Raw genomic sequence first — 72,089 nt, forward strand, 5'->3', positions numbered from 1 at the left:
AGTTATTTGAGGAGGGGAAACCCTAATTGGAGGCCTCACAGCCTCAACCATGTAGTGGAAGCAGCACGGGACTGCACTAGCACCCTGTAGAGGAATGGTTGTATCTCCTTGCTCATGTGCCCAAATGAGCTCATTCTTGGCTCTAAAAATTCCCACACAACTTGAGCAGCAACACCAGCATCGTTGATGTCGAATTTTGAGCATTTTTAAGGCTATTTTTGACCATTTTTAGCCCAAAAATGTCACTTTTTGTCCGTAAAAAGCCCAAACGAGTTGGGAAAAATCCCTTAAATTGTGGAAAAATCCCATTGAGCTCAAATTTCATGTTGAACCCCATTTTCCCACTTGGTAAGCACTTTGGACACGTCTTTTACACGAACGCACGAAACCTGCTATTTTTGGTCGAGATTGCCCGCATTGAACTTTCTAGGCAAAACGAGCGTGCCACTTCGAAACACTTCACATTTGTACATTCCCAAAGCAAATTAGGCATATATTTATGTGAAAAAATCATGTTGTAGTGCCACCTCGAGGGCCTCGCTGTCCCCACAAGGTATATACACAGCTGCAACCGTGGCATCTATTTTCGCATATATCACACTATGTACATAATAGCATTTGGTCCCACACATCATAAACATTAAGAGTGAGGTAGATAATTTACTTTCACATTATGAATGTTCCATGGCACGACAACGAGTGTTGAAAGCTGTTTTGGAGATATCAGCATCTTGGATTCGAATTTGATGATAGCCAGATCGAAGATTGATCTGTGTGAATATTTTGGATCCATGTAATCTGTCCAGCATCTCATCAATACGAGGAATTGGATATTTATTCTTGATGGTAACCTGATTTAAGCCCCTATAATCTATGCAAAGTCGAAGAGAGCCATCCTTTTTCTTTTGGAAGAGAACAGGTGCACCCCATGGAGATGTACTAGGTCGGATAAACCCTTGCTCAATCAACTATTTGAGCTGCTCCTTGAGTTCTATAGCCACTGGAAGTGACATCTTGTACGGCGCTCTTGAGACTGGTTCACTACCTGGAAAAATTTTGATTTCATGGTCTACCTCCCTAGGTGGTGGTCGTTCAGAAAGTTCAGCGGAGAAAACATCCAAAAATTCTTCTAGCCACATTGGTTCAGGGTTGGAAGAATATTTTTCTACTTTGTTTAGCTTGACTATAAAAATTTGTTGACCCTTGCGTAACCCTTTCAAAAGACGATTAGCTTTGACCAAGTAAGCTTTTGGTCGTCCATTCTGGCCTTGAATAGTGACTTCTTGACCTTGGTTGTCCACAAAAGTAACACTTCCTTGGGCACAATGGATATTGGCATTATGACTGGCTAACCAATCCATTCCAAGAATTCCATCATAGATTCCTATGGGTAAGGTTCGAAAAGTAGCAGAAGCAGAGTATTCTCCCAACTTGAAATCTATTTTTCCCACAATGTACTGAGATAACACCTCCTTTCCATTGGCTAATTCAACTCTCATCTTTCTTCCAGGATGTTGACTAAGTCCTAACCTCCTTAAACATTTAGGTGACAACAAAGAGTGAGTACTACCACAATCAATAAGAAGCTCAAATTTTTCACCTTGGTGATTTGTAGGTGTTTGAATGACAGCATATTGTTGTCTTGCTCTTGGGTTATCAATTGCATCATGTAGAGTTTCTCTTTCCTCTTGTTCTTCTCCCAATGTTGGTTCTCCTATGATAGCATTGACTCTGGTAGGCATTCCACGCCCTCGACCTCGTCCTCCATTTCTTCCTCCACGATTTATTATTTGTCCTCGTCCTCTAGCTCGAGTAGGTGTATTTGTTGCGGAGACTCGCCTAGGACATACATTCCTGAAATGTCCTAGCTCGTTGCATTCATAGCATCTAAGATCTGCATTTTGAGCTCCATTTGTTGAAGCTACAACTACTGGATGAGTTTGGTGAACTGGGTAAACTTGCCTTTGGTTCCACATCATAGGCCGTCCTCTCCTTCCAGCATTCCTTAAATTTCCTTTTTGTACCCTATGAGAGTTTGACATCTCTTTAGCTAAGGGTTTAGCTCTTAAAAGAGCATCTTGCAAATTTACAAGCCTCATGGCTTCTTGACGAGTATTTAAAGGAGCATTTAGCACTTGGTAGAAATGGGCTACTTATTGATCTGCGGTCATTGGCCGAGCATAGCACCTAAGAGTTACAAATTTGGAGTAGTATTCTTACACTGTAAGATGAAACTGACGCAAGTTGAAGAATTCATTCATCTTAAGGGATTCATGTGCAGGTGGAAGATAACTTCCTTTGACAGCATACTTAATGTTTTCCCAAGTTTGAGTGTTTTGAGCTACTTTATAATCTTTGCAGTGTTGTTTCCACCAAAGCTTGGCATCCCCCGTGAGACGAAACATAGCCAACATTGTTTGGTTATCGGGAGTAGTACCAGCAGCAGCAAAATAATCCTCCATCTCTTCGAGCCACACTTCTGCATCGCGCTCAACTAGGGCTCCTTCCCCTTTGAAAGACGGAAGTTTAGCTTGCTTGAGAAGTAGCTTTTTCTCTTGAACAGATGTGTACACCGCACTCTGTGCCATATAGATTAAGTGAAACTTTATTGGATACTCTAACTTTAATCCACTTTAAGGCAAGACTTGATCAGTCAATAATACAAACAAAAGATAATATTATCCAAACTTTATTTATATACACATTATTTGCTACCAAGGTTGGTAGTCTTTAGGTACAAGGATTGTAATGTCTCTATATTTTGAGTTTAGTGACTACAAAAGGATAGGCTAAAGGATCAAAATAATAAGTTTCTTTTGACCCTTGAAAGCTACGAGATACACATATGGGTCGAATCCTATCACCATGGATAACTTTTGTAACTTGGCTATAGACCCATTGAGTCTGAGATATCTTTTCTTCTCCCAAGGTAATGGTAGCATCCGGATTCTTAGTACCAATGAAAAGATACACTTCGATGACTTTTAACTCCTCTTCACATCGAAGTTTCTTAAGGTTGGTATCCATGCACCATATCTTGTCAGCATCGATGGTATAGATTCCTCCAGATGGACTCCAGTTGATGCCCCATCCTCTATGCACCCTTGGAATAGGTGGTGCAAACACCCTATCCAAAATCATCATCACCCTTTTTCGAAACTGATAATTTGGTGATTGGCATGCATTTTCAAACATGATGGTGAACACCTAGAATTTCTGGTAGGCTGAATGAACATTTTCCTGTACCAGGAAAGTTCAGTCTTCAATACCATATAAAAATTCAAATCAATTTTTCTAGGTTCTTCTATTATTTCAAACATTCGCATCCTTCAATATCCAAACATCAATCTAAAAATCTCCCCAAGCTTTAACCTAGGCTCTGATACCAGTGTGAGGTCTCTGCCCCTTTTTGAGAGGAGCGGAGTACCTTTGATAGGTCTCCAATCCTGAGAAGAAAAACCAACGGACATTGCCTTAGCTACTATGTAGCTACAAGCATGAACCGTTAGTGAAGGATTGGTCCTATCTCGCTATGGCGGAGTGTGACCACCATAACCCTATCTATAAACTATCTATAATCAACTATACCTAAAGGTGTAAATCTTAGAGTGACCAACCTATGCGCTTTTCTTCCCATGTTTCAGAAGCATAGCCGCCAAAGTTTGTCTCTTTTAAGATTTATGACTAATAAAAAAAAAAATCTAGCGTTGGAAAGTTACCCGACTCATCGGGTCCACCCGTCCATAGAATGATAGCGTCGGGGTATCATTCTCCCACTTTCCACACCACACTCACCCTTCTTTTGTTATCTAATTACTACCACACTGTTTAAACATACATGTTCCTTTACTTTATTTATGATATTGGTTCGTTAAAACAGCCCTTCAAACAGTATTACAAACAATAGTCAAACAAGAAGTCGTCCAATTTTAAACCAACAACCCTTGGATTAGGTTCACTCAAGAATCTCTACTGGCGCTATTATGTCCGATCGGTATATACATTATTTATAAAAACCCTTGTCCTCATGAGCGTCCCATACCGCTCGACAAGTACTCGTTGTGCTAATCTTGATGTACTCCCGCCACAGCAACAACGGTGCCAATCTGGGCGTCATCCTTACGCCACGGCAAAACAAAACTGCAGTATCCAGCTGGGCTAATCTCAGCGTACTTCCACCACAGCATCAGCGGTGCCATCCTGGGCATCATCTCACACCTCGACAACTGCCACATAATACCAGCGCTAGTAAGTAGAGAGACTTGAGAGAAACCATACCGAAGGTTTTGGACAAACATTCTTTCCTATAGCAACCAGTTTAACCAGACAATCTTTCCTACTTGTCAAACATATGACGAGTTTCTTGGGGTTAAGCCCCGTGGTTTCGGTCCGTGTTTTCTTTTCATAAGGTAAATAATATAGTCCTATGGTCTCGCATATACAATGATGCATAACTTGAAACTGCAATACTAACCTTTACCATAGCTCCGATTGGTCCGATTGGTGGAGACATAGCATGTTCCGCAGGGGTTCCACCGTTACTTGTACCAGCTTCATGATCATTAGCGCCTTGCGTTCGAGCACGCTTTGGAGCCATTTTTTTGTACTACACTTATGTTATGCACTCTTTGGAGCACGCTTTGGAGCCATTTTTTTGTACTACACTTAGAACTTTAAATTGGTCAATTTCCCTAGTAATCTCTTGTTTCCAAAGAGAGTCTGTAATTTGAACCCTCGCCAACTCGGATTCACACTTATTGTTGTTGTTCTACATCTAATTTCTATACATCAAATAATTGCTAATTGTAATTAATCAAAAATTAAGTGTGTAAACTTATGAGTGAAACTTTAGGAATGCATTACTTTTATGCTTCACATTTCTAATCCAATTCTAACATCAATTTCTATACTTCAACTAAATCAATTTTTAGTATTATTCAAAATTCTACTTAATCTAATTGACAATAAAATTGGTGAATGAGAATTTTATCATGTATAATAAGAATATGATGAGTCCTCTTATGTATTAACTTTCAATTAACTATGCATAAGTTAATAGTGAAGATGTACTAACTAGAGAGAGTAGGTATACTTAGAGAGATTAGAGTAAGAGAAAACATATACACACATCTTTTCTAAAGTTAATTGAATCTTACTAATCCATTAGAAAGATTAGAGTAAAAGAGAACACACACACATCCTTTTCTAAAGCTAATTGAATCTTACTAATCTATTAGAGAGATTAGAGTAAGAGATAGCACACATACATCATTCTTAAAGTTAATTGAATGCTTAATTAATACGCACCTTATTAGTCCACCAGAGTTTTTGCTCTCTTAGTGGTTTGTGGACGTCTTCTCTCTAAGAGAAGTGGCAGCACTTCATGAGCGCTATAGAGGCAATCTCTATGTCTAAAGTGTGAGCATGGATGCTCTATTTATAGCAGAAAAGAAAACGTCCAACTTTTTTTTCTCCAAAAAAAATTAAAAAAAATTAAAAAATTAATATATATATATATATATATTTTTTTTTTTCCAAAAATCATACCCATGTTTTTGGTACCCTTGTGGTACCCATCATTTTGACCACTTTGTCATTATCATCAAAAGATAAGGCCACACAGCCCCCCCTCATTATGATTAGTCAAGACTAGCCTCTCCTTTTCATGTGACAGTGTGTCCCACTTTGTCCCCTCCTATGTGAGTCCAGGTGAGTCCATGTGCCTTCATTTGTCATCCCTGTGTATTCTTTTGTCTTTATAATTATTTTATTTATTTCCTTAATGATAATTTACTTTAGATTTTTTTGCCTTAATGATAATTTACTTTACATTTTTAAGTTAAACTTTACAGTCTTATGTTAACTTTACAGTAGTAAAAGAAAATTCTACAATCAGTAACTAAGTCTTACAATAAGTTAATCAGTGATTCATATAGCTAAACATGTCAGAATTTTGTAGCGTAAATTTTAAATTCTAGGTTTTCTCAACCTACGATTCATAATTTGAACTTGAATATCTTAAATAATGAGTGATGGTTAAAAAAAATTCAAATGCGTAATAGAACTTGTGTGAAATTTGAAAGTAGAGACCTTACAATCTCCCCAACTTAGAATTTGAGATGCCCTCATCTCAAGAACAGTGAAGGGTAATCCTTAAGAAGGGATGTCTCATCTTCCCAAGTAGCATCTTCTATAGGGAAATCCTTCCATAAGATAAGATGTTCTTTTATGGATCTATTCCTAAGCTTTCTCTCCCGAGTTTCTAGGATAGTATCAGGTTGGAGTTGTAGAACATCTTGAGCAGGTAAAATGATTTGCTCATCATCAAAGACATGGTCAGGGTTATATACATAAGGTTTTAACATACTTACAAGAAATACATCATGCACTTTGAGATGAGAAGGGAGTTTTAGTCTATAAGCTTGATCACTTACAACCTTGATTATTTTGTAAGGTCCACAATATCGGTAGCTAAGCTTCTTATACCTTTCGAGAGACAGATTGCTCTTTTTGGGCTTTACTCGTAAGAAAACTTTGTCACCTTCTTTGAAAATCCGATCAGATCTTTTTAAGTCGGCGTACTTCTTTTGTCAATCTTGAGCCGCTTGAATATCCCTTCGAATAGCTTTGGTTTGAGCTTCCATTTCTTCAAGCATTTTCTTTGAGGCTTCTACCCTTATAGTGGGGTCAAAAAAGTTAAGAGGTGATAAACATTCTTGACCATAAAGAGCATTAAAAGGTGTCATTCCAATACTTCTATGAGTAGAGGAATTGTATGCATACTCTACCAAGGGTAGGTATTGAATCCACTTGCGAGGTTCTCTATTGCAGTAGGCTCTGAGGATGTCTTCAATTACTTGATTAACTCTTTCAGTTTGGACATCAGTTTGAGGATGATAAGCAGTACTAAAACATAAATGGGTTCCAATAGCTTGAAACAATGATACCCAAAACTTTGAAGTAAACTTGGCATCACGATCGCTGACAATCCTCTTGGGTAAACCATGAATTCTAAAAACATCCTTCACAAACAGACGAGCAATATCTGAAGCTGTAAAGGTTGTCTTGACTGGGATTAAGTGAGCCACTTTAGTAAGCAAGTCGACTATGACCATGATTAAATCATAGACAGCTTGGACAGAAGGAAACCCAGTGATAAAGTCCATGCTAATACATTCCCATTTCATTTGGGGAATATCTAAAGGATGTAATTTACTTGGTATCTTTAGTCTCTCTGCCTTAATCCTTTGACAGACAAACACTACTTGACATAGCGAAGGACATCACCCTTCATACCTTGCCAATAGTAACTTCTGCGAATTGCATTGATGGTTTTGGCATAACCTGGATGTCCTGAAGTTGGGCCATCATGTGCTTCATATAGGATAGCATTCCTTAGGGTAATATCCTTAGGTATGCATAGTCAATTCCTATAGTAAATTTTCCCATCTTCTAAGGAGTAATGTAGAGGTTTAGGCTGATTTGATGATTCCCTCTCTTCACGTAGGATACTAGCAAGCATCTGGTAATCTGCATCTCTGACAGCAGCATCCGAGACCTTGTCTAAAATAGGGTTGTTAGCCATGGAAATTGCGCCCAGAAAAGCTTTACCGCTTAGGGCATCTGCCACAACATTATCCTTACCTGGTCTAAATTTAATATCAAAATCATATTTGTCCATGAGCTCTATCCATCTCCTCTGTCTCATGTTAAGGTTAGGTTGGGTAAAAATCCACTTAAGGCTCTTGTGATCTGTTACCAACTGGAATTTGCATCCCAATAGATAATGTCTCCATAGCTTGAGAGCGTGACTAACTTCTAGCAATTCTAAATCATGTGTAGAATAATTCACTTCATGAATCCTAAGCTTCCGAGAAGTAAAAGCTACAGGCCTTCCTTCTTGAGTAAGGACTCCTCCTAATGCAAGGTTACTAGCATCTGTGATCACCTCGAATTCTTGGGTGAAATCTGGAAGTTTTAAGAGAGGTTCTGAATCAAGATACTCCTTAAGCTGTTTGAAGCAAGATTCATGTTTTTCTTCCCAAAGTATCGTAGCTCCTTTATTTAGCAAGTTGGTTAGTGGTGCAGCTTTAAGAGCATAGTCCTTTACAAAGATCCTGTACCTCCCTGTGATACCTAAGAACCCTCTAACTTCGGTTTGTGAAGTGGGTTGAGGCCATTCCACAATATCTTTGACTTTGTCTGACTTTGTCAGGGTCAACAGAGACTCCTTCAAGTGAAATGATAAACCCTAAGTAACAGACCTTAGGGGTAAAGAAGGTACATTTGCTTTTCTTTGCATACAGCTTATTTCAGCGTAAAAGCTCTAATACTTTCCTAACATGTCCTTCATGCTCTTCCTCTGATTTCGAATAAATTAAGATATCGTCAAAGAATACTAGGACAAAATCGTCCAAGAATTCTCTAAAGATATCGTGCATCAGACGATTGAAAGTTGTAGGAGCATTCGTAAGTCCGAAAGCCATCACTGTAAATTCGTAATGACCATAACGAGTGTTGAAAGATGTTTTGGAGATATCAGCATCTTGGATTCGAATTTGATGATAGCCAGATCGAAGATCGATCTTTGTGAATATTTTGGCTCCATGTAATCTGTCCAGCATCTCATCAATACGAGGAATTGGATATTTATTCTTGATGGTAACCTGATTTAAGCCCCTATAATCTATGCAAAGTCAAAGAGAGCCATCCTTTTTCTTTTGGAAGAGAACAGGTGCACCCCATGGAGATGTACTAGGTCGGATAAACCCTTGCTCAATCAACTGTTTGAGCTGCTCCTTGAGTTCTATAGCCTATGGAAGTGACATCTTGTACAGTGCTCTTGAGACTGGTTCACTACCTAGAAAAATTTTCATTTCATGGTCTACCTCCCTAGGTGGTGGTAGTTCAGAAAGTTCAGCGGGGAAAACATCCAAAAATTCTTCTAGCCACATTGGTTCAGGGTTGGAAGAATATTTTTCTACTTTGTTTAGCTTGACTACAAAAACTTGTTGACCCTTGCGTAACCCTTTCAAAAGACGATTAGCTTTGACCAAGTAAGCTTTTGGTAGTCCACTCTGGCCTTGAATAGTGACTTCTTGACCTTGGTTGTCCACAAAAGTAACACTTCCTTGGGCACAATGGATATTGGCATTATGACTGGCTAACCAATCCATTCCAAGAATTCCGTCATAGATTCCTATGGGTAAGGTTCCAAAAGTAGCAGAAGTAGAGTATTCTCCCAACTTGAAATCTATTTTTCTCACAGTGTACTGAGATAACACCTCCTTTCCATTGGCTAATTCAACTCTCATCTTTCTTGCAGGGTGTTGATTAAGTCCTAACCTCCTTAAACATTTAGGTGACAAGAAAGAGTGAGTACTACCACAATCAATAAGAAGCTCAAATTTTTCACCTTAGTGATTTGCAAGTGTTTGAATGACAACATATTGTTGTCTTGCTCTTGGGTTATCAATTGCAGCATGTAGAGTTGCTCTTTCCTTTTGTTCTTCTCCCAATGTTGGTTCTCTTATGAAAGCATTGACTCTGGCAGCCATTCCACGCCCTCGACCTCATCCTCCATTTCTTCCTCCACGATTTATTATTTGTCCTCGTCCTCTAGCTCGAGTAGGTGTATTTGTTGCGGAGACTCGCCTAGGACAAACATTCCTGAAATGTCCTAGCTCGTTGCTCAACTCGCGCTCAATTAGGGCTCCTTCCCCTTTGAAAGAGGGAAGTTTAGCTTGCTTGAGAAGTAGCTTTTTCTCTTGAAGAGATGTGTACACCGCACTCTGTGCCATATAGATTAAGTGAAACTTTATTGGATACTCTAACTTTAATCCACTTTAAGGCAAGACTTGATCAGTCAATAATACAAACAAAAGATAATATTATCCAAACTTTATTTATATACACATTATTTGCTACCAAGGTTGGTAGTCTTTAGGTACAAGGATTGTAATGTCTCTATATTTTGAGTTTAGTGACTACAAAAGGATAGGCTAAAGGATCAAAATAATAAGTTTCTTTTGACCCTTGAAAGCTACGAGATACACATATGGGTCGAATCCTACCACCATGGATAACTTTTGTAACTTGGTTATAGACCCATTGAGTCTGAGATATCTTTTCTCCTCTCAAGGTAATGGTAGCATCCGGATTCTTAGTACCAATGAAAAGATACACTTCGATGACTTTTAACTCCTCTTCCCATCGAAGTTTCTTAAGGTTGGTATCCATGCACCATATCTTGTCAGCATCGATGGTATAGATTCCTCCAGATGGACTCCAGTTGATGCCCCATCCTCTATGCACCCTTGGAATAGATGGTGCAAACACCCTATCCAAAATCATCATCACCCTTTTACGAAACTGATAATTTGGTGATTGGCATGCATTTTCAAACATGATGGTGAATATCTGGAATTTCTGGTAGGCTGAATGAACATTTTCCTGTACCAGGAAAGTTCAGTCTTCAATACCATATAAAAATTCAAATCAATTTTTCTAGGTTCTTCTATTATTTCAAACATTCGCATCCTTCAATATCCAAACATCAATCTAAAAATCTCCCCAAGCTTTAACCTAGGCTCTGATACCAGTGTGAGGTCCCTGCCCCTTTTTGAGAGGAGCGGAGTACCTTTGATAGGTATATATCCAATGATTTAAACGACTATTACTTACTCTGTTGGGCTAATGCGTGCGCGCGCTACCTCTGCCACTCTCGAGGGTGTCATTTTCGTGGTCTTCTCGCCCCAACCAGTAAATGAAATACATTTTTGGAAGAAATCGCTGCCATTTTCTGGATTTGCAATGGTGGCTATCTCTAGCCCTTTGCGCGTAAAGTATTGCTCCGTTTGAGAAAGCGCTAGATTGATGCTTTCCTCGTTAGCGTCAGGTGCCAACTCGTAGTCAAAACTCCCTTTTGATGGAAGCCCTTCCGTTTTACTACTAAACATATGATCGAACTCTTCCTATTATTTTCAAAAGACTCAATCAAAATACAATTAATAAAAGTTCGTAATCAAAACATATTCTCATATACAATTGGTTTGAAGTATACCTTCCAAAGTAGTTGCGCAAGGACAGCCATTGGCAATTTTAGCCACTTAGATTTATTTGGACCTCTAAAATTCAAAGCCCTTTCAGTTGCCAAACGCGCTCTTTCGGGGAATTTTTGCAGAAGTGATGTAGGGTCCGTCAACCCTAGCTTTCTCATCATGAAAATATCATGAGCAGTCGTATGAGGCACTGAAACGCTCGTGGCCCTGTTTAACAATAGATTGTAATTTATATAGTTTACAAGTAAGATGCATTTAAATTAGCAAAAAAACAAAGGGCTCATCTATTGATCATACCCAAAACCAATAGAAACTCCGCTGCCTCATGTGGCTGAAAGTCAACTAGAACGCACTCCACCTTTGGCGCTTTTTCAATTGGAATGTCATTCTTGTTCATCCACCGCATCCATGCCTCCAATCGGTGATTACCATCCCAAACCACAAAGTACCTCTCGACCATGTGACTAAGCTCCGGGATTTGGCGAAGCTCTTCATCCAAATCATATGACATTACAAGATCCCTCGCAGCGTGATCACGGCGAGTAAATTGTTTGTGATCCTCCCCAGGAATTCGTTCACTAACAATAAATCTTGCCATCGTTGGTTGGTAGCTTTTGTTTGCAATAGACATTTGCAAATCGGTCACATGGTCATCATGCGTGCGGATGGCGGGGTTTGAGAGAAGTCGACAAAGAGGCAATCATGGAAGTTTCCCATCGTATGGTACTCTGTGAGAATCCACCCAACCCAAAGAAATGTGTTTGTCGACAACATTTCCAAACACTTCATCTTTGACATTCTCAATAGCGGTACCTGTTTCCACAAGATGACTGGGTCCAGCGCTTGATTGTGATGTCCCAGCCTCCAGTTACAATGGATACAATACGATCCAAAGAACTGAATGCCTAAGATTGTTGGGTATCCTGTGTGCCTAACGGAGGTACTTCTTGTGAGGTAGTAACATCCACCTCATCAATTGCACCAGTATTTTTTGTTTGGTTTCTTGTTCTCATGGTTGCAAGAAAGAAGAATAATGTATAAGAAATAGATATAGGATGATTTATGAGAATTTGTAGGTTGGAAGTTTGAGATGTGAACTTGAGAGAGAGAGAGAGAGAGAGAGAGAGAGAGAGAGAGAGACAGAGAGATCTGTGTAGCACAAGAGAATAGAGAAGAAGAAAAATGAAGAAGAGAAGTTCACTTTATAAAGCTTTTAATTTTTTATTAATTTTAATTTTAATTAAATTTTTTTTATGACTGTGTGTGTGAGAGAAAGGAATGTGTCTGTGTGTGTGTGTTTTGCCATGTCCGCGCGTGTGTGCGTGTGCTTTTGTGTGTACGTGCAGCGTGTGTGTGTATGTGTATGTGCAGCGTGTGTGCAGCGTGTGCGCATGCGCGTGCGCGTGCACGTGTGTGTGTGCGTGCGTGTGTGTGTGCAGCGTGTGTGTGTGCGTGTGTGTGTGCGTGCAGCGTGTGTATGTGCGCATGCACATGCGTGTGTATGTGTGTGTCTGCGCGCACACACACGCTGCACGCAGGCGCATGTGTGTGTGTGCCACACACACACACGCTGCACTGAGGTATGTGTGTGTGGTGCACACACGCACGCCAGCATGTGTGTGTGTACACACACACGCGCTCGTGTGTGTGTGTGCGCGTTTAAGTTGGTGTGTGTGTTCACACACACACACGCTTTTTGTGTGTGTGTGTGTGTGTGGACACACAGACGTGGCTAGCCACGTGGACACGCAACGCAGGTGGCCGTTGCGTGTCCACGTGGTCTGGCCACGTGTACCATCGCCAACCGACGGTACACGTGGCTCGCCACGTGGTCACCCGCACTGCCACGGAGGCAGTAACGTGGCCACGGTTTGGGGGGTGGCCATGGGCGAGTCCGCTCCTCCCCCTCCCCCCCTCATCCCGCCCCCGCCACCGCTCCTGCGCCCACGGGCCCCCCCCCAACCCAACCTACGGCCCCCCCCCGCCCCCGCCCCGCCCTCCTGCCCCCCCCCCCCCCCCCCCCCCCCAAACCCAACCTACGGCCTCTGTTCACCCCCGTCTCATCCCGCCCCCTCAAGTTTTCCAACCAGTAGATGGATTTCATAGATAAAGCTGCCTAACCTTGTCTGGCATACCTAATTAAAATTGGGCTCAAAATTGGGGACGCCTACTACAGAGAATCATTTTCTCAAATTTCGTAGAGATAAAACAAAGCTTACACTGCATACTCAATCAAGAGGACATTCACATTGGCAACGGTTAACATGACTTCAACAAACTTTTTTGGGTGGGTTGTAACTCTACTGATTTTGGTGAAATTACGAACCCTTCTCTTCTACGCCTACCTCTTTCTAGGCAAATGCAACAACAACAGGACCATCTTGCGTTAGTGCCTTGCTTTCGTCCACGCAAAACGCTCCAGCCCGTGATCACACACATAGTCACAAACAAATATTTTGTAATTTTTTTTAAAAAAATTCATTTTTTTAATATTAATATTTTAATTTAATAAAATAATATTAATTTTAAATTTATAATGGCTACTTATTAGACGTGAGTATATAATCAATTTGTTTTAGCTTATACAATGTGATCTTGTGCTTAATTATTTTCTTAGCATATTATTATGGCTTGCTCTTTATATTTCTTGGGTAAAGAGTTTTCTTATCCTTTTTACAATGGTAAATTCATAATATCTGAATCATTTCTTTTAGAATTAATTTCTCCAATGCAATTTACAACTTTCGATACTGTTATCGAAGTAGGTGATATTGAAATGAATTTGCCTCTTGAGAGGACTCTCAACAATTTGGGTGAATTCATCTATGTATTGGATAAGCAGCTTTCACGTAAATACAAAGTCAACGTATCTCATCAAACACAGTATACCGGCTCACCTAGCATGATTCCTATTTCCATTGTGGATAGTCCGTCAAAGATGCAATTCGGTCCGAAGGAGTTAATAGATCTATGTACCCCCCCTCGAGTTTTGCCCTTAAACAGCTTCAAAAGGAGTACAAGACAAAAGCTCTTACAGGCCGAGAAGAAGGGCACATTGACAAAGTTGTTAATGCAAATCAAAGTAGTGGAACAAGTTACAGAGATTCCAAGGTCTTACAATGGCGATCTCGTTCTAGAATTTCCACCTACCATGGGAAAGTTGCACCATATGGATGCGATGGAGCATAAGTACGATTCTCATTTGTGGTCGAAGCCTACTACATCCAATATTGTATTTGCAGGTGTAGTGCGTCTTAGTCATTGCATAGGATCTCTCAAGTGCATGAATGAGCAATGTGTCCGCTTGGTTAATTACCATATTCCCAATACAAGTCATTTCAACGGGTACATACAAAAAGCAACTAGACCTGGGGAATATTGTAAGATTGGAGATAAGAGCCTTACATGCCATTTTTGTAAGGCAATTGCTTTTTGTATTGCAACATGTGATTGTGTAGTATACTATGTCATGCCATCCGATGAGACTGCCACTAGAGTCATGATTCATCGTGGCACACATCGACACGATGTGCGCAGCGGCACATCCAAAACACTAACGGACAACACCAAGCTGATGGTGCAAAGGATTTTGACTGTTGACTCACATGCAGGAGCCAGGAAGGTTCAAATGTGTGTGGCAAAAGAAATTATAAGTACACCACTTCTTCGCAACAACACCAACGAAGGTATTTTAGGCGAGCAACAGCAATTTGCAATCGCTGAGGAGTTGGGCCCGTTGGTGCAAGATAACTGGTATGAGCATTTCGTAGATTCTTATTTCGATGCAAAACTCTATGCTAAATTATTTTTTAATCTAAACACTTTCAACATTGGCAGGTTTCGGAGGTCAGTATCTATTTTACGTAGAGGGGTTGATAAAGAATCTTTTAGCATTGATGCACTCCTAAAACTGAAGCGAGAGTGCACATATGAGTTTTTCCATGGAAGCCGGTTTCCTGGTCAAGGTATGGAGGGGGAGAATGTTATGTCTTCAAAATGTCCACAATTGGTCTGGCATCCGGTGTGGACCTAGTCAACCGAATGAGACAAGACCGGGATGGTGATCTTCGACGTGTGTGGATCCAATTTGATCACACCAGACGTGTTAACGATTGGGTGACTATGGCCTGTCATGTCTATGATCCAAGGTACATGGCCTATCTTAAGAGCTTTGTGGCTTTCCATTTACTCTCTCTAAAACAATTTGTTTGCAGCATGCAGGACCTTTTGACTATTGCAACTTGTGAAATGAAACAGGAAGACATGGAAACGCAATGTTTGTTTTGGGAGTGCCTTAATGATGTAATGATATCATGTGGGTGTGACAAAGCAAATTTATTTGGCTACATAGCTGATGAAGCTCAAGCAAATTGGAATGCAGTTCGAATTGTTTTCAATGGTGGTGACAAGACCAATACAATGAGGGGCCGAGAGCGTTCTTGTCTTTTCCATTGGAAGCAAAGCTTGAATCAACACACAATGAAGTATGTGGTGCAAGCTTCTCAACACACACACAAAGAAATGTGTGAGAAGTGGAGGCAAGCACCAACAAAAGAGGCTGCAGCAGCAGAGCAGAGGCTCGTCTGATACGCCAATGGTGGCGTAACGGTCATTGCATAGACCGTAACATTCCATCAATGAGGCAATGTGGTCCATACGTCGAACTCCACAAGGTAGTAGGGTCACATGTAGCGGCACACCAAGAGGCGGACGCAGGTGTGGATGCAATATAGCAGGTTCTAGCCTTGGTATACCAGCCCCATCGTTTGCCCATCGTTTGAAGGATATCGAAAACATCCAAATGGTGTAGTGCGTCAATGGTTTTGGTTTTGTCCGGATCATGTCTTGCATTGTCATATAGTAGACCAGAACATTGAGCCGCAGCCTCTTCATCCACCACACACTTGGCCCGTGCATGTGGGCACCAACCTATCGGAGGATGAGGTGCAAATATTGCATGAAGGGGGGTATCAAGTGGAGCTAAGCAAAGAAGGAGTATGTAATGTAACGCCAGCTGCTCAAGATCAAAATATGACAAACTCTCCTTTCAAGTCAAAAGATGCATCCACTCCTGAAGGCAGTGCAAGAGCCACAGTGCGAGATGGTCTACGTGTACGGTATCGGACTTCCATTTCCGAGGATGCTGCTCGCAAGATCAGTCTAGCACTAGCCCTAAGAGCGAAAGTCGTAGAAGAGATATGTGCAGCAGATGGTGTTAGTGAGGTCTTCAAACTAGAGACGAACAGTGAAGATGGTCATGTCAGGATGTACAAAGTTTGTATTAGCAACCAGCCATCGTGCACATGCCCAGACTTCATGGAACGGGTGTCAAAGCAAAAACCATATCTTTCATGTAAACATTTGTATTTTATTTATCTGCGTGTGCTAGGGCTAAGCCAAAATGAGAACATGTTTATCCATCAACCAATCCTGGAAGATGTTGATATCTTCAGGGCACTAAGTCGAAGCCGGACTTATCCAGGCATGGATGCATAGCATTTGACAATGCTCACTTCTTCTTAGTATGCTTTATCTGTACTACTTTCTAATTTTATCTCAGGATGGTCACATTGGGATACATTCATCTGCAACTTTTTTTCATGTTTAAGTACTGGTTGTTTATGTGTCAAATCGTGTATAAAATAATATAATTTTACCACAGTGGCTATAAATTGCCTTAACTTGAGTTATTTTTTGTAAAAGCGTCCACTAGCTTCCTAGCACACCTCTCCTTCTTTCACTATGTCCGACGATCTTGCGAGTAAAATAAAGTCTGCCTAGGATGCCATTCCAAATGGAGAGGCATTGTATGGAGCCGACTGGTTTCGTCAGGCTCTCAAGGCAACCATCAACATGTATCGCCTCTATCAATGCTGCAAGAAACTCAATATGCGGAGCTTAATCAATTTGAACGAGACGGGACAACTAGCTATCTCTTGCTGGAAGAAAATTGGGCTCATCACAGAGGAGGATGAGGAGGAAATGAGGCAGCAGCTAAGCAACGTGGTGAATCTAAATATGCCAATCGAAGGTAGCACATCAACTACTAAAACCGGGCCTTCCAACAGATGAACACTTCTTGTTTATGTAATGCAAGTTTAATAAAATGTAACCTTTTTTATTTTTAATGGGATTTCTTGTTTTAAGTACCCCTGTCTATATTGTTTTTGAAACAATTTGTCTAGCTTACATAAATATAGTTCTCTCTCTCTCTCTCTCTCTCTCTCTCTCTCTCTCTCTCTCTCTCTCTCTCTCTCTTTTTGAGAGAGAGAGAGAGAGAGTCCACAAAGAGGAAGGGAGAATCTTTTTAGGAATCTGCTCACTTGATTCCTAAAACGCGCTCGCCGAAAACTGCTCGCCCAGAAATATCCCCCGCCGCCAAGGTTTGTCTCTTTTAAGATTTATGACTAATAAAAAAAAAATTCTAGTGTTGAAAAGTTACCCGACTCATCGGGTCCACCCGTCCATAGAATGATACCGTCGGGGTATCATTCTCCCACTTTCCACACCACACTCACCCTTCTTTTGTTATCTAATTACTACCACACTGTTTAAACATACATGTTCCTTTAATTAATTTATGATACTAGTTCGTTAAAACAGCCTTTCAAACAGTATTACAAACAATAGTCAAACAAAAAGTCGTCTAATTTTAAACCAACAACCTTTGGATTAGATTCACTCAAGAATCTCTACTGACGCTATTATGTCCGATCGATATATACATTATTTATAAAAATCCTTGTTCTCATGAGCATCCAATACAGCTCGACAAGTACTCGTTGTGCTAATCTGGACGTACTCCCACCATACCAACAACGGTGTCAATTTGAGCGTCATCCTCACACCACGGCAAAACAAAACTGCAGTATCCAGCTGGGCTAATCTGAGTGTACTCCCACCACAACATCAGCGGTGTCATCCTGGGCATCATCTCACGCATCGGCAACTGTCACATAATACCAGCGCTAATAAGTAGAGAGACTTGAGATAAACCATACCGAAGGTTTTGAACAAACATTCTTTCCTATAGCAACGAGTTTAACCAGACAATCTTTCCTACTTGTCAAACATATGAAGAGTTTCTTGGGGTTAAGCCCCATAGTTTCGGTCTGTGTTTTCTTTTCATAAGGTAAATAATATATTCCTATGGTTTCGCATATGCAATGATGCATAACTTGAAACTACAATACTAACCTATACCATAGCTCCGATTGGTCCGATTGGTGGAGACATAGCATGTTCCGCAGGGGTTCCACCGTTACTTGTATCAGCTTCATGATCATTAGCGCCTTGGGTTCGAGCACGCTTTGAAGCCATTTTTTTGTACTACACTTATGTTATACACTTAGAACTTTAAATTGGTCAATTTCCCTAGTAATCTCTTATTTCCAAAGAGAGTCTGTAATTTGAATCCTCGCCAACTCGGATTCACACTTATTGTTGTTTTTCTACATCTAATTTCTATACATCAAATATTTGCTAATTGTAATTAATCAAAAATTAAGTGTGTAAACTAATTTAATTGTTTTTCTACATCTAATTTTTATACATCAAATATTTGCTAATTGTAATTAATCAAAAATTAAGTGTGTAAACTATGAGTGAAAGTTTAAGAATGCATTACTTTTATGCTTCACATTTCTAATCCAATTCTAACTTCAATTTCTATACTTCAACTAAATCAATTTTTAGTATTATTCAAAATTCTACTTAATCTAATTGACAATAAAATTGGTAAATGAGAATTTCATCATATATAATAAGAATATGATGAGTTCTCTTATGTATTAACTTTTAATTAACTATGCATTAGTTAATAGTGAAGATGTACTAACTAGAGAGAGTAGGTATACTTAGAGAGATTAGAGTAAGAGAAAACATATACACACATCTTTTCTAAAGTTAATTGAATCTTACTAATCCATTAGAAAGATTAGAGTAAAAGAGAACACACACACATCCTTTTCTAAAGCTAATTGAATCTTACTAATCTATTAGAGAGATTAGAGAAAGAGATAGCACACATTATCATTTCTAAAGTTAATTGAATGTTTAATTAATACGCACCTTATTAGTCCACTAGAGTTTTTGCTCTCTTAGTGGTTTGTGAACGTCTTCTCTCTAAAAGAAGTGTCAGCACTTCGTGAGCGCTATAGAGGCAATCTCTATGTTTAAAGTGTGAACATGGATGCTCTATTTATAGCAGAAAAGAAAACGTTCAACTTTTTTTTTTCAAAAAAAATAAAAAAATTTCTTTTTTTTTCTCAAAAATCATACCCGCGTTTTTGGTACCCTTGTGGTACCCATCAGTTTTACCACTTTGTCATTATCATCAAAAGATAAAGCCACACAACCCCCCCTCATTATGATTAGTCAAGACTAGCCTCTCCTTTTCATGTGACAGTGTGTCTCACTTTGTCCCCTCCTATGTGAGTTCAGGTGAGTCCATGTGTCTTCATTTGTCATCCCTGTGTATTGTTTTATTTTTATAATTATTTTATTTATTTTTTTAATGATAATTTACTTTATTTTTTTTTTTAATGATAATTTATTTTACATTTTTAAGTTAAACTTTACAGTTTTATATTAACTTTACAGTAGTAAAAAAAAATTCTGCAATCAGTAACTAAGTTTTACAATAAGTTAATTAGAGATTCATATAGCTAAACATGTTAGAATTTTGTAGCGTAAATTTTAAATTCTAGGTTTTTTCAGCCTACGATTCATAATTTGAACTTGAATATCTTAAATAATGAGTGATGGTTAAAAAAAATTCAAATGCATAATAGAACTTTTGTGAAATTTGAAAGTAGAGACCTTACAGATGTCTCTCTTCTTACAATTGAAGAAGGTATTTTTGAGGTGAAGGCCACCATGGGAGACACTCATCTGGGAGGCGAGGACTTTGACATCGCATAGTCAACCACTTTGTGCAGGACTTTAAGAGGAAGTACAAGAAGGATATAACAGGCAATGCCAGGCCCTGCGTAGGCTGAGGACAGCGTGTGAGAGGGCAAAGAGGGCATTGTCATCCGCCACTCACACAACTATTGAAATCGACTCCCTCTATGAAGGTATAGACTTCTACTCCACCATCAGACTTCTACTCCACCATCACAAGAGCCAAATTTGAGGAGCTGAATATGGATCTGTTCAGAAAGTGCATGGAGCTTGTGGAGAAGTGTTTGAGAGATGCAAAAATGGATAAGAGCGCAGTTCATGACGTTGTTTTGGTGGGCGGCTCTACAAGGATTCCAAAAGTGCAACAGCTTTTGCAAGATTTCTTCAATGGCAAGGAGCTATGCCAGAGCATCAATCCTGATGAAGCTGTTGCATATGGTGCGGCAGTACAGGCTGCAATTCTGAGCGGAGAAGGTGCAAGATTTGCTCCTTGTTGATAAACGCCGTTGTCCCTTGGCTTGGAAACAGCTGGAGGGGTAATGACCGTGTTGATTCCTCGCAACACTACCAAACCTACCAAAAAGGAGCAGGTGTTCTCAACGTACATAGATAACCAGCCAGGCGTGCTTATACAAGTGTATGAGGGCGAGCGAACCAGACGGGACAACAATCTATTGGGGACTTTTGAGCTCTCTGGAATTCCTCCAGCACCTACGGGTGTGCCTCAAATAACTGTGTGCTTCGACATCGATGCGAATGGCATCTTGAACGTGTCAGCTGAAGACAAGACGACTGGTCGCAAGAACAAGATCACCATCACCAACGACAAGGGCAGGTTAAGCAAAGAGGACATCGAGAAGATGTTGCAAGATGCAGAGAAATATAGAGCTGAAGATGAGGAGGTGAAGAAGAGGGCCGAAGCGAAGAATGCATTGGAGAATTATGCCTATAACATGAGGAACACCATCCGGGACGAGAAGACAGCTGGCAAGTTGGATGCCGCAGATAAGAAGAAGATTGAGGATGCTGTGGATGCGGCTATACAGTGGCTGGATCATAACCAACTTGCCGAAGCTGAGGAGTTTGACGATAGGATGAAGGACTTGGAAAATGTGTGCAATCCAATTGTTGCTCGCATGTATCAGGGTGGTGTAGGTGGTGGTGCTCCTCCTCCTCCTGGTGCCTATGGTGCAGCAAGTGAAGGTGCAGCTTCAGGGGCTGGTGCTGGGCCGAAGATTGAGGAAGTGGATTAAGTATCTCCCTCCATTCTTGCTCGTGTAAATTTGCACATTTGACTTCGTGTTTTCACTCCATGCCATAGCTTAAGGTTTACACCGTTGTATATGTGTCATTTTGGTCTTGAACCTTACGAGTAAAAACGCAATTGCTAGCTTCAAACCTTTTGCAAACTTTCTCCATGTCATGCCACAGATCATTGTGGTATTGAGCCCTTCACAAATGAGAAGTAAGCGTTGCTAACTTCAAACTTTTCGCAAACTTCATGATATTGTTCCAACATAAATCTTAGAACATAGCTTCGACTGATTAGAATTTGCAGGCTCATTGAGCTGTAAGCTGCAGCATGTCGAGCTATCCGATGCAATTGACCTTTAATTGCTAATGATGTATTCTTTGCTCGTGCTCCGAAGGGTGCCGCATGATTGCACCAGCAAATTATATTTCAAGAGAGTCCTTGTGCTCACAATAAACCAACCTTGACTGTAGTTTTCACCAGCTTATATAACCTGGCTAGATAGCAAGAACACTAAATATCCTTCAAATATCTTGACACAAAAGATTGGAACCCCTTTATTGTGTCCATTTTGGACGGGGGTTCCTGTGCGAACTGGAGAGCTCTGGCTAAATTAGCAAGCCTTTCAAAGAATTGAATTATGGATGGAGATGCAATGGAGTAGAGCTTGAGTAACTTCTCACAGGGGACTTATATCTGCCGTGTCAAGCGCCTCAACTGAGGCTCAGCCCCCTTTGCCTCGTCGAAGGATGAAGCTGGTGCACTGCTCTAAGGAAAACAAATTCATGAAGAGATCATTGTATTGTACATTTTACATTTGAACATGATGATTTCAAAGTAATACAGCAAAGTCTCCGTTCTGGGACCTATCGGATTGAAACTCCCTTTTCAAAGTCCCGCAGTTCTCATTTTCTTCGTGCCGTTCCTTCGTGAAGTTTCGAGTGTTGCATACAAAATATAACAATAAAGAAGGCATTTCTAATCTATGCCACTGAAAAGAGCGAGCTGTTTCCATCTTAGATGGCTTTGCCGGTATTGTTCCATCTCCATGTGACTATATGACTACAGAGTATGTTCTAGGGTTATGACTTTGCTTTATCTTGAGGACCCTTCCCCTGTAGCCTACAGCCACCTATTTACAAAGTTCACATCCCTGCAAGAGATGTCATATGCACAGTTGGAGAGGAAGAAAAACAGATCCAATGCAAAGAAGGGCCTCCACATGACAAAGCAGAGGGCAGAAAGGCAACTCTATTTCTATACAGGTTGCCACAGGCATAACCTCTGAGTATGCAAGGGAAGACTCTTTAGATGCTGCTTTTAGGCCAACGCCAAAATATATACTACTCTGATCATGCTCTGATGATAATAAACCAATGTGTATACACTTGAATCTCAATGTAAAAGTATTCAGTACCCAAGCAGGGCTGTTATGTAATCCTCCGCAATAAAATCTGCAGTGATGTCAACTAACCTGGCTCACCTTTGTATAACCTATATTTGACTCAGCAACAAAATAATACAACAAAAATTTCATCCTAACCCCTTCGGAAATGTCTTGAATCTCACTCTGCAGAAACAAAAAATTGAGCTGTCAGAGGATACCACTCTTGCCACCTCCAATGCTTCTGCAAGTAGCAGGCCTGCCCCCTCAGATAGCTGCTTCTTCAAACAGCAATAGTTCTGAGAAGTTTGGCGATAAAGGGAAAGAATGACGACCAGTTTCAATCTATAATCCTCTATGAGCATCTCCATATGTGCAAGACCTCAGATAGCGTTCAACGTAAGAAAAGGCTTCAGCATGACAATATCCGCATTTGAGCTGCTCACTGGTGATCAACCATGCTATGACCAGCTCACCTCGATCTGTTTCACCTCAATTTTGAAGCCCCCCCTCTTCACCTTGGTTCCACAACCCCATCCAAGTTTGGCATGTATCCAACACTCTCAATCAACCTTGTCAACCTCTCAATCTTAATTGCGACATCACTTTCCGGCATGCAAGTTTCATCTCCCACAACTAACTCATGCACTTCATCCCCTATCTCAATACAAGCCTTCCCAGGTGTCTTCCAAGCATTTGCGAATTTCTTTAAGGACTGCATTTTGGACACGTTCTTCGACAAATTTGCATCAGAATAGATGTTTGACATAAACATGAATGCAGAGGGCAGATCATAGTCAAAGTTGGCAATTTGATCCAAGCAATGACTCCCAACCTCCGCATTATTAAATGTCTTACATGCCGTAAGCACAGACATCCAACCTGCAAGATCGGGTGAGCTTGGCATGGCCTTCAAAAGCTCTGTTGCTTCCTGCAATTGTCCATGCCTACCAAAAAGATCGATCATACAGTTGATGTTTTGCATGCTCAATACTGAACAATCTTCCTCCACTAAAGACTGAAAATACCGATGGCCTTCTTCGAGTTCGCCTAAATGGCTGCAGGCCGTGAGCATCATAGTGTGAATCCGCTCATCTGGTTTAAGCCCTTGGGATTGCATTTCATGAATGCAATCAAGTGCATCCTGCCATTTTTCATGCTGGGAATAACCAGCAATCAAGGCACACCACGTAAAAGAGTTTTTATCTAACAGAGAATCAAAAACTCGTCGAGCCTCGCCTAGCTTCCCACATGTGCCATACATGTCAAGAAGAGTGGTCCCAACAACCACATGACCTTCTATTCCCACTCTGAGGATCAAGTTATGTATAAGCTTGCCAGTTGTTATAGCGCCCATGCTGCCACATGCTTTCAAGACGCTTGAAAATGTTGACTCATCCGGATTTATTCCATTCTGCTTCATTTTTCCAAATAACTGCAGTGCAGAGGCACCCTGCCTATGCTGAGTATATCCTGCTATGAGTGCATTCCATGAAATTCTATCCAAGCAAACAACATCATCAAAAACCTTCTGTGCCTCCTCTAGGTTCTCACATGTTGAATACATGTCAACAAGGGCATTGCCGATGACAACGTCAGACTCTAACTTGTTCTTCACAATTTGTTCATGTATTGATCTTCCTTCTTCTAGTGCTTTAATGCTTGTACATGCCTTTAGAACCGACGAAAAAATGAAACTGCTTGGTTTAATCCCTTTCTTTTGCATTTTCTCGAACAACAGCAAGGCTGGACGTCCAAATCCGTTTTGTGAGTATCCTGAAATAATAGAACCCCACAGCACGACATCTTGATTCTTTAAAGTATCAAACACTCTAGAAGCTTCTTGAAGACTCCCACATTTGCAATACATATCAACAACAGCACTACTTACAACCATATCCAGATTTGCTGAGCTTCGGATGACCTGATCATACACCAGCTGACCTTGTGTTATACATTGCACGATACCACAGGCTTTTAAAACAACTGCATATGTTGCATTGTTGGGCCGTATGGTGCTCTTTTGCATCTTTTGGAAAACCTCAAGAGCAACATCTCCATGGCCATGCTGGGTGTAAGCTGCAATCAACGCACTCCACATCACTTCATCTTTCACAAATGCATAGGCAAACACATTGTGAGCCTCATTTAAATTCCCACAATTTGCATACATATCGATGAGAGTGCTCCCAATGGCTGCATCCTTAAGGTAACCATTCCTGATAACTTGGTCATGAAGAAATCTGCCTTGTTCTATGGCTGTAGAGCTTCCACATGCTTTCAAAGTGCACATAAACGTGACCTTATCTGGCTTGATGCCACTTCCAAGCATGTGTTCGTAGAGCTTCAGAGCAGCCTCTCCACGCCCGTGTTGTGCATATCCAGCAATCAATGCCCCCCAAGACACAATCGTTGGGTTTGAGATTGCATCAAACACGTTCTGAGCCTCTTCCAGACTCCCACTTCTCGCGTACATGTCCATAAGTGTACTTCCAACATGTATGTCAGAATGAAATCCCCTTCGAATGACTTCATCATGCATAAACCTGCCCTCTACAATAGCTGCTTCACTGCCACAAGCTTTCAAAATCGCCAAATATGTTACTTTATCTGGACTTTGACTCTCTTGATGCAGATTTTCAAAAAGTTTTAGAGCCAAAGAGCCATGCCCATAGAGTGTGTAACCAGTGATCAATGCCCCAAACGAGACTACATCACGTGTGCAAAGCATGTCAAACACTTTCTGAGCTTCATCTAAAGAACCCAACTTTGCATACACGTCAATTAAGGTGTTACACACATTTTTATCTGAATCATAACCAGTTCGAATAGTCTCTTCATGAAGGATCCTACCTAGCACCACACCTTTGCCATTAACAACACAACCTTTCAAAATCGTGAGAAAAACACACCGATTTGGTTCAGTGCCCTCCTGGCGCATGCAATGATACAATTTGACTGCTATTTCTTGCTGCTTCAAAGCAACATGGGCAGAAATGATAGCTTCCCATGAGAAAACACTAGGATCACTAATGTTGCAGAAGACTAAATTTGCCTCAAACAAGTTTTCGGTGGCTGCAAACAGTCTGACAAGGTGATCATTTACAATGTTAATCTCGTTAAACTTGTCATTGATGATGAGTGAGTGTAAGGGCCTGCCAGCTACAAGATCTTTTTTTTTAATGCACTCTTGCAGAAGGGAGCAAATGCTGTCTTTTGAAGAGGGCATCAAGAGTTATGGGCACGTCCCGGTATACCGCGTGTGCTTCTTCTTCTTCTTCTTCTTCTTCTTCATGCGGGTCAAAGTTCGTAAGAGCAACACCTCGTCGGGAAAGGAAACACGGAAGCTCCATAAAGGCATGCGCATGGCTCCTGTGCGCAGGAGTGCTGTATACTTCCCGACGGACGCATGTCTCGGCAATGGGTGCCAAGCTCTCACACAAATTTACAGGCCAAATGTAGTGACCCCCAGGACCTACGAAAAGGCCAAGTAAATTATGGGGTAGGGACTGGTCGTGAGCTGATCATCTATATGTATTCTATAAGAGCAGAACGAGTGCTCTTTACATGTGTCAAAAACTACGAGATGAAGGCTAAAGTCCAAAACGAGAGAATCTTGATAGAGAGAGAGAGAGAGAGGCCTTTGAAGGCAACCGGCCGTACTAGTTCCCAATAATGTGTGCGATCCATGGCAACCGGCGAGAGCCGGGAGCCATGTTGGCAGCACATATTATGGGAATGGTCACCTCAGAACCATTCCCTCCCATTATAGTCGGGAGGAGGAGGGCCAAGGAAGGTGACAGTCTGTGCAGTCTGCAATTTTTCTGCTAGCTGATGTGACACTCTCTGGCGTGTTGCAGTTTGTATTTGACAGTCGGAGCAGCCAGGAAATTATAGCCTCAGAAATTACAGCCGCTAATGTGGCAGACAAGGAGCGCACGAACCTCTAGGAGATTCCGACAACTGATGTGTCAAGCGCTAGCAGCATTCGGATTGCTGATGTGTCGCCATTTGTGTTCGGTCTGTTTTATTCCTTGGCGTTAGCTGAGTTGGCAACCATCTGGCGGCTGCAGTGCCTCATTCCGCATAGGAAGGGCCAAGGGATGAAGGGATGAGATCCACTGCCCCCCCCCCCCCCCGCCCCCCCGCCCTGACTGTGATGGGTTGGTTAGCTTAATGGCATTAATTAGTTCCTAATGTGAATGGCTTAATTGTTAATGGAGCCCATATGCACTCTAGTGTAGAGCTCTAGAGATAGTATCAGCAATTCATGGAATGGTCAGACCAATAGTGTTAATTAATTGCTAATGGAGCCCATATGTAGACTAGTGTAGAACTTTGGACATACTATCTACTATTTTCAATTGTTCAAAACCATGCGAGTTGAGTTCAACTTTTAAGTCAATGTACTTTAAGTCATGCATGAGGTCGTCATGACTTCTAGAGGCATATAAACTAGATCAATGATTGAGGTTATGGAAGTACTTGTAGTACTTGCAACTATACAAGTACTACAACCACAAATCGTGAGGAGATGACATGTTATGGTTTTTCCCAGCAGATCGTAGGGACTTCATGGAACCCATCTATGATGTTGATGCAGACTTGCTGGTATTTAAGTAAGATGATAGGGGAGGTGTTGTGCTACCGTTGTAACGAGTTCGAGTAGTTTCTTGTCAAGGTTTGTATGCATATCGACCAAAGAGTGACTATCTAAGTTTTGTGATAATTACTATTATGTAGATATATTTAACTAAACCAAAAAGATTGTATCCTTCTCTTCTTAATAAGACGGGAAGAAATTGATATGGCAAACCAGCTCGTGCATGAGAGAATGAAGGGGTTGGGCTCCCACAAAGTTGAAACTTCTCTTCTTTTCATCTTCTCCAAAAGTCCTCTTGGTATTGCTTCCTACGTTCTTATGGGCGCTAATACCTTAGGCTTGCTTCCAATGCTCTGGCAGTTGTTTCCTTGAGTTCAAGACTCGTATGATAGATCTTTGAGTTCTATTGGGATTGTTGTACAATGCTTTTCTTCTTTTGAACAAGCTACATAGTCTCTATGTAACATTTAATGGTCTAGTAACTTGTGTGTAGCGGAAAATAGCATAGACACAGTGAGCATTTCATTAGAATAGATTCCTAATGAGCATAGCAAGAGTGCTTGGATGGAGAGAGAAACAAAAACATTACACCTAGTTAGATAGGCATGAACAATACTTCAAAAAAAGAGAGAAATTAAGCTATTAACAACAATTGAGGACCTTACATGGAGCCGATCCCCCCTCCAGAAGGCTTTGTATTATTGGTTTCCCCCATCAAGGGAGACATTTTACAATACAATACTTTGTGTTCCTTCAATAACTTGTTGGTGCAATGAAGATGGAAGCTTCGAGCACCAAGCTCACACTTATAAAACACAACATCTATTCCCTCACGGTCTCAGACCCAAGACCTCACACACCTTCGAAGATGGTGAGAGCTAGCGGGGTATGAGAGTAGATCGAGAGGAAGGAAGAGTATTCTTATGAGAAAGAAGTATGTCTCTTCACATAATCATTCATAATAGTTTAGCATAGCTTAGTAATTAGCATAGTAGAGGAGATGAGCATGCATCGGAGCTTGGCTCTTGGTTGGATTTGCATCACAAAGCCAAGAGTTGTTGGTGTAGGCCTCCCTTCTCACAAACTTGTAGTAGATGATGAGCTTTCCATTAAATCTTGAGAAGGAGAGAGAGTCTTCTTTTCTTCACACATGAGCTTGTGTGAGTGTGTAAGTGATAATGCCTTGCAAAAATCAGCCCCCTCTCTCTCTTGGTCGACCCCTCTTGCTAATTGCACTTGTTGGCATCTCATTGGCCCCTGTAAATCTTAGCCAATGACAATTAAAAAGCATAAGTGATAGCCTTGTGACATGTGTCTCCCTTTCCCCTTTTGTGAGAGCTTTAGGTATTTAATTAATGCAATTAAACTCTCATTGGACCCTTAGTCTTCTGGCCAATAGGAATCAGGCAAGCCATTGGGCTGTTGAATGCTCATTGGACCCCTTGGGAGACTGTCCAATAGTCCTCTAGGGAGCTTAATTTCTATTGGTTCTTTTATCAAGTGTTTTTAAATGAATTAAACTAAATGTCCTCTAGCCTAATTGTCATTGGTCCACCTCTATGGCCATCTAATAGGATTTGAATGCACCTTGGGGGCAACTGGGCTAGGGAGCTGATATGTGTCCCCTATTCCCTTTGTGTAAAGGGAGCTTTCTAGAGTGTGTGTTTGTGTGTGTGTGTGTGTCTCTCTCATCCCCTACTAAAAGGGGTCGCCCCCTCCAAGATAGGGATGTGGGAAGACTTTTGAGTCTTCCCACAAGCATCCAATTTACTGTTGGGGTGGTAAAGCCCAATGTGCTGCACCTAAGTGTTGGGCGGTCGGAGATTAACCGGGAACTAACACTGACCATTCATTCTACATAAAAGAATAAGGACTCATAACCCTAACACTATTGTATTTGGAGTACACCCAAACCTGTGTCTCATGTCTTCTTCTCTCTTCTCTATTGCTACACACAGACACACGCTCTCGCACGTGCACTTTAACTGGTATCAGAGCTCAGGGATTGGGAGCACCATTGGAGCTCAGCGGGGAAGCAGGTGGAGAAGCAGCAAAAATTGTAACACGTTTTTGCAGATTTGTTTTGGCCTACCAAAACGTATTCATTCAAGCCGATTCCCCAAAACTTCTTCATTTAAGCCGATTCCCGCATTGTCTGACCGGTTTTTGTCCTCTTTCAGCTTTGCAGAAGAAAGTTTTTTCAAGATCTTCACCAATTTTAAGATATGTCTCTCAGACTGCCTGTAGGTCGTGAAGTAGAAGATGCAAATTTTTACAGATCTATTTTGACCTGTAAAAACAGCTTATTTTATGTCCATTCCCGTTGACCCCAATTGTTTTCGCGTGGTCTACAACTTTGCAGAAGGAAGTTTCTGCAAATTTTGCACAGTTGGAGAGATATTCAGTTCAGACAGCAAGGTGGTCTACCTTCGTCGGTTCTTCTGCGCACAGGTTTTCGTTGCATACTCTTTCTGCAATCTCTGTCACATGCATATTTGATGTAAGGTCTTGAGGTTCTATTAAATCAGACAAACCGCCACAGCGGTTATAGAAAACGGTTTCTGTGGTTGATGTAAGATCTTATGTGGTTTATGTATTGTGATGGAAATATGCAAAGCCTATTGTTGAGGCTCGTGGTAAGGTTTTATTGAGCTGGGGGATTCTCAAATGTGTAGATCCTTTCGATGATACTAGTTTTGGAGTGAGCCCCCTACATCCCCATAGTTTTGGCACTGACATAGAATGTATGTTTATGTGGTTAGTGCAGTATTGGTGTACATCTGCTGACCTGCCATTGTTGGCATTGTTGTCATCTTTATGCATATGCGTTTGATAGTGTTCAGTTGGTCAGAGACACTCTTCTAGAGTTGGAGACACTAACAGTGACAATTCTTTGAGATTCTATCTTGCCATTTTAGCCACTTTGATCAGCATTTCAGTCATTGTACACATTTGTTTTGGGTTCAGAAGCCAGTTTTGTAGGGGAAAGTCTGCCGAAATTTTTCAAGTTTTCTATCATCTTCTTTAGTGCAGCGGATCCATCACTTTTGTTCCTTGTTGAGTGATGGATTCATCATCGGAGAACTCTTTGTTCAACATTGAGATGTTAGATGGCACTAACTTCCCATTTTGGAAGGAACAAATTTACAATGTCTTAGTACAGAAGAAGCAGATCCGGCCGATAAACATGAAGGGGATAAAGCCTAAGGATATGGATGAGTGTGATTGGCAGGAGTTGGATGAGCTTGCCAGGTCCACCATCATGCTAACTTTGTCAAAGAATGTGTACTTCAATGTGAACATGGAAAAGACTAGCTATGAACTGTGGAAGAAGTCATGTGACATGTATGAGAAGCAAAGTGCAGCATCATAGGTTTATTGGCTGAAAAAGTTAGTTGATTTGAAGATGGATGAGGTCTCACCCATGTGCAACCATCGCAATGAGTCCAACACAATTTTCAGTCAGCTTTCTGCGCAAAGAGTCAATTTTGACAATTCAGTCAAAGCAATGTTCTTCCTAGTTACGTTGCCAGAAAGTTGGGATACTTTTCGCACAGCCATAAGTAACTCAGCACCTCCTGATGGTTTAACATGTGTTGATGTTGAGGGCAGTTTGCTTACTGAAGAGGTTAGCAGGAAGAATCTTGATACTCCTCGTGGTGCTAGCAATGCTCTCATTGTTCGTGGTCGATCATAAGAAAAGGGCAAGCAGAATCAGAGAGGAAAATCTCGTAGCAAATCACGTGGCCGAAAAGACATTGAGTGCTATCATTGTCACAAAAAGGGTCATATGGTGAAAGACTGTCAAAAGTGGAAAAAAGAGAAAGGTAAAGACAAGAAGCCGGAAGAAGGCAGGACTAAGGAAAGCAGTATAAAGATTGAAGAGATCAATGATGTTTTTGTTGAAGATTTATATGGAGACATTTATCTCACATCTGCCATGGATTCAGCATTTCTGATTGCCACTCATGACTATGATTTACAAGATTGGGTTATTGATGCAGGTCCATCGTTTCATGTGACTCCTCACAGAGAGTGGTTCAGTACATATGATGCAACTCGTAAAATTCATGTTCGTCTTGGCAATGATATTGCTTGCGACATAGTTGGTATCGGCGATGTGCAGTTGAAATTTCACAATGGTTCTTCATTCATGCTCAAGAATGTGAGACATGTGCCGAAGCTTATCAAAAGCTTGATTAGTACAGGACAATTGGATGGCGTAGGATATTATTGCACATTTGGTAATAGTTCGTGGAAGACCAAAGGTTCTTTAGTGGTAGCACATGGTTCAAAGTCTAGGCCTTTGTACATTTTACATGTATCCAATGTTAAAAACCATGTAATTTGTGTAACCGAGCAGCCAAGTGTTTCTTTGTGGCATCGCCGGTTAGGACATAAGTCTCAAAAGGGAATGAAAATATTGTCTCCTTTTGGTTATGTGTCTGGCTCCAATTTCTCAGACTTTTCAGTTTGTGAGCATTGTCTTTATGGTAAACAAACACAATCACCACACAAAAGGGGAAGCACTCGAAAAAGTGAGCCATTAGAGTTAGTGCATATTGATGTGTGTGGACCTATGCCTAACGTATCCATGGGAGGTTCATTGTACTTTGCTCCATTCATTGATGACTTCTCAAGGAAAGTGTGGGTATACCCTCCCAGGAAGAAGGATGAAGTTCTTTCAAAATTTCAGAATTTTGTGGTATTAGTGGAGAATCAGTCTGGTAAGAAATTCAAGTGCTTAAGATCAGACAATGGTGGTAAGTATGCCACTAAAGCCTTTCAAAATTTTTGTGATTCCAAAGGCATCAAAAGAGAGTTGACTGCTCCATATAACCCTCCACAAAATGGTGTTGCTGAGAGGATGAACCGTACCATACAAGAGAAGTTACGTAGCATGTTGTCTAATGCAAATTTGCCTAATGGATTTTGGGCGGAAGCGTTAGCAACTGATGTCCATCTTATTAATAGATCTCCTAACAAAGCTTTAGATGAGAAGGTATCTGAAGATCTTTGGTCTGGGAAGCCACCTTCTTACAAGCATCTTAGAGTCTTTGGCTGTGAAGCATATTGCCATGTTCCAAAGGAGTTTCGAAGCAAGTTGGCTCCTAAGTCAAAGAAATGCATATTTCTCGGCTATAGCAATCCTGGCGAGATGGGATTTCGGTTATGGGATCCTGAAGCTAAAAAGATAGTTCGTAGCAATGACATATATTTCAATGAAGAAAATATGCATAAGAAGTCTGTGCATACAGTGGAGGTCAGGAGAGTTATCTTCCAAGAAGATGGAATTGTCCACAATAGGGCTGAAGTGCCTAATGCCAGACAGCAAGTACAGAATCCTCCTGCAATACAAGATGTTGCTGAGGGACAATCGGCTCAAGCAGTTATTAGAAGGTCTACAAGAGTTTCAAGGCCTCCTGATAGATTTACTCCCTCATTGGACTACATTATGTTGACAGATTGTGGAGAGCCTCTTGCTATAAGGAAGCCATGTCAATGGATGACAAGGCGAAGTGGGAGAAACCTATGCAATCAGAAATGGACTGGTTGCATAAGAATCAAACTTGGAAGTTGGTTCGGTTGCCTAAAGGTAAAAATGCATTACCATGCAAATGGGTGTACAAGCAAAAAATTATACCTCATGATAATAAACCCAAGTACAAGGCACGACTTGTTGCTAAAGGATTTAAGCAGCAGCAGGGTATTGACTTTGATGAGATCTTTTCTCCGGTTGTCAAGATGACTACTCTGTGGTGTGTACTTGTATTGGATGCTAAAGATGACATGGAACTTGACCAGATGGATGTCAAGACGGCGTTTTTGCATGGTGATCTTCAAGAAGAAGTTTATATGCAATAGCCAAAAGATTTTGTTGAGAAAGGCAATGAAGACTTGGTGTGTCAGTTAGAAAAGACTCTTTATGGTCTAAAACAGTCATCAAGGGAGTGGTATCGTAAATTCTACTCGTTCATGCTCCCTCAAGGCTACCAACGTAGCGCGGACCATTGCCTCTACACTAAGCGAGCTAAAGATGGTAGTTTGCTGATTTTGGTCCTTTGTGTTGATGATATGTTAATTTCCGGGAAATGTAGAGATGAGATTTCAGCCTTGAAGTCAAAGTTACATGCAAACTTTGAAATGAAAGACATGGGTGAAGCAAGCCATATCCTTGGCATGCACATTAAGCGAGACAGATGCAAGAAATTTTTCTATTTGTCTCAATCTGAGTACATTGCTGCTCAAGCGTTTCAATATGGAGAAGGGGAAGGCTTTGAGTACTCCATTGCCTCCATATGTGAAACTTTCTAAAAATGATTGCCCTAAGTCTGAAGAGGAAAAGGCTGAAGTGGCACAAGTCCCTTATTCATCTGCAGTTGGGAGTTTGATGTATGTTATGATTGCTACACGTCTTGATATTGCTTTTGCAGTGGGAGTTGTCAGCAGATATATGTCAAATCTAGGCAAGAAACATTGGGAGGCAATGAAAGGGGTTATGCAATATTTGAATGGTACAAAAGACATGTGCATTTTCTTTGGAAGAAAGGAAACATGTGTAATGGTTTACACGGATACAGATTATGCAGAAGACTTGGACAAGAGAAGGTAGACCATCTAATAACTACTTGAGCCGGTTGTCCCTCAGCAACATCTTGTACTGCAGGAGGATTCTGTACATGTTGTCTGACATTAGGCACTTCAGCCCTATTGTGGACAATTCCATCTTCTTCAGAGATAACTCTCCTAACCTCCACTGTATGCACAGGTTTCTTATGCATCTTTTCTTCATTGAAGTATACGTCATTACTGCGAACTATCTTTTTAGCTTCAGGATCCCATAACCGAAATCCCATCTCGCCAAGATTTCCATAGCCAAGAAATATGCATTTCTTTGACTTAGGATCCAACTTGCTTCAAAACTCCTTTGGACATGGCAATACACTTCACAGCCAAAGACTCTAAGATGCTTGTAAACAGGTGGCTTCCCAGACCAAAGCTCTTCAGGTACCTTCTCATCTAAAGCCTTGTTAGGAGATCTATTATTAAGATCGACAACAATTGCTAACGCTTCCGCCCAAAATCCACTAGACAACTCTGCATTAGACAACATGCTACGTAACTTCTCTTGTATGATATGGTTCATCCTCTCAGCAACACCATTTTGTGGAGGGTTATATGGAGCAGTCAACTCTCTTTTGATGCCTTTGGAATCACAAAAATTTTGAAAGGCTTTAGTGACATACTTACCACCATTGTCTGACATCGAGCACTTTACTTTCTTGCCACATTGATTCTCCACTAATGCCACAAATTTTGAAATTTTGAAAGAACTTTATCCTTTTCCTTAGAGGATATACCCACACTTTCCTTGAGAAGTCATCAATGAATGTAACAAAGTACAATGAACCTCCCATGGATACATTAGGCATATGTCCACAGACATCACTATGCACTAACTCTAATGGCTCACTTTTTCGAGTGCTTCCCCTTTTGTGTGGTGACTGTGTTTGTTTACCATAAAGACAATGCTCACAAACTCAAAAGTCTGAGAAATTGAAGCCAGGCACATAACCAAAAAGAGATAAGATTTTCATTCCCTTTTGAGACATATGTCCTAGCCGACGATGCCACAAAGAAACACTTGGCTGCTCGGTTACACAAATTACATGGTTTTTAACATTGGATACATGTAGCATGCACAAAGTCCCAGAATTTGAACCATGTGCTACCACTAAAGAACCTTTGGTGATCTTCCACTAACTATCACCAAATGCACAGTAATATCCTCTGTCATCCAATTGTCCTGTACTAATCAAGCTTTTGGTAAGCTTCGGCACATGTCTCACATTCTTGAGCATGAATGAAGAACCATTCGGAAATTTCAGCTGCACATCGCCGACACCAACTATGTCGCAAGCAAAATCATTGCCAAGACGAACACGACCTTTACGGGCTGCAGTATATGTACTGAACGACTCTCTGTGAGGAGTCACGTGAAACAATGCACCTGAGTCAATAACCCAATCTTGTAAAGCATAGTCATCAGTGGCAACCAAAAATGCTGAATCCATGGAAGATGTGAGATAAATATCTCCATCAGAATCTTCAACAAAAACATTGTTGATCTCTTCAATCTTTATACTGCTTTCCTTAGTCTTGCCTTCTTCCAACTTCTTGTCTTTACCTTTCTCTTATTTCCACTTTCGATAGTCTTTCCTCTTTGTGACAATGATAGCACTCAATGTCTTTTCGACCACGTGATTTGCTACGAGATTTCCTCTCTGATTCTGCTTGCCCTTTTCTTGTCATCGATCACGAACAACGAGAGCATTGCTAGTACCACGAGAAGTATCAAGATTCTTCCTGTTAACCTCTTTAGTAAGCAAACTGCCCTCAACATCAGCACATGTTAAACCATCAGGAGGTGTTGAGTTACTTATGGCTGTGTGAAAGTATCCCAACTTTCTAGCAGCGTAACTAGCAAGAACATTGCTTTGACTGAATTGTCAAAATTGACTCCCTGCGGCAAAAGCTGACTGAAAATTTTGTTGAACTCATTGAGATGGTTGCACGTGGGTGTTCCCTCATCCATCTTCAAATCAACTAACTTTTTCAATCACAATAAACCTGTGATGCTGCACTTTGCTTCTCATACAGGTCACATAACTTCTTCCATAGCTCATAACTAGTCTTTTCCATGTTCACATTGAAGTACACATTCTTTGACAAAGTCAGCATGATGGTGGACCTGGCAAGCTCATCCAACTCCTACCAATCATACTCATCCATATGCTCAGGCTTTATCCCTTTCATCTTTATCAGCCGGATCTACTTCTTCTGTACTAAGACATTGTAAATTTGTTCCTTCCAAAATGGGAAGTTAGTGCCATCTAACTTCTCAATGTTGAACAAAGAGTTCTCCGATGATGAAGCCATCACTCGACAAGGAACAAAAGTGATAGATCCGCTCCACTAAAGAAGATGATAGAAAACCTGAAAATTTTTGGCAGTCTCCCCTGCAAAACTGACTTCTGAACCCAAAAAAAATGTGTATAATGACTGAAATGCTGATCAAAGTGGCGAAACCGGCAAGATAAAATCTCAAAGAACTGTCACTGTCAATGTCTCCAACTCTAGAAGAGTGTCTCTGACCAACTGAACACTGTCAAAGGCATACGCATAAAGATGACAGCAATGCCAACAATGGTAGGTCAGCAGATGCACACCAATACTGTACTAACCGCATAAACATACATCCTATGTCGATGCCAAAACTATGGGGATGTTGGGGGCTTTCTCCAAAATCTATATCACCAAAAGGATCTCCACATTTGAGAATCCTCCAGCTCAATAAAACCTTACCACGACCCTCAACAATAGGCTTTGCATATTTCCATCACAATACATAAACCACATAAGATCTTACATCAACCACAGAAACCCTTTTCTGTAACCGCTGCGGCGGTTTGTCTGATATAAAAGACCCTCAAAACCTTACATCAAATATGCATGTTACAGACATTGCAAAAAGAGTCTGCAACGAAAACCTGTACGCAGAAGAACCGACGAGGGCAGACCACCCTACTGTCTGAACTGAATATCTCTCAAACTGTGCAAAATTTGTAGAAACTTCCTTCTGCAAAGTTGTAGACCACGCAAATACGGTTGGGGATAGAGGGAATGGACATAAAATAAGGTGTTGTTACATATCAAAACATATCTATAAAAATCTATAACTTCTACTTTACGACCTACAGGCAGTCTGAGTGACATGTCTCAAAATTGGTGAAGATTTTGAGAAAACTTTCTATTGCAAAGTTGAAGAGGATAAAAAACCGGTCGATAACCTTGGGAATTGGCTTAAATGAAGATGTTTTGGTAGGTGAAAATAGATCTGCAAAAACGTGCTGCAATTTTTGCTCCTTCTCTGCTTGCCTCCCCGCTGAGCTCTAATGGTGCTCCCAATCCCTGAGCTCTGATACCAGTTGAAGAGTGCGTGCAAGAGCGTGTGTGTGTGTGTGTGTGTGTGTGTGTGTGTGTGTGTGTGTGTGTGTTTGTGCAGCAATGGAGAAGAGAGGAGATACAGGTTTGGGTGGACTCCAAACACAATAGTGTTAGGGTTATGAGTCCTTATTCTTTTATGTAGAATGAATGGTCAGTGTTAGTTCCCGGTAGTCTCTAGCCGCCCAACACTTAGGCGCGGCACATTGGGCTTTACCACCCCAACACACCCAAACCTATGTCTCATCTCTTCTTCTCTCTTCTCCATTGCTGTACACACACACACACACACATACACACACACTCTCGCACGTGTACTTCCTTTACCTAGAGTTTGATCATTGGACATAGCCTTTGAAATTTACATAGAGTTTGACCATTGGACATAGCCTTTGAAATTTGGAACCTTAGCATTTTGGAAGCCTTAAAGGACTAACCTTAGGGTCTTTGAAGCCCATTGTTTGCACATTGCTCTGTTGCAGATGGTCCCCCCTTTGGATCCCTATTTTCCATCCTTTGGATCCCTACTGTGATCGGTCTGCCAGCTTAACCAATATTCTAGCTTTTTCTCCCCTGGTACTTCCCCATATTAAATGATCAATTTAACATGAGAAAATCAATTAGGAGGATCAGATATTAGTTATTATGACATTACCTCTCTCTTGAAATCATAGTCGTCCTCGACTATGGGGTAGAGAAGATAAAGCCTATTCATTAGTCCTTTTTCTAGCGGGTAGAGGATCCATATCTTACCCTATGACATCATTCCAGAATGGATGACTAATCCATTTGGTGCTTGAGAGCCTAAGCTATCGCAAGCATGTCTGCACATTAGTCCTATCAATCTTCCATAGTAGAGTGACAAGCTCTACTTGGTGTTTGGAAGACGTCGTCTCCACAAAATTGATCCTAAGCATGCATACTTCTCAACATTTGTGCACAATAAATAAAAAGAGATTCTTATAAGACAAAAACTTTGCTCATTTTAAACATTTTTACATGTGCTTACTATAGGGAAGCATTATTAGCATTGACAAGGTTTAGGTTATCCTTTAATTGTATGCCATCCATCTAGCATCTTCAAAAGGATAGGTCTTCAAAAGGATAGGTCTTAATAAGATACCATTGGATAATCTTACGGCCTCTCAATACCTTGTCTTCATGTCAGAGAATGGACTCGGGCTTTAGCACCTCTTCTTGGTCCTCAATCTCCGGTGGGTCTTCAATAGTTTGTTCTTGAGGTGGCTCTCCTTTGTAAGGCTTTAATAGGCTCACATGGAAAGCATTGTGTATGAGCCAATGACTGGGCAACTTGAGTTGATAGGCCATCTCATTGATTGGTCTAAGAATCTGGAAGGGACCATAGTACCTTTTGCTAACTTAGCATAGTACTTTTGGTGTCCCGTAGGATTCTTACCCGTGGTATGCATTAATCGAGCCTTGGGAAATTTAAGCAAGACCCAATCATTTTCCTTAAAGGCTTGGGCTCTTCTGCGTTTATCAACAACAACCTTTTTCCTTTGCTGTGAGATAGAGATAGCATCCTTAATCTTTTGGAAAGATTCTTGTAGGTCTCGGCTATAGTCATCTACGGCGAAGATCTTCCCGTGTACCTTAAGTATCAGGGGACTTTTGGATCTTCCCTCAATTACCTTGAAAAGTGCTTTTTTCGTGGAGGTATGTACATTATTATTGTAGGCATACTCCACTAAGGGTAAGTACTTCTCCCATTGGGACCTTTGATCTACTTCCATTACGTAGGCTTTTAGTAGATCAGGAATTCGTTAGCTATTTCACTTTGGCCATCCATTTACGGGTGATAGGGCGAAGAGAAGTTTAGCCTTGTCCTTAAGTTCTCAAAGAGACCCTTCCAAAAATTACTGGTCATTCTAGGATCTCTATCCGACACTATGGACATCGGCAAGCCATGGTACTTGAAGATCTGTGATGAAGAGGGTTGCCATTTGATGGGCTTTGATAGTCTTTTTGATAGGTATAAAATGAGCTTGTTTGTTGAACATGTCTACTATCATCCATATTCATGTATTCCCATGGATAGACTTGCTTACTCCAAAGATAAAATCCATGGATATGCTCTCCCATGGTGAATTAGGGATTGGCAAAGGTTGAAGCAATCCAGGTTGCTCCTCTCTGTCAAACTTCTTCTTTTGGCATACCACACATTTAGAAACATACTCTTGTATGTTTGTTTTCATGGCAAGCCAATAGAAATATGTTTCTATCCCTTTTAGGGTAGACTGAATCCCTCTATGCCCTGCATAAGGAGGAGCATGGGATTCATACATTACTTTCTCACGTAGTGAGCTAGTAACGCATAGTCTATTGCCATAGAGAGGATAACCATCTTGTAAGGTAAATGGTTCCTCTTTCTTCCCTAGCGCAAGGGCTAAAATCCCATCTCTAAAATTGGGATCAATAGCGTACTCATCTACCATAGAAGATAGATCACTGTGAGTTGCTATGGAAACCACATTCACTCTTGGTCGTCTTGAGAGTGCATCGGCTACTTGATTATGCTTGCCAGCAATAAGAGCAATATGAGAATAAAATTGCGAAAGGAAATTTGTCCACCTCATTGGTTTGTCGAAGAGCTTGGCCTGTGTCATGAAGTAATTAAGACTTTGGTGATCCGTCTGCAGAATGAAAGGAGTCCCCAATAAATAGTGCTTCCATGAGTCTAAGGCATGTAGAACTACGAGGAGTTCCTCTTCATGTATGCCTAGAGCTTGCTCAATAGGGTCGAGCCTTCGACTTTCATAGGCTATGGCGTGCCCTTCTTGGAGAAAAACAGCTCCAAGTCAATCACCACAAGCATCACATTGGACCTCAAATGGCTTTGAGAGATCCGAGAGTGTAAGCACAGGTTGAGAGAGAAGCTTTTCTTTAAGCTTCTCGAAAGCATTGTTCTCCTTGGCATACCATGTATACCTAACGTTTTTCTTTGTTAGGTCAAGTAATGGTCCTGTGATTTATGAGAACTTTTCTATGAAGCGTCTATAGTATGTGCACATACCTATAAAGCTTCTTAGTTCATGTAGATTCCTTGGATTAGGCCATCCTTTTATTACCTCTAGCTTTGATGGATCCATTTGGATGCCATCTTGAGAGATAATGTGACCTAGATACTGAATCTCTTGTAAGAAAAACTTGCTTTTCTTTCGATTAATATAAAGTTTATTCTCTTTAAGACTTGAAATATTACCTTGAGATATTGCTTGTGTTCGTCTAATGAATCAGAGTAGATGAGTATATCATCAAAGAACACTCCAGTGAAGGTTTGGTGAGGCCTGAATAGCTTCTCCATTAAGTGGTTGAATGTGGCTGGTGCATTGGTCAAGCCAAAAGGCATGACAATGTATTCATAAAGACCAAACGTAGTGCGAAATGCGGTCTTTACAATGTCTTGATCAACTATCCTTATTTGATGGTAGCCACTTTTTAGGTCAATCCTACTGAAGTAGGTCAACCCTTGCAGCTTATCAAATAGGTCTTATACCCGTGGAACGGGAAACCTATTCTTGATAGTGATCCTATTTAGTGCTCTATAGTCGACACACATACGATATGTGTCGTCTTTCTTTTGCACTAATAACACGGGTGAACAAAATGGAGATGAGCGAGGCCTAACCATGCCCTTCTCAACTAACTCATGCACTTGCAGTATAATCTCCTCTTGTTAAGCTTGAGAAACTCTATAAGGAGGTTTATTAGGCAGTGAACTTCCGAGAAGAAGTTCAATTGCATGGTCATCATTGTCTCGTTTAGGAGGTAGTTCACAAGGGATGTCGTCAATAAAAACATCTTGAAATCCCTTGAGAAAATTGGATAACTATAATTCCTTGTGATTGTTTGTATTTTTTTTTGCTAAAGCATTAGGTTCATTTTGAGAATCTTTAACAAAAATCATGTACGAAATAGAGCTCTTTATTGACTTATTGAAAGCTTGCGTAGGTACAATGGGTATGGTGTTACCCAAATCTTTGGCATCTATGTACATATCTTTTTCCCTGAACCTAAAGTAGATTTGCCTTTCAGGGAACTTAACATTGGCAGCCATGCGATCAAACCATGGTGCCCCTAGGATTACATCCTCATGCTTGAGAGGAGAGATAAAGAAGTCCTCTTTGTCCACATAGCTTTGGACATGGAGCCTCAATTTCCCAATTAAGGGAGTGAATGAAGCATCTTGCCCCTTGAAAGAACCATCGGTGGGTAGGACATCTCCATCTCATAGGCTTGGATGCCTAGCTTGGTGGCCAACCCTGTGGATATGAAATTGTGAGTAGAACCAGGGTCAAAGAGAATAAAAGAATCATGTTCTCTCACCTTTCCCCAAGCATGGCATAGAGGAGATCCTTTGTGGTGAGCATCCGCTTCTTGGATTTTGACCAAGGTAGCTCTAGGAGGCTCATTTCGTGTATTCTTGTGGGGATAAGCACGATAGGCATGCCCTTGCTCCCCACACTTGAAACAGCGGTTATCTTTATGATAATTCTCAAGCTCTTCATGAGAGAGTTTATATTTGCCTTTATAAACTCCCTTCTCCTTAGCTTTGTTGTTGTTGGCGTTGCCTTTAGGAGACTTTTGGACATTGTCCTTCCCCTTAGGCTCATTATTACGGTCCTTGTTCTCTGTGGGCTTAAGATTTCTCTTAGACCCTTGTTGGAAATTGATTTGTGAAGCCACCATGGTATGGTGTATGACCACAGATATGGTGTGTGGCCTTTGGGAGTCGACATACTCCGCCATATCTTCAGTTAGACCCGCACAAATTTATTTTTTTTGCTCTCCAAAATCCATCTTTTTAAAGATAGTGCCTTTGAGATGTAAGTCCCAAAACTTGTCTACATATTTGTGAATAGTTCATAGGGAGGGAGCTTCAAGATTCGCCATTTGGTGAGTACTTTGTCTTTGTCATCGGTAGCCAAAAACTGCTTCAAGATGGAAGCTCTTAAAGTTTTCCATGTTCGTGGAGCTTCAACGTTTGCCTGTAGGCTAGACCACCATTGCCTACGGACTTTTGAAAATGCATAGCTACATGGTGTAGCTTAGAGGACTCCGTGAAGCCATCATCTCCAAACGTCGCATTCAATTGTTGAATGAAGGTGAAGACTTTGCCCGTAGCACCAAAGGTGCCATCGTAGGTAAGGAAAGAGATGTTATTACCTCCCTCTTTGAACTTTTTGAGCTTGGACGACCTCTTCCACGCGGCATAGGATTTCCTATGGCCTCTTCTTTTTGATGGTTCAGAAGTTGCACCATCACTTTCTTCAAAAGAGGAAGAATTTGAGAAGGATGGAGAAGAGGGTGACCTCTTTCTTGCCTTTTTCTTCCCTTGTTCCTCCTTGTCTGCACCATCACTCTCTGCATAATAGGAAGAGGATGAAGAAGATGGAGAAGAGGGTGACCTCTTTCTCGCCTTTTTCTTCTCTTGTTTTTTGTCACCCCTCTTTGAATTATGGTGTGGAGAAGTGTGAGATGGTCTTTCCATTTAAAGGGTGTTGGAGAGCGTTTTTCCGGCCGTCTTCGTGGAGCCATCTCCGTCGAGGTGGCAGGAGACTCACTTCTTTTTCTTCTTTTGGTGGGGGCTCTACCATTGAAACTTGAGTTCTCCTTTGGGAAGGACATGCGTCGTCAAGTAGTAGATTTTTGAGATGGTGTCGGGGGGATATGTGTTCACTACGTGAGTCGGGCAGGCGCCGGGTCTCTGGCTGTGGGAGGTGTGAAAGAGAGAGAACAAGAGACAATGACAACTCTGCCAATCACCGCAATCATCAATTAATTGAATATTACTTTGAGTACAACTTAGTCCTTATGCCAAGGCGGGCTGTTAACAGCACTATCACTTGGATCATCTCCTAACGAGGAGTTTAGGCTCCCGCTTTACAGAATTAACCGGGCCGTTAACGACACCGGAATTAAAAGAATGTTAATTCAATCTCTATATGATGACGGTTGTGGAAATGTCCTCCTGTTGCTTTATACCGTCTTTGAATTATCTGCTTCAATTGCCTTGGAATCTGCAAGTTTCAATTCTATTCGCTGATTCAATTTTCATGCTCCCTGATTTATATGCTTTCCTCTGCCTTAATTACCGCTTACAAGCTTCAAGTCAGCTTTCCTTGCCGAGCTCCAACTCCTTTTCTTGCCTTTTGCCCTTCGGACTTCATTCTTCCCTTCAAGTCCCTGGATCCCCTTCTTTTCTTGCTCATCTTATGTTGCCGAGCTTCTCCTTAATGCTTCATGCCCTCTCGAACTTCTCAAATTTCTTGTTTTAAGCTTACTCCCTTGGCTGCTTCGACCAAGATCGCCCTTGCTTGCTTCAAGTTTACTCCCTTGCTTTGCTTCGACTTCGACAAGCCTTTCTTGCTTTGGCTTGTTCAAGCCTTCCCTTTCTTAGTGCTTCACCGGCTTCAAGCCTCAAGAGGGAGAGAGAGAGAGTCTCTCCTTTGCTTTGATTCCTTCATTCAAGCTTGAGAGGGAGAGGAAGTCCTCCTTGCTAAGCCGAGAGAGAGAGAGAGAGAGAGAGAGAGAGAGAGAGAGAAGGGTTGCCTCCTTTACCTCGCCGAGCATGAGAGCGAGAGAGAAGGAGCTTTGCTCCTTGCTCCGACTCCTCCCCGCCTTCCTCATCTCTTGCTCATGCTCGTCATCCCTTGTTGATGCCCTCCTCTTCTCCTCGTTTGCTTCCCATACCCTCATGCAAAAGGTCTCGCTATTTATAAAATCCTTCCTTCCCTTGCAGTAGCGCCGGCGTCATTGACGTGGCGCGTGAAACGCTACAATGATGTGGCAGGCCGGGGGTGGAAGTCCACGGAATGCAACAAAAGCAGCACCGAAGAGGAGCGCCTTGGCATGCTGGCTCTTTATCGTCACAGGGCCGTGCTCATCAGAGCACCGCAGCGCTCGCTACGTCCTCCCTTCTTCTTCCTGCTCTCGTTCGTCGCCTGCACGACGCTTCTCCATTTCTTTTTCCTTTTATTTCCCTTTTCACACTCAATAAACCCCCCCCCCCCCCCCACCCCCCCAATTAGCTCATTTATTTTGGCCCTTTTGGGCGGCCAATTTCATTGTTCAATGTGGGCGGGCTGCCTTTGTCATCATGCTTTGGGCGGCAAACTTAATGCCCTTGTATTTTGGTATTGACATTGTCGATGGTGTCAGAGCTTTCCACCTCAAGGGTGATGGTCATGCCTTGTTGGGGATATCTAATGCATTCCAAGAGATCACATTCCAACTGGGTATATCCCGCACTCAATGCATTCCAAGGGATCATATTCCGACTGGGTATATCCTGCAGTCCTAAAGCACTTGCTACTCCCACATATCAAAACCCGAATAAAGCTCAAAAACTCCCATCTAAGACGCCAACCAAGCCGACCAGACCGGTATGGAACCGGCCCCTGGTGAATCTTAAACGGCCAATATCTTGGCGACCAAGACTCCGATCACTGATCCGAAAAGACCGACACGCTCCAGAAATTGAGCACTTCAACCTGATGCATTCATTTCAATTCTGTCACCTCAGCTACAGTTGCCCAATCCGGTACGGATCTGCAATCGACTTAAACTTTAAACTGCCATAACTTCTTCACCGTAGCTCCAAACGACGAGCCGTAAAGACAGGCCAGTAGAGCTCTTTAAGCACTACAGTTCTGGATCATAATATTCTATATGTGCTCACTTTAAGTATAGTCCATTTTTGGCATCATTAAGGCATATGTTGGCCCTTCTAAGCCGCATCTGGCATACCTTAATCATTAAACTAGACCTGTTAACAAGCCCTGATCACTGACCATTAAATGTGTAGGCTTCAAAGAAGCTTAGCTTGCATTTCTCTGCTCTTTTTCTCATCATGGTAGCGGAGCTGCACGACAACGGATCCTCTTCTTCTTCCCTTATCGGAGAGGCCTCTTTTTGAAGTCACAAGGAGGATTCCTAGGTACTCTCTCTTCTTGGTGGGGAGTTTGGAGAATTCCATGAGCATGTAGTTGCCCTTGCACTTCACTTTGGAGGGATGGATTTCCCATGGCTTTTTGAAGTCTAGAAACAAGGTAGTTACAAACATAGGGACAACATTAGTAGCCTGTTCATTTTAGCAAAATCCTGTTAACATTAAATTCACTCTCTTTACTATTGTCAACCATTCTAACAAATTTTAGGTGTAAAATTTTTTGGTGTACTTTGGCACTTCAAGCCCTAGTTGCTACTCCTCTTAACCCCTTTAGAAAAGCACTCAAGTTCCTGTACCCGTGGCTCGAGTATCATTAATTGCAAGGAATAGAAGAGAGGGTCTTTCAACACCAAAATAGTATCGGCTCCTATCAAGCTTCAAATAGCTCAATAGTGGCTAAGCCATAGGCAAGCCCCGTAGGACTCCACTATTAAGACCATAGCTCTCGATGGTGATGCCCCGTTATTTGCACGAAGCAGGTGCACTGCAAGGCTGAAAAATCCATATTCTACTTACTCAATTGCAATTAATAATACCAACCATTTATAGTTAGCTTGAGGACCTCTCCTCTTGAGCAAGAAAAGAGAAACCTTGTGCTCTGATACCAATGTAACATTTAATGGTCTAGTAACTTGTGTGTAGCGAAAAATAGCATAGACATAGTGAGCATTTCATTAGAATAGATTCCTAATGAGCATAGCAAAAGTGCTTGGATATAGAGAGAAACAAAAACATTACACCTAGTTAGATAGGCATGAACAATACTTCAAACAAAGAGAGAAATTAAGCTATTGTGACAACAATTGAGGACTGGATTTACATGGAGCCATTCCCCCCTCCAAAAGGCTTTGTATTATAGGTTTCCCCCATCAAGGGAGACATTTTACAATACAATACTTTGTGTCCCTTCAATAACTCTTTGGTGCAATGAAGATGGAAGCTTCAAGCACCAAGCTCACACTTATAAAACACAACATCTATTTCCTCACAGTCTCAGACCCAAGACCTCACACACCTTCGAAGATGGTGAGATCTACTGGGGTATGAGAGTAGATCGAGAGGAAGAAGGAATATTCTTACAAGAAAGAAGTATGTCTCCTCACATAATCACTCATAATAGCTTAGCATAGCTTAGTAATTAGCATGGTAGAGGAGATGAGCATGCATCGGAGCTTGGCTCTTGGTTGGATTTGCATCACAAAGCCAAGAGTTGTTGGTGTAGGCCTCCCTTCTCACAAGCTTGGAGTAGATGATGAGCTTTCCATTAAGCTTGAGAAGGAGAGAGAGTCTTCTTTTCTTCACACGTGAGCTTGTGTGAGTGTGTAAGTGATAATGCCTTGTAAAAATCACCCCCCTCTCTCTCTCTTTCTCAACCCCTCTTGCTAATTGCACCTGCTGGCATCCCATTGGCCCTTGTAAAGCTTAGCCAATGACAATTAAGAAGCATAAGTGATAGCCTTGTGACATGTGTCCCCCTTTCCCCTTTTCTGAGAGCTTTAGGTATTTAATTAATGAAAAATTAAACTCTCATTGTACCCCTTAGTCTTCTGGCCAATAGGAATCAGGCAAGCCATTGGGTTGTTGAATGCTCATTGGACCCCTTGGGAGACTGTCCAATAGTTTTCTAGAGAGCTTAATTTCTACTGGTTCTTTTATCAAGTTTTTTTAAATGAATTAAACGAAATGTACTATATCCTAGTTCTCATTGGTCCACCTCTATGTCCATCCAATAGGATTTGAATGAACATTGGGGGCAATTGGGCTAGGAAGCTGACATGTGTCCCCTATTCCCTTTGTGTAAAGGGAGCTTTCTAGAGTGTGTGTGTGTGTGTGTGTGTGTGTGTGTGTGTGTGTGTGTGTGTGTGTGTGTGTGTGTGTGTGTGTGTGTGTGTGTGTGTGTGTGTGTGTTTATTCTCTCATTCCCTACTGAAAGGGATCGCCCCCTCCAAAATGGGAATGTGGGAAGACTTTTGAGTCTTCCCACGAGCATCCAATTTACCTAGAGTTTGACCATTGGACATAGCCTTTGAAATTTGGAACGTTAGCATTTTGGAAGTCTTGATGGGCTGAACCTTAGGGTCTTTAAAGCTCATTGTTTGCACATTGCTGTTGTGCAGATGGTCCCCCCTTTGGATCCCTATTTTCCCTCCTTTGGATCCCTACTGTGACCGATCTACCAGGTTAACCAATATTCTAGCTTTTTCTCCCCTGGTACTTCCCCATATTAAATGATCAGTTTAACATGAGAAAATCATTTAGGAGGATTAGATATTAGTTATTATGACACTCTGTCTTCTTCTTCTTCTCTCCCAGCACTAATTCACCATAACTATTTCATCATCTTCTTCTTCTACAAATATATCCATACTCCATAGTTTAATAACTATTTTCTTATGCATACTATTGTCAAAGCTAAGTGCATCCTTTGATAGCTTTAACATGAGCATCTTGAGACATCTATATGGTCTTCTTAAACACGAGATTTTTTTGATCCACCAATTTGAGGTATGCACAAACCACTATATACGTGCGTGAATTTGTTTCTATAACAAGTACTCTCGCTAAATTGTCTACAAAAGAAAGGTAAAAAATGGTGAGAAGCATGTAAATCACAACTTAGCTCCATGTTTTGCTGCACACAGGCCTCCATTTGCTAAAATTCACATCTTGCTCGGAACTTGCAAAATTTGGATGCATATCATTCCTACAAAATACAAGAAATAACATATCTCCAAATAACGTAATCAAACATGCATACCTCTAACAACAATCACATGATGCGAAGGGGACAAGTAGCAGATCCATAGCACAGCAACTAGCGTTTTCAGTTTTTAGCCTTGACGTCGTCGTCGTCGTCGTCGACATTGTCATCGTGTAACCTTGGGATTGAATGTACTTATCGAACTTGATGTACCATTGCCTTGAGCCTTGCTTTAATCCATACAAAGATTTTTTGAGTCTACACACCAGTTTTGCCCGTGTTGGCTTCTCAGGCTTAACCTTCTGGTTGTTTCATGTAGACATCCTCTTTAATATCCCCATGAAGAAATGATGTCTTCACATTCATTTGGACCAAATCCATGTCCTCAATGGCTACTAGACCAAGCACAAGATGCACTGTAGTCATCTTGACCACGGGAGAAAAGATTTCATCAAAATCCACGCCTTTTGTTTGCTTGAACCCTTTGGCAACCAATCTTGCCTTATACTTAGGCTCGGGATTGTCTTTGGTATACTTCTTCTTGTACACCCATTTGCATGGAAATGCCTGTTTACCCGCGGGTAACTCTGTCAATTCCCAAGTTTCATTGGCTAAAATCAAGTTATACTCAGATGCCATAGCCTCCTCCCACTTCGCACTATCATCCAGTGGGTTCACCGCAATCAGTGACTAGTAAGTAGTTTAATCCTGGCTCAAAACACATAGGTGCACGAGATGTACGAGTAGATATTCAAACTACGTGGCTATTGGATTCCGCTCTCTCTGGAGCAACATGTGTGTCTGTACTAGTGGAAGGTGCATCACTAGCACGTCCAACATTCTGTTGTCGTGCAGCTCCGCTCCCAAGCAAAGAAAGATGCCAGGAAAATGCACATTAAGTTTGTTTGAAGCTTATGTGTTTAATGAACAGTGATCAAGGGTTGATTGCAGGCCAAGTTCAATGCTGAATGTATGTCAAATGTGGCTAAAAGGGCAAAAATATGCTTTAATAATGCTAAAAAGTGGTATGCTTGAAGTGGACACGGATGGGGTATTGTGCCATAGGACTGCAGTGCTCGATGTGCTCTACCGGCCTGTCTTTACGGCTCATCGATTGGAGCTACGGTGAAGAACTTATGGCAATTCGAAGTTTACGTCAATTGCAGATCCGTGCCGGGTTGGGCAACAGCAGCTGAGGGGATAGAAATGAAGTAAATGCAGCAGGCTGAAGTGCTTGCTTTGTGGAGCATGTCGGTCTTTTCAGATCAGAGATTGGACTTATGGTTACCGAATTATTAATTGTTTAACATTTACCGGGGGTCGAGTCCACGTTAGCCGGTCCACTCGGTTGAAGTGCCAACACTGCTATGGTTTGCTGTAGAAAACTGAGTAACTTGGCAGAGCTTCGCCGATATGTATGCAAAGGTGGCGGCTGCAGAGAGATGTTGTTAATGGCAATACTTTAATCAGTATGTATGTCGATCGGGGAGGTGACAAGTCTGCCGAGTGTTTGGAAGTGCCTTGGCTAATTTGTATTCTAAAAGTGATGCCTTTAGGAAGGCCGACCGCCCGAAATGATTGTGCCTGGCAATGCTTTGCCGATATGTATGTCAAATGTGGTGCCCTACAACGGCATAAAACCTCCACCCAAAGCAAGGCCCGCCGTCCAAGGCCAAAATCCAATGGCCGCCTTAACTAAAGAAAGTGTGAAGCCAAGCAAGGGGAAAAATAAAAGAGCCATGGCGTGAAGACCACGGGCGCAGCGCACAGGAGGGAGATGCACTCATAGTGCGCGGTGTAAGGCCCGGATGAGCGCGCTGAAGAAACGAAAAACACTCAGAAGTGCCTCGTGATCGGATTTGGTGCTGCTGCGGTTGCAAACTGTGATGGGCATCCGACGGCCTGCCACGTCAGCAGGAGGCCGGACCCATTAGCGACATCGCTAATGGGTGCCTTGCCATTTTTAGAAAAGCATGCCCCATGCAACAAAGGGGAGGCTAAGATACAAGCAAGAAAAACGACCCTGAGGAGAGGGGGGAGAAGAATCATCTGGAGCAGGGCTCCTTCATGGAATCGAAATAGGCTCTCTGAAGCTCTGGTCTTAAGCTCCATCTTCGGGGAAGCTCTATGAGCCGCCTAAGAAGCTCTTAAGCCATTCTTAATCTATATGCTCGGGGGATCTCTATGCCTTGAGCTCACATGCTCTTAATCCCCATAAGCTCTTGATGCTCTGAAGCTAAACTTCCTAAGCTCTGCTAATTCTCTTGAAGCTCCTTCTCATAATCTCGGAAGCTCCATAGCTTTAACTCTTAAGCACCATCTCCGAACCTCCATAGCCGGAAGTTCTTAATCTAATCCTCCTCATAATCTTATGCTCTTCTAGCCGCCTAATATGCTCGGAAGCTCTATACTCTTAAGCTCTGGATAACGGAAGCTCCATTTTCTTAATCTCCATAGCCTTAAGCCATTCATAATCGAAATTTTCTTAATCTCCATATCCGAGTCTCCATAGCCGGAACAAAGTCTAATCTCAAACTGTTAACAGTGTCCATTCGAAGCAGAAAGCAGAAGGCAGAGTAAGCAGGATTCCATCAATTTTCTTGTTTAGCACCTGGTTTTAGCCAGGATTTCTTCTTGTAAGAGTATTTAAGCTCCATTAGTGATCGATTAATCATGGATTTTGTCAATTAACTGGGGATTAAATGGACTGCCTGTTTTAAATACTGCTGTCGGTAATTGCATCTGCTACACCTTGTTTTCCGCACCTCTCACAGCCAGGGGCCCAGTGCCTTCCCGGCTCACCTTTCGCACAATTATCCCCCGACAAACTTGGTGAACCCGACGTGAAACGAGCCGGGGTGAGCAGTGTGGTGAAGAAGGATGTCGACACCGCAAGAGGCTGCCATGCAGCAAATGATGCAGCAATTGGCTGCTTACATGCAACAACAGCAGGCTGCTCAACAACAGTACAATTTGTAGGAGAGGATCCGTAAAGCTCGGCACACAGTTACCGAGAAATTACATCAATTTGAAGGCCGGGATATTATCAAATTCTGCAATATCTATGAACAGGCAATGGAAGAGAATGGAATTGATGATCAGAACGCAGTAGAAGGGTTCCATCTAATTGTTGAGTCGGAACTTAGGAGTCGAATTAAAGAAATTCAGGTGCTTCAAGGCGCAAATTGGCAAGATTTCAAGAAGGCGCTTCAGGAGGACTACTTCCTGGAGGACTCTCAAAGAGTAACTAGGCAAAGTTTCATGAAGTGGGTGCAGAAGAAGAACAAAAATCTGTCTACACGAGAGTTAATGCGAGAATTTGAGAAGAAATTTGAGCAACTGTCTTCGACAGAGCAACGTTCAATGAGGGATCAGAAGGTTGAGTTGTTCATTCACGCTGCTGATCCTCGACTTCAAAAGAGTTTAGTGCAGTTGCTAGAGGATCCAAGTGGAGAATTGGGCTTAACATCCGACTGGAAGGTAGTCACCGAAGCAGTCAACATGATTGTGAAACGACACATGAGAGTTGACAAGATGATTGTGGCTGACATCATGGATGTTGCGGAGGAGGAACCTAAAGAGAAAACAACCTCGGCAATACCCAGAGTGGAGGAGCCACTTCTTGACGAATTGGTGAAAGAATTCAAGAATTGAATTTGAATTTTAAAGCTGTTAAATAGGGTCTACATCGGAGCCTAGGCAGCAGCCACCACGCAAAGGCTGGGACCGATGCATGTGGTGTGACAGTGAAGACCACAAGTATGTTAAGGAATGTGATGAATTTGAGGAAGCATATAAAAATAATGTGGTGTTCTGGAAGGACAAGAAGATACACCTTAGGGCAACAGGTGAAATGCTCCGCCTGAACTTTGGTAGGGGCGGCATGAAGAAGATAGTTGATGAGATTCAGCATAATGTTGCTCTTGTGGAGGCAGCTACTTATGGGCTGCAAGTCTGCGGGAAGGGTGATGAAGATGGTGCTGGTACCAAGGGTCAATTATGGCCTTATGCTTTGAAGACAACAAAAACTGGACAGGTAACTTATGGGAAGCTGCGGCAAGTAGGGAATTCGATTCGAGAAACCACAGGGTGGACTGATCCAGTGGGTTCCCTCTCAATGTATGCATTCATTGCGAAGTCTCAAGCTAATGAGGCTATGGTGGAGGAGAAGCGGAAAAGAGATGAAGAAGCTCCTGGGACATCGAAGAGGACAACGAGGTTCAACAGCAAGAAAGAAGAAAGTCCTGCTCCAAAGCACGCTCCTGAAGTGGTGATGGAGGATGCACCTAAGGACAAAAAGCAAGGTAAACCCAGGGGACCCTCTTATAAGCTCAAGTCTGACATTGAATTAGCTACAGATTTAAAGAAAGTCTTTGAAGAGCGAATTCTGAATAGCAAGGTGGAGCTCACATTGGGTGATATATTGGGGATTGCCAAACGTGAGTTTCATGAGGAGATAATAGATATCATCAAAAGGAAGCGGCAGATACCAAGTGAACAGGAGCCGGAGTCAGGGAAAAGCCAGGCGGTACGCCACATTGAAGCACTTCTAGACGACTATGAAGAGTATTTGGAGAATATTGACGAAGAAGAAGAGTCGAGGTCTGTGGTGGTGTCAAATCCAACCGTACCTGAGGTAAGGCATGTTCATTTCAATGAAGATGAAGATAGTGAAAGCATACCAAGGAGTCACTTCTCAAGGACTCATTGGGCAAGAGCAACAACCGAAACTGTTGTAAAGCTTGGCCACATCGAAGAACCGGTCTTAGCACTCATAGATCATGGATCGGAGATCAATATGATGGCTAAAATCTTGCACAAAAAGGGGAAATGGCCTATTGATGTGGACCATGGTTGGCGGATTCGAGCTGCCAATATGCTTCCAGGCGACCTCTATGGTGCATGTGCCAATGTTAAGGTAACTATAGGGGATGTCTGTGATGAGCAAAATTTCTTTATACAGGAGCATTCCTCTTATCCTTTAATTTTGGGGCAACCATACATTACGGCTGTGCGAATGGAAACCAAAGTACTAGATGATGGCTCGGCCTATGCCAGGGTTCGGAGCCGTGATGGTAAGAAAGAAGTGCAATTCTTGATTGTATGTGTTGACCATGCTAGGAATAAGGACAGTCTACGGGATCATCCAATGCCGAAGATACTCAAGGAGTTTAGAGAACACAGGTTTGCACAGGATTTTCTCGGAGTGCCAGTATAAAGCGGGACTATGGTGGTACAAGTGAGGAGAAGCTCTCGCAAAGAGAAGCTCTCTCTTCAGGGTTTTTTGGGTTAACATCTGAAGGTTCAATCTCTTTCAGAAAATTTGATGATTTGCCGAAGTGGGAAAAACAGTATGTCACAGGTATTCAAAGTGAACTGCAGGGTTGTGATGTGCTTGAATCTGATGATGTGATTTCAGGAGTCTTTGAAGAGGTATCTTATGAAGATACTATTTCAGTGCTTGAAGAGATCAGGCAAAATAGGTTATAGAGTGTAATTGAAGTAGTCAAGGTTCATTCAATGGACATGTATGATGAGTTAAGTTTATATGAAGCACTTGTGCATATTGAAGATGAATCAAGTGACACTGTTGAAGCACAGGTAGAGACCAAATACAAAATTGTTGCCAAGAAAGTGAGACCAATGGCTACACCGCTGCCAGAAGGAAGTGATGGAATGATCAAGGAGGCTTCTCGACAGCCTATACTCAAAGATCCGAAGAACATAGGGCATAAGTTTACTAAGGAGACACTACAACAGCTGAAGGTTGGTGAAGACGGTTTCCTCAATGAAGAGGAGATCAAATGTTTTCAAGGTATGCTCAAAAAACATGGTAAAGCTTTCGCTTTTGAGCCAAATGAGATAGGGTGTGTGGATCCGAGTGTTGTTTCACCAATGGTTATTTTCACTATTCCACACATGCCATGGAGCTTGCGTCCTATTCCAGTTCCTAAAGCTCACTTGCCAAAGCTCATCAATTTGCTCAATGAAAAGATTCAAATGGGAATTTTGGAGTCGTCATGTGCTCCGTATTCTAATCGATGGTTTACTATTCCGAAGAAAAATGGCACATTAAGGTTCATTCAGGATATGCAACCGGTTAACAAGGTAACAATCCGCAATGTGGGTAATGGTCCAATTGTGGATGAATTTGCTGAGGCCTTTGCAAGTAGATCTATTTACTCCATGGGCGATCTTTATTCAGGATATGATCAATTCCAGTTAGCTTTGGAGAGCAGGGATCTTACTACAATGCGTACTCCTCTTGGTTTGGTAAGGATGTGCACTCTACCACAGGGTGCTACTAATTCAGTAGCTCATATGATGAACGGCATGAATAAGGTATTAAGGGACTTTATCCCACATGTTACCATGCCTTTCTTTGATGATCTACCAATTAAGGGTTGTGAAGAAGGCTCAAAAGTTGAAGCAAAAGACCAGAGGGGGTGCAGACAGTTTTTTGCTCAACATATTGCTGACTGTGATGCTATATTATCAAGGCTTGAAGAAGTTAACTTAACACTTTCAGGTCAAAAATCGACTTTTGGAGCTAGAGAGGTCTTAATTGTGGGACACATGTGCAGTTCTGAAGGAAGAAGGCCAAGTCCTGCAAAAGTTGAAGCAATCCAAAAGATGAAGGATACATGTGCTTCAGTTACTGAGGTTCGTCGATTCTTAGGCGCGTGTGTGTTCTATCGTATTTGGCTGCCACACTTTGCCCATGTTGCGGAGGTGCTACATCAATTGCTACGAAAAGGTAAGAGGTTTGTTTGGGAAGAAGTTCACACACAAGCTATTAAGAAATTAAAGAAGATACTTCTTGAGGCTCCGAACTTGAGGAAAGTTGATTATAAATGCGACAGGCCAGTTATTTTAACAGTTGACACTAGCCCGACAGGAATTGGATGGGCTATAGGTCCAGATGATGTTGAAGGACACAGGTATGCAGTGAGATTTGGAGCCAAGGTGCTCAATGCTCGTCAGCGAGGATATCCACAGGTTAAGAGGGAACTTTGGGGCGTTGCTACTGCTATAAGGACCGATAAAGAATACTTTATTGGAGCTACCATTGTGGTAGAGACAGATTGCTTGCCACTAATAGGAATGATTGCAAATTGCTCTACTCCGGACATTGCCATGCTACGATGGATAGCGTATATCAAGTCTCTTAACCGTGAATTTTGTCATATTGCAGGTAGAGATAACCTTGTTGCAGATATGTTATCGAGAGCCAGATTTGAAGATGAAGAAGAGATGTTGACCACGAGTGATGATGTTGGCTTGAAGTTCTACACGTCTTCTTATCTACATGCCAACTGCGGCAGTATTGCTCATGTTTTTGAAGTCTTTTCTGAAGAGTTTTATGATGGAGAGTGGCTTATGATTGGCCGCTACCTAAGTACTCTCACTAGACAAGAAGGATGGAGTGATCAAGAATTCAGGAAGATCAGGAAAAAGGCCTATGGCTATTTCTTGAAAGACGGACATTTATGGAAGCAACCGAAGCGCCCAAGAGGGGTACCACAACGAGTTATTTGTGACAAAGCAACTCAACAACAAGTGATTAAAGAGTTTCATGAAAGTCTATGGGCTGGACACAGAGGAGTCTGGGCAACCTTTGTCAAAATTAAAGACCGATATTGGTGGAGAGGTATGTATAAAGATGTGGTTCAATTTGTGGAATCGTGCTTTATATGTCAATAGTACTCTAATGTGCGACATAGAGATGGGTTGCATCCCACCTATCCACTGGCTATGCATTACAAGTGGGTGGTGGACCTTATTACAATGCCAGTAGGAGTGTGGCAGATGAGATATATTGTTCTTGCCAGGGAAGATCTTACTAATCAGGTGGAAGGCAGAGCTTTGCGTACCAAATCTACTAGTTCAGTATGCAAGTTCTTGCTTGAAGATGTTATCTCTAGGTATGGATGTGTTGGCAGAATTACTGCAGATAGAGGAGAACTGGATGCAGTTGAAGCTCGAGAGTTTTTTGCTCGTATGGGCATTAAACTCGCCCTCACCACAGCATATAATCCAGAAGGTAATGGGAAGAGTGAAAGGGGACATCCGCCTATTGTTAAATCTTTAGCAAAGGCGTGTGAAGGACATATTGGTGATTGGCCTAAACTCTTGCCATTTGCTTTGTGGGCTGATCGCACTACTCACAGTTCAGTTAAAGGATTTATGCCATTCGAATTGATGCATGGGCAGAAACCCATCATGCCTACGGAGGAAGCAGTGACAACTTGGACCATAATGCCATGGGAAGAAGGTATGTCTACTAAAGACTTGCTTGCTCTACGTATTCGGCAGCTTGAGAGGCGTCAAGAGGATATTGAGCAGGCTAAAGAGAAGCTTAAGGAGGCGAGATTGAAGAACAAGGAAGCATTTGATGGAAAGCATAGACTACGACCACAGGCTATCAAGGAAGGTGACTGGGTACTTGTCTATGACAGTAGCTTGGAGAACCAATACTCTGCTATGCGGAAAATGGTGAAACGATGGTTTGGACCATATGTGGTGCAACATGTTTTTGATAATGCGACATATCAATTGTGTGAACTAGATGGTACTATGCTTAAAGTGCCTATTGCAGGAAAAAGAATCAAGTTGTTCAAGAAGCGAGAAGGTGAGATTGTTCTAGAAGATTCTCATTTTGATCCACCTCCAGAGGATCGTGTTATGTATGCATCAGATGATATGTCTGATGATGATTTTAATGAAGCTGATTAAGTGTAATTGGCAAGACCGGAGGCTGTGCAGGTTCAGAGGGGGTGAATGTCGTGCAGCTCCACTCCCAAGCAAAGAAAGATGCCAGGAAAATGCACATTAAGTTTGTTTGAAGCTTATGTGTTTAATGAACAGTGATCAAGGGCTGATTGCAGGCCGAGTTCAATGCTGAATGTATGTCAAATGCGGCTGAAAGGGCAAAAATATGCTTTAATAATGCTAAAAAGTGGTATGCTTGAAGTGGGCACGGATGGGGTATTGTGCCATAGGACTGCAGTGCTCGATGTGCTCTACCGGCCTGTCTTTACGGCTCATCGATTGGAGCTACGGTGAAGAAGTTATGGTAGTTCGAAGTTTAAGTCAATTGCAGATCCGTGCCGGGTTGGGCAACAGCAGCTGAGGGGATAGAAATGAAGTAAATGCACCAGGCTAAAGTGCTCACTTTGTGGAGCATGTCGGTCTTTTCAGATCAGAGATTGGACTTATGGTTACCAAATTATTAATTGTTTAACATTTACCGGGGGCCGAGTCCACGTTAGCCGGTCCACTCGGTTGGAGTGCCAACACTGCTATGGTTTGCTGTAGAAAACTGACTAACTTGGCAGAGCTTCGCCGATATGTATGCAAAGGTGGCGGCTGCAGAGAGATGTTGTTAATGGCAATACTTTAATCAGTATGTATGTCGATTGGGGAGGTGACAAGGCTGCCGAGTGTTTGGAAGTGCCTTGGCTAATTTGTATTCTAAAAGTGATGCCTTTAGGAAGGCCTACCGCCCAAAATGATTGTGCATGGCAATGCTTTGCCGATATGTATGTCAAATGTGGTGCCCTACAAGGGCATAAAACCTCCTCATCTAGTACTTTGGTTTCCATTCACACAGCCGTAATGTATGGTTGCCCCAAAATTAAAGGATAAGAGGAATGCTCCTGTATAAAGAAATTTTGCTCATCACAGACATCCCCTACAGTTACCTTAACATTGGCACATGCACCATAGAGGTCGCCTGGAAGCATATTGGCAACTCGAATCCGCCAACCATGGTCCACATCAATAGGCCATTTCCCCTTTTTGTGCAAGCTTTTAGCCATCATATTGATCTCCGATCCATGATCTATGAGTGCTAAGACCGGTTCTTCGATGTGGCCAAGCTTTACAACAGTTTCGGTTGTTGCTCTTGCCCAATGAGTCCTTGAGAAGTGACTCCTTGGTATGCTTTCACTATCTTCATCTTCATTGAAATGAACATGCCTTACCTCAGGTACAGTTGGATTTGACACCACCACAGACCTCGACTCTTCTTCTTCGTCAATATTCTCCAAATACTCTTCATAGTCGTCTAGAAGTGCTTCAATGTGGCGTACCGCCTGGCTTTTCACTGACTCCGGCTCCTGTTCACTTGGTATTTGCCGCTTCTTTTTGATGATATCTATTATCTCCTCATGAAACTCACGTTTGGCAATCCCCAATATATCACCCAATGTGAGCTCCACCTTGCTATTCAGAATTCGCTCTTCAAAGACTTTCTTTAAATATGTAGCTAATTCAATGTCAGACTTGAACTTATAAGAGGGTCCCCTGGGTTTACCTTGCTTTTTGTCCTTAGGTGCATCCTCCATCACCACTTCAGGAGCGTGCTTTGGAGCAGGACTTTCTTCTTTCTTGCTGTTGAACCTCGTTGTCCTCTTCGATGTCCCAGGAGCTTCTTCATCTCTTTTCCGCTTCTCCTCCAACATAGCCTCATTAGCTTGAGACTTCGCAATGAATGCATACACTGAGAGGGAATCCACTGGATCAGTCCACCCTGTGGTTTCTCGAATCGAATTCCCTACTTGCCGCAACTTCCCATAAGTTACCTGTCCAGGTTTTGCTGTCTTCAAAGCATAAGGCCATAATTGACCCTTGGTACCAGCACCATCTTCATCACCCTTCCCGCAGACTTGCAGCCCATAAGTAGCTGCCTCCACAAGAGCAACATTATGCTGAATCTCATCAACTATCTTCTTCATGCCGCCCCTACCAAAGTTCAGGCGGAGCATTTCACCTGTTGCCCTAAGGTGTATCTTCTTGTCCTTCCAGAACACCACATTCTTTTTATATGCTTCCTCAAATTCATCACATTCCCTAACATACTTGTGGTCTTCACTGTCACACCACATGCATCGGTCCCAGCCTTTGCGTGGTGGCTGCTGCCTAGGCTCCGATGTAGACCCCTTTGCAGCTAGACCATCAAATTTAACAGCTTTAAAATTCAAATTCAATTCTTGAATTCTTTCACCAATTCGTCAAGAAGTGGCTCCTCCACTCTGGGTATTGCCGAGGTTGTTTTCTCTTTAGGTTCCTCCTCCGCAACATCCATGATGTCAGCCACGATCATCTTGTCAACTCTCATCTGTCGTTTCACAATCATGTTGACTGCTTCGGTGACTACCTTCCAATCGGATGTTAAGCCCAATTCTCCACTTGGATCCTCTAGCAATTGCACTAAACTCTTTTGAAGTCGAGGATCAGCAGCCTGAATGAACAACTCAACCTTCTGATCCCTCATTGAACGTTGCTCTGTCGAAGACATTTGCTGAAATTTCTTCTCAAATTCTCACATTAACTCTCGTGCAGACAGATTTTTGTTCTTCTTCTGCACCCACTTCATGAAACTTTGCCTGGTTACTCTTTGAGAGTCCTCCAGGAAGTACTCCTCCTAAAGCTCCTTTTTGAAATCTTGCCAATTTGCGCCTTGAAGCACCTGAATTTCTTTAATTCGACTCCTAAGTTCTGGCTCAGCAATCAGATGGAACCCTTCTACTGCGTTCTGATCATCAATTCCATTCTCTTCCATTGCCTGTTCATAGATACTGCAGAATTTGCTAATATCCCGGCCTTCAAATCGATGTAATTTCTCAGTAACTGTGTGCCGAGCTTTACGGATCCTCTCCTGCAAATTGTACTGTTGTTGAGCAGCCTGCCGTTGTTGCATGTAAGCAGCAAATTGCTGCATCATTTGCTGCATGGCAGCCTCTTGCGGTGTCGACTTCCTTCTTCACCACACTTCTCACCTCGGCTCGTTTCGCGTCGGGTTCACCAAGTTTGTCGGGGGTTAATTGTGCGAAAGGTGAGCCGGGAAGGCACTGGGCCCATGGCTGTGAGAGGTGCGGAAAACAAGGTGTAGCAGATGCAATTACCGACAGCAGTATTTAAAACAGGCAGTCCATTTAATCCCCAGTTAATTGACAAAATCCATGATTAATCGATCACTAATGGAGCTTAAATGCTCTTACAAGAAGAAATCTTGGCTAAAACCAGGTGCTAAACAAGAAAATTGATGGAATCCTGTCGCCCGCCATGCCTCCTTTTTTTTCCTTTTCTTCACACTTTTTTTAGGTTTTAAAAAAAAAACCCTTTTGTGTTACCCATTGGGCGGCCATTGACTTAGGTCCTTTGGGCTACCTGCCTGTGCTTCAACTTGGGTGGGTGACCCTTAAAGGGCACCCCATTTGGCATACATATCGACTAAGGCATTGCCAAGTAGAATTCTCTCTAACGGTCCTTGACTTATGGCCTTGGACGGCCGGCCTTGCTTTGGGTGGAGGGTTTCATGCCCTTGTAGGACACCACATTTGGCATACATATCGGCAAAGCATTTCCAGGCACCGCATTGCTAAGCACAACAACTCGTTTTTAATGACAATATCATCATGAATTTTATTGCTCATGTTAGTGTTGCAGACCTTGCCACAAGCCATTAAGATGCAAAAACCCTCGACTTCGTATCTGCTTAAGCCTTAACTGTGTTGAAAATTCCCTTAAGCAAACTCCAGTAAATAATTCTTGTCAGGCTCAACATATCAACCAAACCATTGCTGCATGGCATCCCAAAACTTGGTCAATGTCAAAAATTCCCAGATAGCACTTCGACCGAGCCGACCAGGGCAGTTCCAACCCGACCCCCGGTGATACTTAAATTGGCCATATCTTGCCAACTGAAACCCCGATTGAAGAACTGAAAATACCGACATGCTCCTGAAAGTGAGCACTTCGGACTCATGCATTCCTATCACCTTTGACCTTTTATCAGCAGGTGCTCAATCCGGTACAGATCTGCTATTGACTCAACTTAAAACTGTCATAACTTCTTACCCGTAGCTCCGATTGATGAGCCATAAAGACAGGCATGTAGAGATTTTTGAGTACTTCAACTTGGATTAATAAAATCCCAGTTATGCTCACTTCAAGAATACTCAGTGTTTAGCATTACCAACACATCTTATGACCCTTAGAGCCGCATCTGGCACACTTTCAGCTTAAAAACTGGCTTGTTAGCAAGCCCTTATAACTGCTGATTAATCCTGTAAGCTTCAAATAAACCTGATTGGCTTTCCTTTGCTCATTTTCTTCTCATAGGAGAGGAGCGGCACGACACCTAACGGGTGCCTTGCCATTTTTAGAAAAGCATGCCCCATGCAACAAAGGGGAGGCTAAGATACAAGCAAGAAAAATGACCCTGAGGAGAGGGGGGAGAAGAATCATTTGGAGCAGGGCTCCTTCATGGAATCTAAATAGGCTCTCTGAAGCTCTGGTCTTAAGCTCCATCTTCGGGGAAGCTCTATGAACCGCCTAAGAAGCTCTTAAGCCATTCTTAATATATATGCTCGGGGGATCTCTATGCCTTGAGCTCACATGCTCTTAATCCCCATAAGCTCTTGATGCTCTGAAGCTAAACTTCCTAAGCTCCGCTAATTCTCTTGAATCTCCTTCTCATAATCTCGGAAGCTCCATAGCTTTAACTCTTAAGCACCATCTCCGAACCTCCATAGCCGAAAGTTCTTAATCTAATCCTCCTCATAATCTTATGCTCTTCTAGCCGCCTAATATGCTCGGAAGCTCTATACTCTTAAGCTCTGGATAACGGAAGCTCCATTTTCTTAATCTCCATAGCCTTAAGCCATTCATAATCGAAATTTTCTTAATCTCCATATCCAAGTCTCCATAGCCGGAACAAAGCCTAATCTCAAACTGTTAACAGTGTCCATTCGAAGCAGGAAGCAGAAGGCAGAGTAAGCAGGATTCCATCAATTTTCTTGTTTAGCACCTGGTTTTAGCTAGGATTTCTTCTTGTAAGAGCATTCAAGCTCCATTAGTGATCGATTAATCATGGATTTTGTCAATTAACTGGGGATTAAATGGACTGCCTGTTTTAAATATTGCTGTCGGTAATTGCATCTGCTACACCTTGTTTTTCGCACCTCTCACAGCCAGGGGCCCGGTGCCTTCCCGGCTCACCTTTCACACAATTATCCCCCGACACTGTGTAAATGGTGGTGAGGCAACATCCTCAAATTGTACTCTGCAATACTCAATGTCTTTCACTGGCTTTCTATGCATCTTAGACTCGTTTAATATCACATGTGAGCTATGTATAACCTTCTTTGATTCTGGGTGCCAAAGACGATACCCCATCTCTCCGTCTACACCATATCCAATGAACATGCATTTGTGTGATTTGGGGTGTAGCTTTTGTCTAAGTGCTTTTGGCACATGTGAGAATTCCTCACACCCAAATACATGTAACCTGTCATAATTGGGCTCTTTGCCCATCCACATCTCCTACAAAACCTTGTACTTTAGTGGTGTACTAGGTGATAGATTGATCAAGTAAGCAGTCGTCATAACAACTTCTCCCCAAGATTCTTGAGATAAGTTGGTCGTTGAAAACATAGAAGTGACCCGTTCTTGAATGGTTCTATGATCCTCTCAAACACACCATTTTGGGCGGGTGTGTAAGGCGTGGAAAATTGTCTTCTAATGCCTCTTTTACTGCAAAAGTCCTTGAACTCGGAGGAAATGTACTCACCTCCATTGTCACTGCGCAAAGCTTTAGGCTTTCTATCCGATTGTTCTCTACCAATGCTAAGAACTTCTGAAAGACACTAAAGACGTCGCTTTTCTGCTTCAAGAGATAAACCCACACCTTTCTAGTAGAGTTGTCTATGAATGCTAGGAAGTATAATGCTCCCCCTAGAGACTTGATTGGCATAGGTCTGCACAAGCCGCTATGAACGAGATCTAGAGGAGTCCCTAACTTCTTGTTCAAAGGTGTTGATGTCAACCTAGTCTGCTTTCCATAGATACAATGCTCACAAAAAGAGAAATTAGAGTAATCTAACACAGGGATATAACCAGAATGCTGCAAGACTTTCATTCCCTTTTGACTCAAATGTTCTAGCCGGCTATGCCACAACTCTGTAAATGGCAGCTTGGCTACACAAATAGAATTCTCTTTCATAGAAGAGACATAAAGTGAGTACAATGAGCTAGACTTCTAGCCTTTAAGCATGACTAGATTTCCCTTCTTGGTAATCCAAGAACCATGAGCAAATATGGTAGTGTAACCCAAATCATCACGTTATCCAACTGACATCAAACTCTTTGTCAATCTGGGTACATGTTTGACATTGTGCAGCATAAACTAAGTGCCATTACGCATAGAAAACTTGATGCTGCCTACACTGCATATTTCAAGCTCATAAGAATTGCCTAGCTTCATCGTGGCAGTGTATGTCGAAAACCACTGCTTGTGAGGAGTCACATGAAAGCTAGCACCTAAGTCCAAATCCAATTCTGTGCATAACACTCGTCATGAGCTAACAATGCATCAGGACTCAAATTTGATATGAAAATCAACACATCATTTGGCACTTTGGAAACTTTTTCAATGGCTGGAGACTCAACCGCATTAATCTCTTCAATTTTCACGTTGCTTTAAGGTTTGTCATACTTTGCTTTTTTCTTGCCCTAATCACGCTGCATTGTGTGGAAATCTTTCTCCAAGTGTCCCTTTTTATGGTAGTAATAACACTCTACATTTTGCATGTCTTTGCTGTGACTCTTGCCACGACCTTTCTTGCAATCCTATAAACGACCGCGGCTACGACCACGCTGCCTTTGCTTGTCACGATTGCCACTAGCCACATATGCATCGCCATGTCCACTCGCATAAAGAGGTTGACGTCGAATCTCCTCAGTGAGCAACACACCAGCAACACTACTAAAATCTAGCTTTCCATTGGGTGCATAATTGCTTATGGCTATGTTGAAAGTATCCCATGACAATGGTGGCAAACATAGCAAGAAAATGGCCTTCATTTAATCATCAAAATTGAGACCTTTTGAAGTAAACTATGAAAACACGTTGTTAAACTCATTCAAGTGAGAACTAACATTAATGCCTTCTTTCATGTTCATGTGCATCAATTTCTGCATCAAGAAAACCTTGTTCGAGGCGTTGTTGCCATCCCAAGCTTGACATAGTGCATCCTACAAATCTTTGGTATTGGTCTTATCCATTATGGTAAAGTAAATGGATTCACCAAGGTGTAGGCGAATGGTTGCCATAACATGCTCATTCAAGTCATCCCACTCATCATTAGTGTATGCATTCTCTCTTCTTGCATGCAAGGGTGTTATCAAGCCTTTGTTGATCAAAACATCCTGCATACACTTCCGCCAAATGACAATGTAGTATTCTCTTTTGGAAGTACTACTCACAGCCATGATTAAGAGAATGTAGCCAAAAACTTTATGGCGAATTGCTTGGGATAATTTGGGCAAAGTTTTCCCTAGAACAAGAGAAAAAATGCAAACCAAAATGTAGTACAATCACTGTGTAAGAATAGCTAAAAGTGCCAAGAACGCATAAAATGGACACGCGGGAAAAATCCGGCGGTCTCCTTTGTATGAGGAGTCAAAACTCAACTGGAAAAATGCATGAATTGCTCAAAAATGAACCATTGGGCATCAACTGCTCAAAACCACAGCTATGTGACCGCCAACCCGGCGTCAAAAGCACAAAAAACCTCCCAGATACATGTCCTATGGAGAGGGTACCGTAAGAGGGGAACTCCAGCTACCTGTATCACCAAAGGTATCTCAACATTTGAGAATACCCTAGCTCAAAGAAAACCTCATGCTATCGACCCTCGAAAGGTTAATGTAGACACAAAAGGACTAGCCACAGTCTCAGAAAGGGCTCTTTCAGACCGAGTCCAAAAAACGATCAGGAAAAACTGCCAAAATAGCCAAAAATGGCTCCACATGTAGTACAATAGGTGTTCGCAACTCAACATACATGAGTGACTGTGCTCAAACAGACACCAAGAACTGTTGCATGCAGTAAAAGTGATCCCTGTGGGGATATCTACTCTCAAAAGTGCTCAGTAGCACTAGGTGAGCTCACACAAAAATGCACCTATCAACGCATCTGTTCGCAGAGAAACTGCTATCAAAATGACTACTATAATCGCCTGAAAAAGCGTTGTGTCTGTAAGTGTCTTAGAACCTAGAGAATCTACGTGTGAACAGGGTCAAAACCCCCATGTAACCTATAACCTACGTATAACTGTCGGTACGAGCCAATTTTCATCGCCGGGCAAAAATGCACTAGTCAAATAGCAACCAAAGGTGCTCGGAGTCAAAACGGGTTTGTAGAGCGCGATCGGTGGGCTCGATGCCAATGCCGAGTGTCACTCCTTTGTGGTAGAGGCACCTCACTCGTGCATGTCGCAAGCACGATCTTCCGTGGGAAAGCTCTCGTTCACGAGAACACTCGGTGTCGAGATTGGATGTCAGAAATCCACTCGTGTAAAGAGTGTCACTGCCAAAATCGGTGTCAAATCGAGTCGAATCGGCGCAACACTCTAAAGTTGGTGTCAAAAACAACAATCGCTAATGTCGAAGCCGCTCTTGCCAATGTCGGTGCTGATCTCGAGGTCGAATTCCATTGTCGAACGGGAGCACTCACCGTATCTGCTCATCGACGTCGATAATGATGTCGAGTGTGTGCACACACTGTGTCGATGTCGAAGCCAGAGCTCTCTCTCTCTCTCTCTCTCTCTCTCTCTCACACACACACACACACACACACACACACACACACACACAACTCTATCTCTCAAGTTGGGGGATTGTTGAGAGTTACAAGAAGGGGAGGGGGGGGGGGGGGGGGGGGGGGGGGTCTCAAGGGTTTTGTGTGATTAAACCCTTGCAAACACCATAGTGTGTAGAACCTTTTTTTTTAAATTCGATTCTGCTGCACTGACAAAAACTATAGAAAAAAGGACTTCTGACGAGCCTGTTTTGCTGTCCTCCATGGTGCTGCTTCTCAAGCCCTTCAATTTGCTGGCATTTGCCAGCGTTGTCCCTGCTTTGATTTGGTTCTTGCAAACATCTTCTTGAAGCTACCCGAATCCACAATGGAGTGTGTGTGTAATCGGTTTGCTGAGGTCAGCACCTCTCAACTCGATGCTCAAGCCTGCTACTAATTCCCTGAAATATACCAATGTCAAGGTGCTCGATTTGCTTGGCCTCCACTCCTTGCCCGACTCAATTGCTTGCACCTCGATTCTCTGTTTGTTGTACCCGATTTACCTGCTTCTACTTGACCTACTGGCCCGTGTCTCTTTGATTAGCTTGATTAGAGTTCTCTGCAGAGCTTCAAGCTCCCCCTTCACCTCAATTTTCAAGTTACCTGAGCCTCAGTCCGATTCTCTTCAGGTCTATACACTCTTGTTGTGCAGAGATTCCAAAAGCTTTCATGGAGTCGCTACGTGCGCGGTTAGCTGGGGCTCACGGTCGGCGGGTACCGTGAGCTTTGATACAAATTGATGGATGTTGTGGAGAGCAAGGGAAGGAGATAAGGGGAAGGGGATGAAGCACACAATTCTTTGGTGGATCATTAGTGAGTGTAACACTCTCTCCTCCTTATTTGCTTTTAAAACAAATAAATGAGTAAGTCACGGCGGGCGCTTGTCGGCCAGAACCGGGCCATGGGCCTAAAACCCAACAAAAACAACATTTGATTTAAAAGTGGACGTTGTGTTGTGCACGCCACATGTGGCTATTTATTTGGGATATTGGTGGCATGCATTTGACTTTTTCACTCACTAAAGGCCTTCTCAAAATGGGTATGTGATATGTCTTCAAGGTGGACGTGAGAGTAATCATGTCAAGGCAATCGTAAGACCAAGGAGCATGCGTAGTCAAGGGGTTTCCTAAAAAGGGGCCAAGGGGCATGTAGAGAAACATGGTAGGGTGAAGATGACCCTCCGGTCTCACACTGGTGTCAAAGCTGTTGCGAGTCTTGTGGAGAAAGCGAGATCGTGCATGCTTTGCATAAGTTTTGCATGGCCATGCATAGATTCTCTCTCTCTCTCTCTCTCTCTCTCTCTCTCTCTCTCTCTCACACACACACACACACACACACACACATGTGCGCGCACACACATGCACACACACACACACACACATGAGGGTACAATGGAGTCAAAAAAGGCAATGAGCCAAGCATGAAAGCACCAGTGCACACACAATCCTTGTGGTTGCCTTGCACCAAATTGCGTGCATTTGAACTCGATAGGGGCAAAACGACCTGCTCATGAGTTCACATTTCAACAGCGGTCTACACCGAGGGACGGATGCCACACCATCTCTCTCTTTTTGTTCCTCTACGTTGTCATGCTCACCCACCACGAAAGCTCCAAATGGTTTCATATTGAAGGCCACTAAAGTGGCCAAAGTAGGTGTTCCCACACATGGATGCCCACTATTTGCAAACCCATGTGAGGATGTGGAGATACGACCTCTCAAGATGCCACGAACGACTAAGGATTCAAAATTTTGCCAACTACAATTCTCCTTTGTCCATAGAAAATTTCAAAGAGCCTAAAGAGGAGATGGGAAGAAGGCAAGGCCACTTTTCTAGTAAGAAGAGCTCTTGACAAGAAGATCTCAACAAGGAGATCATGGCAAGGCCCTCACTAAGAAGTGTTGATGTTGACAAGGCTAATTGCATTTTGCTCAACCAATGAGATCAAACTTGGGACCTAGAGTTCATGAAGAGTGAGTTAAACCACTCCACCGTGACTAGCTTCATTATTTTGACAAACATTGGGAATTGAATTCGGCAAGGCTAATTGCATTCCATGGCTTTCTTGGCTCTCATCACCCATAAGCAAACTATAGGCTCTACAAAGCTTCAAAACCCTCATCTTAGTATGAATGATCAACACAACTAAAGAGAAACTTATCAAATTATATGGCTCCAAAATCTTTCACAATGAGAAAGGCCATCAGGTTTGAATTTTATAGTTTCTTGGTTAACTCCATAAATGATTTTATATTGCCAGAAGTCTCCAAGAGGTTTCCAAAACTTAATTTTTGATGCAAGAAGTATTTGGAGAGCAATTATGTTATCACCTTCGACATAGTATCTCTATCTAATAGAGCACACTGGCTTCTGCATGATAGAAGATAAAGTTATCAAGCTTTTTCAATCTTAATTCGATCTTGAGTGGTTTTTGCAAACAAAAAACGGGATTTTTGTATGAAATTCTACTGAAATGTTTATCGATTTTTCCAAGTCTTCGCCACTTAGCATGAGAAGTATGGCTATGAAGCCAAGAGTAGCTGGTTAGAATGCCATGTGTCATTAAGGGTCTACGATAGATATTCCACGAATCTACCCTCTTCACTAGGAAAAACCAAGGTATGCTTTGTCAATGCAATAGTGCAATTTGACTTGCATTGATTACAGGTACTTTTTATGTTTCCAATAAAATGTATAACTTGACAAGGTTGATCCTTTGTTGATGATCAACAAGCTCATTTTTATTTTAATTCTACCAAGCTTGCATGAAATGTAGCTATCGGGGCTTGGCCCTTAAGATTTTTATCGTGCATGGCATATGTGTATTTGAAGAAGACTCAAAAGGCCTCAAGCCCGGACACTTGACCAAGGTTCATTAGTGAATTGTTATTATGTTCATTACTAAATTATCATTATGTGAATCAAGGCTTCAATTTTATGCATCTCGTATAGTGGGTTCCCAAGTTTGAGATATGTTATCAACATACAAACTTGAGGGCACTTTGCAAGTTAATATGAATTGTCTTTCACTTGGTGCTAGTATGCACCAAGCCAAGGGGCTTTCATGGTCTATTGGAATCCATGGCTATGATCCAGAAGGGCTCCAAGTGAGCATTTCAGCCACAGTAGGCAAAGAGCAAGGCTCTCTCAAAGGTTTATCAAATTGGAGTGCTAACTTGCTTTTTCATTGTGACACAACCACCAAGGTTGGAACATTTACATACTTTACTGCTTTTGTTGAAATTTTAACCTTTAATTGGAAATAAATCATAACATGAAAAGGAAGGTGCTTTGAATTCCATAACTCAAAGCATTGTTTCTACCCCATGCCACAATCATGTTAGGAAAGACATCAAGGCAAGGGCTAGGGAAAGGACATCGTTCAAATACACGTCGTTGAGGTTTTTCAAATATTTCTCTCAATGGGGAGATATGATTGTTTAAATGATCTAGTTTTGAATAAGATTCCAGCTTGAGAATATTTCTTGCTTAGTCTATAGCGCAATTATGTCTATAGGAGTGGTATTTTTAGGGGTATGACCCAACTATTGATAAATCACTCCATATGGTGTTGATGGTCACTTATGTGACCCTTCACATCTGTCTATAGGAGTGGTATTATTAGGGGTATGACCCAACTATTGATAAATCACTCCATATGGTGTCGACGGTCACTTACGTGACCCTTCACATGTACTTTAAAGGAAAGTAATTTTAAACTGCTAAGGCCTAATAGAATTTACTTACAATCACTACTGATAGTAAGGTAAACTATGATGGTAGCCATCTATCTAGTGGTTTAAGCATACCCTTTTAGAATCTAACCAAGGGTTTTAGGTTACCAAGGCAAGACCAGGGGTTCTCGAAAAAAATATAACCAACGATTTTTCTAGGTCGCACACCAGAGCTGCACAACTTGTTTTGATGCAAATGATATGCATACATAGAGATACGTAGTAGCAGTTACAAGAAGGTTTACAAAAATTGTGTATCGGGTACCTCCTCTGATATTTTTTCCCTTTTCCTATTACTTGTCCTTATGATGGAGCTGAGAATCGACACTCTGAAGATGGTAATAGAACTACATGGTAGGGGTCGTGTTTGGCACGTGTTGTTAGTCACAAAGTGTACAACATGGTCTACAAGCTCATGGAATTTGGTTTAGCTAGTGTGGAGCAAGATTTTTGTTGAGTGTTTCCAATTACCTCCATACACAAGTATATATTTCTTGACATCACTATATGAGACATGTTTCCCATGTGGAGAAAACGAGTCTTTCGGACTACCATTGGTATATTTTTCTTAATTATGTGTCGTGACAGAGTCCCTACATGCTGGTCAAATTCGTTTGATAGACCGCTTCAAGCATACCATATTGAGAACAATCTCAATGGCTAGAAATTGTCGGATACTTAGTAAGACTTGTTGTAACAAGTATTTTTAATAATTTTAACAGATGGTTGTTTGGACTTTTTAGGCTGGAAGTTCCTCTCCCTAATCTATCTATAGCAAGGCTATGTCATGTCAATGAAAATGATTCATTATAAGTACCTAGATGTGGTTTATGATCACACTTTGTTATGGTTCAAATGGTTTAGTGTAAGGTCTCTGACCCGATCACAAGAACACCCTTGTACCACGAAATGAATACAATGGAATAAGTTACTATTTTTAGCAGTTTTTCAGATTCTATCAGTGCCATGATGTTTAGAATGTTATAAAGCTTAAAAATGTGAATTAAAATAAAATTTGTAAAAAATTTCCAAAAATAGTAAGTTTTTGGTCACCCGACCCGTTCAGTCTCGACCGTCTCGAAAAACTGCACCCGTACCTCGAATTTGAAAAAAATGCATTTTCGGACCCCGAGGGCGGCTAAATATGGCAGCTACTCGGGCCAGTACGCCTTAGTTAGAGCTTCGTATGGAAATTTACGACATCAAAATCCAATTCGTATGACCCGTTTTAGCCTAGAACCAAATTTCCTAAAAATTGTCCAGGGAGGCACCGGGGGCCCAGGACTGTGTGGGAACAGGTCCCAGGCCACTCCAGATCAGCTTTAGCAGCTAGGGGGCGCCCTCTTGCTTTGTGGGAGTCTTGGGAAAGCTGCCAAGCCTGCAACTCAGTCTCAGAACCAGTTAACCAAGCCAATCTGACACTTGGTGGGCAGAGAACTGGACTTGCCATGCTTAACTGGAGAAGCTCCCAGATGCATTTAGCAACCCAGATCGATTTTCAGCCTGTAGGAGCCTATTTAAAGACCTGCATACACACACACACACTTATGATCACACACACTCACACAGTGCATACACACACACCCACATACATTGGGGAGGTGTTGCCGAATCACACACCTATTGAAGAAGAAGCTAGGAGGGAGGTGCTGCCGAATTTTCATCTCAAGAGGTTCGATTAGATCAGAAAATCGAGAAGATTGCCAGCTCTTAATCACGGTAACGACAGTTTAATTAATGCCATCTGAAAATCCCTTTCTCTACCATCAAAATTTCTCGTACATTATGTCTATTCCTAGCCGAAAATCTCTATGACTACTCTCTAAATTCTCCTTATTCGTACTCTATTATGTAATCATTATCCCATAGCTGAATTATCAGCCATTCTTCACTCTCGATTAATGATTAGAGCATAATTATCAGAATCTTCTCTCTCTAGATAGTATAGTAATTAATCGGTAAGCTAGTATTTGTGCAGATTGAAGAGAATCACTATTGTAATCACTCATTAACATTGCAGCTTAATTGAATTCATTTTTTTTTCTTATGCATTAAGACATAATTAAGGAGAAATTAATCCGTCATTAAGTCTCTAAGAATTGGTTTTTCCTCACACATATGCATAGGGTAAATCTGCATCATCTAATTGCTAGGAAATAGTTTATTCATACTTAATCCAATTCTCTGGTAATCCTAATGATGAAATCTTAATTATTCTCGATCATGCAAGCCGAATAATTATCTTAGAGCCGGTTCCCATAGGATTATGTGCCATCCTTAATGATTGCTTATGAAAGAAATCTAGACTCTCATATAGGAGGGATTAATTGATGTCACTAATCTACCCATTGGACTGTTATGATGCTTGTGAACCTTAGCTTTTTCTCCAAGCTAATCATTTAAAGTAGTGAGAAATGGCCCCGGTTAAGAGGAAGCGCTTCGGTGGTGCCCATGATCGCGAAGCAGGAACGAGCAATGTCAACGGAAAGGGGAAGGCCCCCATGGACGAGCAAATACCGGCCATCTCACGGGCCATCGATGAAGAAGTGGAAGAGGTAGATCATATTTTTTTCAAGTTGTTTAAATTAACATTGCATACGCTAGCTAGGAATGCTCATATCCCCAAACATGTTGGAGAAATCCGACGGAAACCTCGGCATTGAAATCATTATACATTAAGTTCTAAAGTAGGAAGGTAATGTTTGATGGGTATGCTGTTTGCAAGAGGAAAGAATGTCTGCTAGGAAAAATTTAGCTCGGCATGTTCATTTTATTTCCAATGTTGAATCAGTCCTGACCCCCCTACTGATCACAGGGGGTAGAGTTC

At 41.9% G+C, this 72,089-nt stretch overlaps 3 protein-coding genes and 2 pseudogenes across 3 annotated transcripts; 3 read left to right on the top strand and 2 right to left on the bottom strand.

Moving 5' to 3' along the window:
• The first annotated feature begins 20,184 nt into the window (after positions 1-20,184).
• On the top strand, positions 20,185-21,289 carry LOC147446278 (heat shock 70 kDa protein 4 pseudogene; annotated as a pseudogene).
• LOC147446279 (heat shock cognate 70 kDa protein 2-like) lies at positions 20,207-20,461 on the top strand. Its single transcript, XM_086525535.1, has one exon. It carries the CDS (start codon positions 20,207-20,209, stop codon positions 20,459-20,461), a length of 255 nt encoding a protein of 84 aa, XP_086381661.1.
• A 141-nt stretch (positions 21,290-21,430) lies between the features above and the next one.
• LOC147446280 (pentatricopeptide repeat-containing protein At2g03380, mitochondrial-like) lies at positions 21,431-26,085 on the bottom strand. Its single transcript, XM_086525534.1, has one exon. It carries the CDS (start codon positions 25,827-25,829, stop codon positions 23,115-23,117), a length of 2,715 nt encoding a protein of 904 aa, XP_086381660.1. The 5' UTR covers positions 25,830-26,085; the 3' UTR covers positions 21,431-23,114.
• Positions 26,086-50,956: 24,871 nt separating this feature from the next.
• Positions 50,957-56,786, top strand: LOC147446281 (uncharacterized). Its single transcript, XM_086524685.1, has 7 exons — positions 50,957-51,361; positions 51,562-51,640; positions 53,184-53,243; positions 53,388-53,482; positions 55,586-55,925; positions 55,974-56,568; positions 56,750-56,786. Exons 1-7 carry the CDS (start codon positions 50,957-50,959, stop codon positions 56,784-56,786), a joined length of 1,611 nt encoding a protein of 536 aa, XP_086380811.1.
• Positions 56,787-63,517: 6,731 nt separating this feature from the next.
• Positions 63,518-72,089, bottom strand: part of LOC147446282 (2,3-bisphosphoglycerate-independent phosphoglycerate mutase-like) — a 21,255-nt pseudogene continuing 12,683 nt past the window's right edge.

Source organism: Adiantum capillus-veneris, chromosome 12 (assembly GCF_014529385.1).
Source record: "Adiantum capillus-veneris isolate H3 chromosome 12, ASM1452938v2, whole genome shotgun sequence".
NCBI classification, from domain to species: Eukaryota; Viridiplantae; Streptophyta; class Polypodiopsida; order Polypodiales; family Pteridaceae; genus Adiantum; species Adiantum capillus-veneris.

Excerpts from the sequence above, each read along its gene's own strand:
- LOC147446279 (XM_086525535.1), top strand. The coding sequence starts at position 20,207 with ATGGATCTGTTCAGAAAGTGCATGGAGCTTGTGGAGAAGTGTTTGAGA.
- LOC147446280 (XM_086525534.1), bottom strand. The coding sequence starts at position 25,829 with ATGCCCTCTTCAAAAGACAGCATTTGCTCCCTTCTGCAAGAGTGCATT.
- LOC147446281 (XM_086524685.1), top strand. The coding sequence starts at position 50,957 with ATGGAAGAGAATGGAATTGATGATCAGAACGCAGTAGAAGGGTTCCAT. Across the intron at positions 51,641-53,183 it reads TGTGACAGTGAAGACCACAA|GTTCAATCTCTTTCAGAAAA; the intron begins GTATGTTAAGGA and ends TAACATCTGAAG. Across the intron at positions 53,483-55,585 it reads GTGACACTGTTGAAGCACAG|TACTCTAATGTGCGACATAG; the intron begins GTAGAGACCAAA and ends ATATGTCAATAG.